Source organism: Tiliqua scincoides, chromosome 2 (assembly GCF_035046505.1).
Source record: "Tiliqua scincoides isolate rTilSci1 chromosome 2, rTilSci1.hap2, whole genome shotgun sequence".
Taxonomy (NCBI): domain Eukaryota; kingdom Metazoa; phylum Chordata; class Lepidosauria; order Squamata; family Scincidae; genus Tiliqua; species Tiliqua scincoides.
In genome coordinates, this window is record NC_089822.1 from 131,333,811 (window position 1) to 131,394,758 (window position 60,948).

Consider the following 60,948-nt stretch of genomic DNA (forward strand, 5'->3'; position numbering starts at 1 on the left):
CTTCATGCATCACAGTAGATCTTTGGCAGTTAGTCTTTTTGTTAAGTAGCTTACATATATCCATTGGTGACCTACCCTGATCTAGGGTGTAGGCAGGTATGAACACATGCCCTTGGTATCCCTTGAAGGGGGACACCGCTGAACAGAAGGAACGGCTATTGGCAAAGTCGTGTGGGTCATTGATGCTGTTGAGCACCAGGAAAACAAAGGGATGGCTCCGGCAGTGGCCTAGGAAGGTGCTGATAGATGTGGCTGTTCTACTGTGGAAGCAGAAATGCCTCTACAGCATCCTGGCTGCAGTGCCGGCTTAGGATGTGGGATAGGAGCTGGCCATGTGTGTGGGCACCAGCATGTGGCCAGTAAGCCAATTGGTAGGGTCCCCTTGTTGCTTCCCTTGGCTCTTGCCCGTTCCCTCTTCCGCCTTCCCCCCTGCCCACGAATCCCATACGCAGTCTTACTGTGGCATTAGGGTGACAACACTTGCTGTGGGTGGCTTGGTTGTGTGCTAGCATGTGCAGGGGCATAGTGTGCGCCAGGGTGCTGATGCACACCCCCCCCCCCGGTTATCAGAGAGCTGGCCTGCTGTGTCTGGCTGATGCACACAGGCTGCGGTATGTATGTATGTATGTATGTATTTTTATATTTAATTATTTTCTGGGACTGCCACTGGTTACATTAATATCCCACACCTTTTTCTTAAGGCCATATAAAAAGCCTACAAGAAAAGCATTTGGACAATGCTTATGATAATGCAAAGTAATGCTGGAAAATAAAAATAAGGCTAGACTATGAAGTTTTATGCAACTTGTCTTTGATTACTGCAGTCATTGCTTTGTAGCTCATGATCAGGAAACAAAGAAAGGCAAATATTGTTTGAATCTCTTCCCCCCCCCCCTTTTAAAGTGACTAAACACTGTCAGGTGGAGCTCACTGAAAGGCATTTAAAAGCTGGTCTGGTTGAACAAGAGGCCAAGAAACCAAAAAAATAAGTTGAATGCAGGTCAGGTAGGAGTTCAGCGTTTCTTGTTTAGTAACACCCTCTGATTCATCAGGGTGACTCAGGATGACATACCGTCTTTCATAAGAGTTCCTTTCAAAAAACTGTTTATCATATGCAATGTGTAATGTACTGTTTAGCTTGATGCATCAATAAATTACAATTCAAATTGATTAAAAACGGCACACCATAAAATTAATATATTGATCCATTCTGTAATACTGCAATATATCAAATATTTTAGACAATTAATGATTAGCCAATACTTTTCCCAAAGTTTAACTGTAGGTGCTTCTTTTCTATTAGTTTTCTAATAATGCTACATCAAACTACTTGTGACCATAACAGATTGAAAATTAAGTTTCCAGCTTACTACTAACTGCTCTTAAACATCCACATACAATAACACGGTCTCTTGTTATCTGGCGTGCTCCTTGGGGCATTTGGCGGGCCGCTGTGTGATGCAGGAAGCTGGACTAGATGGGCCTGTGGCCTGATCCAATGGGGCTGTTCTTATGTTCTTAATTGTCCACATAATAGCTAGCCTTACAACTATGCCTGTTATTGTCATACTGTTTACAATAATCTGGTTCCAAAATACCTTTAGGAATAAAGAAAATTAATGACCAAATGATCACTAAAAGTTCAGCACAATGGAAGATACAGTTTGTCACAGTTTGTGGCATTAACGAACCCATTACCCATGCATTATGATGATCTTTGTACTTCTATCATCAGGTGGCCTAATGAGCAGAATAGTCTCCTATTTCTGTTGAACACTGATGTTTTTGGCAATAATAATCTTAGTAGTAGAGAGAAGTCTAATTACCTGGTTTACAAGGGAGCGTGTAAATATGGAAGAGTTCACAACTGGAGCATGCTTCCTCTGTTCAGAAAGTTATGATCATAAGACATTGAGCAAGGGACCTCCTGCAGGGGTTCCCAAACTTTGCAGTGTCGTGACCCACCTCACCCTCTACAACACTCCTGCTGGTGCTGGAGGCCTCTCCCAATCCGACGACCCATTTTACAGTCCTCTGCAGGCCTCAGAAGCCTCCATAAGCCACTTCTGGTTTTCAGAAGCAAATGGGAAGTGGCTTCTGAAAACCAGAAGTGGCTTACGGAAGTTTTGGATGCCTGCAGAGGCCTATAGAAGGCTGGGAGATGCCTCAGTAAGTAATGATGCCTCTGGAATGGTTTCTATTTGGAGCCAAACCAGCACAAGGACAGGCGGGCCCAGATCACAACCCACACTTCGGGAAGGGAATCACCCCCAGTGAAGGTGCCCTAAAAGAGTAACAGCTGACTAGCCAAAATCTTCCAGTATTTAAAGGGGTTTTGGGAAGCTACCTTTGTGCAGCTATGGGGACAGCTTCCTTAATCTAATTACCCATGGGTTTGAATAGACCCTGAATGTTTCTGTATGGACGTGCAAAGGTGTGACTGCGAAAGTTAATAGGGGTTTGGATAGATACAAATAGCCATACCACACAAGAGAAAAGGGAGAACCTGAATGCAATTATACTCCGGAGGCTGCTCAGTGGGTTGGTCCAGACAGAGTGTTACAATGAAACTACAGAGTCAGAGTGTTACATCTGACTCCAAACTTGTGAACACCCTTGACACATTTCTCAATAAGTATAGGCCAGGGTGCAGGAGACAGTAATTGCACGGAAAGTTTGAGGCAACCAATGTAGATCAAGATGTAGAGTTGCAGGGAAGGTACAGTGATTACATCGAGGTAGGCAATACGAACTGGAAGTGCATTGGAAGGGTTGCATAATTTGCATTAAGTAGAGATGTCAGGTTGCACAGATGAGATTATTTTATTCTTCCCAGGTTGTGTGGTTTAGAAAGTGCATTCCAAGGAATCTGAGGCTTGGCCTGAGTTCCAGGGAAACATTGTCCTAGAATCCATTTTATGTATACACGTTCTGGGTGAAATTGTCCTTAATTCAAATTGGCATTACTTAATATTGGCAAACAAGGCTGGTGATGATGCTGTCTGGCAATGAAGTTTATACTGTCCATTATCATAATGTAAGGGCATGGCATAGCCAGAAAATAATAAAGAATATGAATTGTGACATTGGCATGGGGAAGTATTAATAAATCTAAAAGACATAAGGCGACTATACTGTATCCAGAGAAAATGCTAAAACTCCCTCTAAAGAGGAGACTGTGGTTCCTAAGCTGTGGGTCGGGACCCACTGGTGGGTTGCAACTTGATTTTTGGTGGGTCTCCAAAGGGTGATGGAAAGATTAGATAACTAATTGCGTCAAACCCCAAGGCTGTTCAAAAATCAGACACTGTAGCTGCTAATTACTCTGCAATGAACTCAGCTCCTGCAGTTCATTGCAAGCAGATGTAAATATAGGCAGATAGATATTTGAGGGTCTTTCTCGAGTTATTATAAATAAACATTATTTCTTTCTAGATCTTCTTTTTTAAAAACTTTGGTAAACCCAGGTGGGTCCTGATAGAGTGTCATTTAAAAAAGTGGCTCCCAGTGTGAAAAAGTTTGAGAACCACTGTACTAAGGTGAAAAGAGCTTCTAATCCAGTGATAAAGATTTATTAATAAATAGATACAAAATAAATTAATAAATAATAGATTAATAAAAGAGATACAAAAAAATAACACACCATCTTACCAAAAGACAATCAAGAAATATCAGCTAGCCCTAACAGATGTGTAACATGTTCCTGATTCATGGTGACTGTGAGCAATGAGTTTGTATTTGGTGCTTCTGAAGAACTAAAGGACAATGTTCAAGGGAAGATGTTTAAGGGAATCTTTACAGTTTTGCCCCAGTCCCTAAGTTAAGATGGGGAAAGGAGGGGAAGAGATAGCAGGACAAGATACTGGAGAGAAAGTGAATGAGTTTAAAGTGCATGTATAGCTATCTCAGTCTGATGTGGTTGGGGAGCTTTGCACAGATCCAGAGATTCTGAGCAGAGTGGAGACCCTAACTTGACACAATACACATGGAGGGTGATAGAATAAGCGGTCACTGCTCCAAATGCACTACTACTTAAGGCTACAATTCTATTTACATAGGATTGCACTGTAACTGATTTTGGGTGGCTGCTTATGTGGAGCTCTGAGGATATGTCCCAATCCTATCCATGTGCTGTCCACTAGTGTAAAATTCAGGCCACCATTGCCGCAACGTCTCTGCCATTCTATAGAGAGCTGCTGCAGGTGCAAGGCCCAGAAGGCCACATTCTATTGACAGCACCTTGCAAATTAGCTACCAATGGGCCTCTGCTTGTGGTGGAGGCTGATTGGGGATGGAAGAGGGGAAGATTGGGCTGGGATGGAGGCAAGATGGAGCAGATCTGGGTAGCTCCAGAACTCTTATCTCACCCCAGACACGCCCCAGAAAGCTCCTCAAGGCTGCACCAGCAAAAGAGCTGGCCTGGCTTTGAAGAGTCTTAGAGGGGACCATGGAGCAGCCAAAGAGGTAAGTATACTTTTCTTACCTCTCCTGGTTGATCTGGTCCCCAGCTGGTCCACAGGATGCACCAGATGCATGGGGGCAGGGGCGGTGGGTGTTACAGCCTCTGGGCCCCATCCATTGCCGCATCCCGGGGCTGAGGGAGATTGCTTATGTATCACATGACCAGAATACCTCAACGACCATCTTCCTTCATACAATCCTGCTCATTCCCTATGATTTTTAGACAGGGCCCACTTTGGATACCACTGCTGTTGGAAATTTGGGAGATGGCGGCAAGATGCAGGGCCTTTTTGGTATGGCACCACACCTCTGAAACCAACTGCTAGAAAGTCTGAGGACAGTCTCCACTGTGCATGTTTTCTGGTTGAGTGTAAAAACATACACGTTCTGCTTGGCTTTTGAGGAAAGGGGGAATTCTTAGAGAACTCTTAGGACCTTGTTTTAATTAATATCTGCAGGCCTCTGTTGCTGTTTTTAATATTTTTAATGGTATCTGTATCATTATAATTGTTTTTAATGTCTGTTAATTGCTTTTAACTGCTCTTAATTTTTTCATTTAACTGTTTTATTATTGTATTTTATTTTTGTCCTGTCGTATACATGCACCAGTATCAGTTCCCAGACTTTGTGCAAGTGACACTGGGGCATGTTTCAGGTCAGAAAATCTATACTGTTTAGCAGCCATGTCCTTCTCTCTATGAAATCAAAATCTGGAAAAATCATGGATATTTTTAAAACAGTACAATGCAATGTAAAGGCATAATGTTTGTGTATTATTAATGTCTGCATTCTGTGTATACCTCTTACTCAGTTTCTTCACAGTTCTGTAGTTTGGTTAATATGGGAAGGGAGAAAGAATACTGTTCACCTTACAAAAAGAAGCCAGGTTCTCCTTACTTCCTGGGCTGTTTTTTTCTTGCATGAGAACTTTGTGGTTTACTGAGTGGCTTGTTAAGCTTGTTAAACTTGTTAGTAAATTGCCAAAAAGACAACAGATGCATCGCTGGTCTTCTGCCCCCAGCATCTTGGACAGAGACAGGACAACCTCTCTCTATAGAGTGCATTTCATGATGGTAGGCCTTGGGCATTTACAGACCTATCCTGTTTCAGCATCCTACCAATAACACTTTTAAGCATTGTTGTTTCTGTGGTGCTCAGAAGCGTTGCCAATTTCCTGCTCTTATTAGTACAAGGAGTCTTTCCAGGATGAAGATAAGAACTATTATGATCCTAGTCCCAAACTCATACTTGTTGCACATCATAACTTGAAGGACTCCTGCATATAATTGCCCATTGTCACTTCATTCTTTATCAAAGGCTTTGGTTCAGGTCCTGTCTCTCAATGAGGTTCAATTAGTGGAAAGGGCATTCTGAGTTGTGCCAACCAAACTATGCCTCCCTCAGGAGGCCTGAATAGCTGAGTTAGTAGGAAACTTGAAATGTCTGGGGCAAATCCACTGATTTCAGATGGCTTTGGCTTACAGTGTTTTTGTTGATCTACTATTTTTTTCTAGTCTTTGATTTTTCTCTATAATTGTGTTTTTCATGATTGATCAGTTTGTTTTACAATTTTACCTTGGTGGCCTCTGTGGGGCCAGAGGGGAGGAAAATATATTTTTAAATAAATCATCATCATCATCATCTGCAAGGAAGCTTGGGGATTTTCCCAACATTCTCTGTGGTTAGGCTATGTAACAGACAGCAATTTCTGCAAGGAACTGTACTAGGTAAACATACTGGGAGAACCAGCTCCGGGGGCGGGTGGGGAGTATATGTGGCATCATCAGAAGAGCAAAGATATCCAAAGTGAAGAATCAACACTGGTTGTTGAATTAGTACTCCTCTAGATGGCATCAGTGAATTTCTTTCCTCTGCTTCTCTTGATGGGGTTAAGACAAACACTAATGAAGCATCACTGCATACAAGTGATGAGTTTAAAGGTATTTTCTAGCATTCCCAGCTCTGCCTCTTCCTTTGGATCATGTTCTGTGTTCCCTCTTTTTACATATTCCATTAAGTACTTTTTCTGAGCCCTCTCCTAAGAAGGGAGGGTTATGAAAAATCATCATTTTAACTTAACAACTTCTGTGAGAGGTTTGGGCTGAATGAGTTGTAACCAAGAGCCCAATCCTATGGGACTTACTGCTGGTGATATACACCGTAAAGCACACTTGTAGCACCTGGGGAGCATGGAGTGCCAGTGCTGGGCCAGCATCAGTTGGCGCTGAGCCTCAATGCCAGGAAGACGCCACTGAGAAGCAGCCAGCGGTATTGCCGCCACTTGGTGGTGAGGCTTTTCAGGATGAGGAGAGGGCAGAACTGGGCAAGGGTGGGAAGGATCAGGCCCAGGCAGAGATAGCGGCAGCCTCTGCTGCCATTCCCTGTGCTCCTTCCCTGCATGGAAAGTCTGACATGGACCTCCTTGATTCTGTGCCCACTCAATAGCGTGTGCAGCTCCAAGGAGACCTATAGGGGCTGTAGCCAAGAGACTTTGATAGCTTCCCCTGCACCTATAGGATGCAGCGGCAGCCATTTTGGTGGTGCTGCTGCTCTGGGTGCTGGGGCAGCATAGGTTTGGGCTGTAAGTGAGCTTCATGCCTGAGTAGGGTTTTGAATCTTGTACTCACTTGTATTGGAATATTTGAGTGCAGACCTGCAGAAGAAAGCAAGAGGCCCTGAATCCCAGCTGAAATCAGTAGCTAGCTTCCCATTTGTCCTCTGATTTGGGAACTCTGCCTGAATCTGTTCCTCGACATTTTTTTCCTAACCTGACGTAAAATTGGACATTCCTGGGGCCCTGTTAAAACTTTCCCCTCAGCCAGAGATTATTAGAGCGGGGGAAGTGGGGTCATTCTTATATATGTGTTGCAATTGTGATGAGAGTGTATGAATATTATGAAAAGCAATGAATTATATAATTGGGAGCAAAGGTGATATAACAGGAAGTGAAGATTTTTGCCAGGGGTGATACAGTGAGAAAGAACAGTGATATCCTCTTAGAATGTAGCTCACAGCACGGAAGGCTTGGCGCAAGGACTGCAAATGGCCAGATCCAGTGGAAAGAAGAAAACAATTTGAGGCACTGATATTAAGCAATGCCACATGCCTGGCAGTCCCGTCCTCACCTATTTGCATCAACACTGCCCAGCCTCCCTCTTCTGGGTGAATCAGTTTCTTGCTTTTCCTTTGCAATCTGTGATGGTCTTTTAGACCCAGATACCATACAGGTTTTTCTTGTGAAGCCCTTGAGTTAACTCAGTGCTGTTCTAAGGGATGATGCTTATAAACCTAGATATATACAGTAGTGAGATGCATACAGTAGTCCAGCTGAAATGTGCGGATAAATGCAATTAGTATTCTACTGCAGGTAAAGATGGACAGAATAGAAAAGGATATCTCACTATAGGTTCCTCAACCACAATGTGAGACTGGTTTTCACTTAGCTTTGCAGCTGAACCTGTCATTGGGTGACCAGGAAGTACCTATGCTGGCTTAAATGGCTTCAATCCCCCAAATCCATATTCACATAGTGACTTTGTGGCCACCTGGTACATCAGTGTTTCTTAAACTATGGGTTAGGACCCACTAGGTGAGTTGCGAGCCCATTTCAGATGGGTCCCCATTCATTTCAATATTTTATTTTTAATATATTAGACTTGATGCTACCATATGTGACTGCATTTGGGGAAATGTTGCAGATCTGTTCTTTTAACAGGCTACTATGTATACGCTTTTAACAATGATAGTAAATGGGACTTACTCCTGGGTAAGTGTGGGTAGGATTGCAGCCTAGGATTGTTAAAAAATGTCCTGCTTGATGATGTCACTTCCAGTCATGACATCACTTCTGGTGGGTCCTGACAGATTTTCATTCTAAAAAATGTGTCCCAGTGCTAAAAGTTTGAGAACCACTGCTGTACATATATCAGTGAATTAGGCTGCAGTCCTATACCCGAGAGTAAGCTCCATTGAAGATAATGACTTCTGAGTAAGTTTGTATAGGATTGCACTGTTGCTGTTGTTCTGCCCCAGTGCTTAAAAAGGCCCCACTGGCCTTTTTAAAAAGGCCAGGCTGCCTTTTTTTAAAAAAAGTACCTTATATACATTTATTCACACATGTTCATTTCACTGGCTTCCCCAGCCATGGTCAAGGGGGGCAATTGAGCCAGGGTATCACACCTATGGGGGTGACACCACCTTCCTTGCCTTCATTTGAACTTTGTCATCTTATCTAACCACAAATGCAATATAAAAATTGTTTACCTTTTTACAGTAGTTTAAATCATTTAAACACCATTATAGAACTTCTTTGAGGGTGACTTAGAGACCAATCCTAGGTGTGTCTACTCAGGAGTAAACCCCATTGAATTGAATGGGGCGTACTCCCAGGAAAATGTGCATAGGATTTCAGCCTTAATGACAGAACTTCATGGGTACTAGCCAATCAGTTAAAGCCTTAAACTGCAAATAAGCAAAGCTGCTTTTTCAGAACTTGACCACAGAGTGGAGAGATATGTTTGGATTAAATGCATGAGGGTCAGGTTTTGGAGTCAGCACATAAAGTAAAAAGCACATACATATAGTCAAAATTACCTTAAACCTAAAAAACTGTCTCTTTGTGAACTAAAATCGCATTACAAGAAGCATGTGAAAAGTGAGATGACTGAGGGAATAGCAGCTTCATTCTCCCATCTCATGCTTACTTCAGGGAATATAATTGGTGAGTAGAATGGTGGGGCTCTATTGGAACTTTGTTTTTCTAGCTGATTAATTTGTTTGCCGAGTGCATATACCTGAATTTGCACTGGTGAAGTGTTTGAAAGATACAGGCTGACTGTACTTCCACATTGGCTCCACTGCTGTTAGAAATGATTTGCACACAACAGAAATAAATCCACCTTCATCTTAACATCAAGAAAATTTAAACTGTTTCAGATCCTAGATTCTCCAATGAAACACTTTTCATCGAAACTTTGAAAACACTATTCAGTGTTGAAAAGTTTCTTTGTCATACTGAAGCTATCTTAGGCACTTTGGTGCCTTGAACAAATACTAAGGTCAGATTCCTTTCAGATCTTGGAGTATCTTGGCTCTGGTCAACTTTCCTTAGTCATCCTGTCTAAAATCTTTTCAGCCTGATCTACAGCATGTTTACTTAGAACTCGGTCTTACTGTGTTCAGTGGGACTTACCCCAAGTAATTATGTATAGGACTGCAGCTTTCATTCTAGAATGAGGTGATGCTAGGGGTGGTTGCCATCTGGGTCCTTAGCAGCTGCATGGCGGACTGAAAACAGCAGGGGCGTGATCATGCAGTTAGAATGATCCTTCTGCAAAAACACGGCAATCTTACAGACATTAATAATAATATGCTACTGATAGGATTGGCCTTGGCCATTTTACTTAGCACTGTCACAAGAGCTTACAACTTGCATAAAGACTGAAATAAATCAGTTGAAACCTGATTTTCACCATTTATTGAAGATATGTTTAATTAACCACATGCTAAGTAAGCTTTTAGAGCTAATAGACACGATGAAGACTGATGTACTGATGGAATCTCTTGTTTAAAACAGTCTGCCAGCATCAGGTGTGGCTGCTCCAAGCGGCATCAGGGCTGGGGGAGAAGTGGCACCCTTTTTCTGCATGTTTGGGTCAATTGTATCTGAAAAAAGCAACAATAACAGAAAAATTGAGCTGGGTGTGGAGCAGGAAGCTTTTATTTATTAATTTATCACATTTTAATGCTGTTCTTCCTCCAAGGAGCTCAGGGTAGTATACATACAGTTCCTTCCCTCTCTTTGTCCTCACAACAGCCCTGTGAGGTAGGTAAGGCTGAGAGATAGTGACTGGCCCAATGTAACCCCAAAGCTTCATTGAGTGGGGATTTGAACCTGGATCTTCCAGTTCTAGGGCAAACTGCTGAACCATTGCATCATCCTGGCTCTCTTTCTAATGTTCCTGTAGCAGCTACCTTTGTCTCTGAGTGAGGCTCTCCTCAACAGACATTCCCCTTGGCTACATCAGAAGGAGAGACAATAAGGCCCTCTCTGTCGGCCTGGCTTGGTTCCTCCTTTCCAAAGACACCTACTATTAGCAGCCAACCTACATGGCTACTTCTGAGGAAGGAAGTTATTGAGTGAGAGAGGACACAAGTAGGGCCTCCCCCATTTGAGCAGCTTGCAGGGGTGATTGGATTTGTTTATATCCTTGTTCCTCACTATCTTACCTTCAATTCTGGGACATTTTGTTTAAAACAAATTTTATTTTCAATGGGATGCATGCAGAGCTGAAGGTAAGAGGGTGGGGTGGTGGCTCTGGAATACTGCCCTACACCACCTGAAAAATCAAAAGCGAGGCAAGGGTTGAAATAAGTAACTTCTAATGTGGCATACAGTATTTTAGACACATTTAACAGCAACTCAAATAAGCACCTGTAGCTCACCAACCTGGAAACAGTGAAGAGAGATGGAGTGATGGCAGACCGTTTTAAAGGAAAGATCTGTTGGATGTGGAGAGACATAAAATGAAAGAGACTTCATATTTTCTGTTCAATCATATCTGTGAAAATGACAGATCAAAACAAGTAGGTAAGCTGGGCTCAGGTCAGGGTGGATATGATGTTAGTCTTGCTACTTGGGTGGGTGAGGGGCTATCAGATTTAAAAACAAAAAGCTTTGAACTGTAGTCTTAGGCCATGGCCTCCTCTTTATATTCCTTCCTTCCTAGTTCAGTGTCTGACTATCATCAGTGCACATTAAAGTCTACATGAAAATGCCAAACCCGTGGTTGATTGGAGCTCATAACTATCCCCAGAAGAACAGAAGTCTTAGAAACAGTAATGACTTCCTGTACTATGAGCCCTTGAGTGCTGAACTGCGCTCAAGGTCATGGCCCAGCAAGGGTAAGTGTGGTAAAGACATGAGCGATAAAAGAACTGTGGCATCTACAGTTCAAGGAAGACTTACCGGACCCAGAAAAAAACAGGTGGGTAACTCATCATGTTGGGTTTCTCCTTAATGAACCTCTTTGTAGAGCTATGAATAGGAACACAGTTGTTAACACAAAGGAAGGTGTTCAATCAGCCCTGACACCAGTTATCTAAAGCCAGATTCTGTTGCAGAAAAATCTCCCCCATTCTATATCTCCATGAACTTGGGATAATACGAGTTCGTAATCATTCCAGTTCAGGCTGTTGTGATTCATTATTTTCATTGTACCCCTGCTAATTGGGTAAGAGGCACTTTTTCAAGTGGGTGCTCCTTTTTTTAGCAGGGGGAGAGTAACTGGCCCACCTCACCCCAGCACTGTCTGTTCTAGTGGCTGTCTGCTGGTATTCCTTGGCACCTTTTTAGATTGTGAGCCCTTTTGGGACAGGGAGCCATTTAGTTATTTGATTTTTCTCTGTAAACCGCTTTGTGAACTTTTAGTTGAAAAGCGGTATATAAATACTGTTAATAATTAATAATTGTAGTAGTAGTAGTAGTAGTAGTAGTAGTAGTAGTAGTGACTACACACTTTATGAAAATTAATTAGGAAAAATTTTGCTAGGCCAAGAATTAAGTGCATCTTTGTTTGTACTAGTGTGTTAATTTAATGAAATTGAAAAGGAAAATAAATATTAAACTATAAATATTAAATATTTAAGATTAATAATAAAGATTAAAGATACTCTTTTCTTCAAACTATGGATAACTTTTATGTACCAAAGAATAAGTAATTATACTTTAGTTCAGTAGTCTTCAATCTTTTTTGTGTCACAACATCAATCAATCAATCACAAGGCTGGAGACCCACCATTGGTTCCACCACCTTCTGGGACTATCTGCTCACTCCCTGCCCCCGTCTCTACCCACTCCCTGTCCATTACACCTTCCCAGCACTGTTAACTTTAACAAAATATTCTTATTAGAGAGAGCAGAAAAATGTTACAATGAAACCTGGCACTAAGGAAAGCTATTTTAGCGCAATTGCTAAGAACCTCAGCAGGACTGGGACACAATTTCCTGGTACTTGAAGGGGCACACCAGAAGCCTCCCCCATTACTTGGTGGTGCTCTAGTCCAGTGGTCTTCAAACTTTTTCATCCCTGCAAGTTGCTGTGAACCCATTGGGGTCCTGAACACTGCTTTAGTTCGTTTTGTAAGAAGGAACCTGTATTGAGATTTTCAAATGTATTGAAATGTAATCAATCACTGTCTTAAAGGGATTTGATTAATCAACCAATCACTCTTTAGTCAGTTAATAGAGCTAATAATAATTTATAACAAAGGCCAACACACGTTTTGCTTCCTTAATTGTTACACCAATTCCTGGCTATATTTGGGGTGCTGATTCCAAAAATAGCATCCATTTTGCCCTATCACGTCTAGTTTTGGAGACACGGCATGGCCTCTTTAGTGAATGGTTCAAGCAGCTTCCTCATGAGGAAGCTGCTTGAACCATTCACTAATGAGGCTATACTATATCTCCAAAACTAGACGTGATAGGGCAAAACGGATGCCATTTTTGGAATCGGCACCCCAAATTCATATCAAACCACCATAAAGTTTGGGAAAAACTTTTCTGACACTCAATTTTGTAGGCCTGTGTAATTTTCCCACATAGACTAAACACTTGTTAGGACCCAGCTGTTTCATATCCACCAAGTGGTATGTTCTTGTCATGTGAAAAACACTTTGATTTGTTTGATTCATCTTTCTCTTTCTTTTGGACAATAAACCTTTGCCTTGCTTTGGCAACTGATTTACAGACTACCACAAGGTGTAAAAGAGATAGTCACTGCCTTATACCTGTAGCGTTTGGTATTGATGAGCCAGTGCACAAAATCCTTGGCTTTCATCTTGTCCAAATATTGGGTAAAATCACTGGTAAACGTGCCTTCAGAATGTCGCTTGACATTGGAGGTAAAGCTGTGGGCGCTTTCTGTTTCATAAGACTGCCACCTGTTTGAGAAGTCACAGATGGAAAAAACTGTATTTATTCATATCTGCACAACCTACTCTGCCCCATATTAAGTCAAACCAATGGCATGTTTCTAGCACTTGATAGGAACAGATCATAGGAAATATAGAAGAACCTCCCCCTTCCTCCAGCTACAAGACAACTTATTTCTTATGATGAAATGTGAATTGCAACACCTGGCCTCACCATAAGAAATGTGAATGCTTATAAGCAACGCTGATTGAAAAAGTACAGAGCAGCAAAGAAGCTTACTACCCTTTGATACGTCAAGGCTTGTAATGTGAACACAAGACTTCTAAGCCCTGTTCATGCAACATGACATGTACAGGAGGGATGTGTGTGTGTGTGTGTGTGTGTGGGGGGGGGATTGGGCTTGCTGGCATCCCCAATCTACACACATTCAGTAGTCATATGTGCGTACTACAGACTGCATGCAGGTAAGCTTGTCATTGCAATCTGAGATCCGGTTTTCAGGATCTCAGATGGTGCATGCAGAATTTAAGTATACATGCAGTTTGTATGATCACAGGGTCTATTTTACAATGTATATTCAATCTGTGTATATTGAGGCCAGCAAGTGAGGTCTCTTATTCCCACCCCCCAACTCCCTGTAACAGACTGCTACACAAACAAGGATCCAATGACTACCTACATAAGGCATGATTTTGTAACAATTCATATAATCCAACTTTTCATTAACCCTTTGAGGGTTTACTGTGTTCAAATTAAATGGCTAGCATGCTTCTCATTGCAATGACACATATTTCAATGGGTGTAAATCCAGGCACTTCGGTGTTACAGTGCTGTGAACTGGGCTCGCCATTGGACATCTCCTTACACTATTTTAAAGAACTATTATATATTACCTTCATTGCAGGTAATAGGACATCTCCTTACATTATTTTAAAGAACTATTATATATTACCTTCATTGCAGGACAGAAAAAAATATTTCAACTTTTTAGGAGACAAATTTCATAGAGTGGAAAATACATTCTGCAAATTTTGACAGGGAATCATTATGTGGTTTACATCTCTGTGATGTTTTTCTAAGCTCAACCTATATGCTCCTTACCTGGACTCATCAGCTGAATCTTTCAAGACCATATGCCAGCTAACAGGGAGTAAAACGGTTATGACCAGTCCACAAACACTAAGCCACTGTGTGTTCTTCATCCTGCCTTCTGCACACACAAAAAGAGATATATTGGAATTGAAACTTTTCAATGCAACTGTGCCACTGGCTTAAGAGAGGATATAGATTCACTTTTCAGAGTGCCATGCATTGCAGGGGAGCGGATGAAATCCCAGACTCGGAAACCAATTTGCAAACATCCGGATGATAGTTTTGCTTTCGAACTCCATGGTTCCCAACCTTTCACAACACATACCAGCTTGCACACCAACAAAGATGGGAACTGGCTTGAAGTTGCTTTTATTCCATCTAGTTGAATGGGATGAGCACAGCAAATCCTGAACTGCCTAGTATAGCTATTTGGCCGGAGGCAAACAGTGATGGTTCCTCCTCTTCTGCACAGATAATTAAAATGGTATGACAGAAGCATCATTATCTGTGATGTGCAGATTATCCCACGTTACAATAATGATCTCTGTTCAATATTTTTTGTAATTTTCAAAATCCTTCAAAACCTGTTTGACTGGAGAAGATACTGAGACAAAGCAAATATACGGTATTTTCCCTGTTACTGCTAACTGCTTTTACAAAGTCCATTATGAATATAATTGTTTTATTGAACTGCTGTATGTTGCCTTAATCTCTTTGGATGGGTGTTCAACAAATCCAGTAAGAGCAAGCAGAAAAGGAATGACATATGTACATATAGCATGGGAAAGGATGCCTCTCACACCACCTTCAACTTCTGTTGGTCTCTCCAGCCCGATTTCCAAAGAAATGCTCTTAAAAAATCAGACCATCTCAATATGCAGCAAGACTGTTAACTGTGCCTTTTTCATTTTTGGGGAACGTACCAATGAATATTTTTCTGCTCTGGATCCACAGTCATCAAATGCAATAATTCAGAACTCTTTCACTTTTCCTAACCCTCTGATAGAACTTTATTTTTTTTTTTGCTTCAAAGACAATACCTTACTTTCTTCAAAAATGAAAATAATCACACAACTTTCTTCTCAGTTCAGAAAACAGATTGTTTTTCTCCTCTGATTACAACAGTAACGTAGATCTCCTACCTCCTTAATATTGTAATTCCACTCATTATTCTTTCAAAACTATTTAGATCTATTATTATGGAAGTGGTGGTGGTGGTGGGGGGGGAATATTGCTTACCTTCTCAAAGGTTCAGGTTGCTCTTTAAATCTGAAGTCCTTTTCTTTGTATGAGCTCTTTTGTGGCTTAACGCTATTCCTTACCAGTGCTTTTAAGCTTGTTAGTGGAATGCTAAAAGATGACAGGAGGGTCACTGATGGACCTGTTTTTAGTTGGGTAGGTCATCTTTGAATCATTACTGGATTTTTTCCCCCCTTTTTGAGTGGGCCCATAGGGAGGATGTCACCATTGCTGAACTTCTCAGTGATGCCTTCAGCAACACTTGCTCCTTGGTGCTCAGAAGGATCAAGTCACCTATGCATTTCTCTCTTCCCAGCGGAATGCTCTCTCTCATTGTTGCAGCAGCACATCTTGGGTGAGCCTACAGGATTGCAGTTCCAAATGCCCTTCTCTTCCAAGGAAGGAAAGGCAAATGCAAGAATGTGTGACAAAAAAACAACAACAACCAACTTTCAGAAACCAGAAGAGTACTTGCTTTTTATGCCATTTTTCTTATAGTGTTCATTGTGCAATAGCAACTGCTGGTGGGACTGGACAAGGCCAGCAAAAGCAGGGGGACCACTGCTGACACCTGTCCTAGTCCCCTCAAGACTGTGATCAGCCAGCAACTAGTGGTGGTAGCAGATGTGGGTTTCTTTCATTCTCAGTGGGCCAGCAGTAGCTACGATAGCATTCTAGCTGGTGGCCTTTGCCTTGCTATGTTTTTTCTTCCAGTGTGTCCACATAGCTTCATGGTACAATGGGAGGGAATGACAAGCAGCAACTCCTGATTAGGCCGCTGTTAGGGATTACCAGCGAGATTACCTTGCCCAGAACCCCCACAAACCTGGAGGCAGCCCTTAGAATTGGCATTGGGGATCACTGTCATTGGCCAGCTGCTGAAGGCTCTCAGATGGGCTTCTGGCTGATCCTTCAGACCCCTTTCTATACTCATAGCTTGTTAGGTGGGCTGTAGTCCACCAATGCTTGCATCATAATAAATAGTTTAGGGCCCAATCCTATCCAGCTTTCCAGCAACGGTGCAACTGAAATGCAGTCCTGAGGTAAGGGAACAAATGCTCCTATACCTTGAGGAGGCCTCTGTGACTACCTCCACACCACAGGATGCAGTACACGCCCCATTGGCACGGCTACACCAGTCCTGGAAAATTGGATAAGGTTGGGCTCTTAGGTGCCCTGGGACTTTCTGTTGGGTCTACAATCCCTGAAAGAGTATTTTGATCAAAGATATTTCCACAAATGGGAGGCTCCTGTAGTTTCTGGGGAAAAAGTCACCCACCAATCTTTAACTAATATACCCTGACGTGGGAAGGGAGTGAGAGGCCTTGTTGGAGGGAGTGAAAAGCTGTAAAGGGCAGTGATGGAGACAGAGCTACGGCCTGGAAGTACATCTGTGAGAGCTGGTGAAGCCCCAGTGAGGAGGAGACGATTCTTCCTTGCAGAGAAGATCTAGAGCCTTTTGTTGCACAGGCTCTGTTACGAAAACCCTACAAAATAAGGGCCTAATATACTGCTGTACCTGTGAGGTCCGCTGTTGCATTGGCAGTCACAGAAGCCCTGTTACTTTTTTGCTTGTTGGCATCCTTCAGTCTCAGAAGACTATGGTATCACGCTCTGAATAGTGGTTCTGGAACAGAGTGTCCTCTCCAGTGCGCAAAGCCTGGGTAAAGTAGATATGGAGAGGCTTTGTTTATCACCTTTTTTGGATCCTATTTTTGTGTCTCGCTCCCAGGTGACTGCAAGCTCCCCTGTCTCACCTGTCCTATTAAATCATCTGTTATTGTTAGGTGTCATATGATTGATGGCAACCACCAGTATTCGCATGTAGAGGTTGCTAACTCTGGGTTTCCTTCAGTGCTTGCCTCCAATCCTAGCTGCCACCGATCTGCCTTCACAATACAGCAGATTTCTGCTCTATGGAGGATACCTAAGGGAGTGAATGGGAGGGAGGGGGAGGGGAGGGGGAGGGAGAGGGAGAGATTAATAAGGAATGCACATGCGTAAAGGCAGTTTAACCTTCTTCAAATGAATTGAAATGTTCAGCTAAATGCACAGTTGTCTAGGGATGTGACCATGCTAGGTGTTTGGAACAGGACCAGAAGGCATGATCACGCTACCCTTCTCATATAGAAGGTTCATCTGAAGAGAGTTATAGGCTTCATTTTGATTGGGTTTGAACTCCAAAGGCTGAAGCCAAGAAGTGCATTGTGAAGGGAGAGGTGGCGTCACTAAGCGGTGGCGTCACGGGCAGCCCAATCCTGAGCTGCCTGCAGCGCCCAGGCTCGGCGGCTCCGTGGAGGGCTGCTGCCAGATCCTGCGCCTCCCGCGGGAGGCACCTCGGGAGAAGGGAATGTTCATCTCTTTCCCCCCGAGTAAAGGAAGCAGCCCCGCAATGGGACTACTCTCTTTTGCGCAGACCAAAAGGTCGGTGCTAAAGTAAAGGCACTTGTGTAGGGCGCGCAGCCCTCCATGAACGCCCTGGATCCTGCGGAGCTCAGCTCTGTGGATCCACCTCCCCCCCTCCCCCCGGCATGCCTCCCCCTCCCTGGAATGCCTCCCCCATGCCCCTGGCCACGCCCCTGCCTCGTGTTCTGCAGCCCGGCGGTCTGGGAGACCACCGAGTAAAGGCGCTTGTGTAGGGTGCGCAGCCCTCCATGAACGACCTGGACCCTGGATCCATCTCACCCCCTCCCTCTGACATGCCTCCCGCCTGCCCCTGGCACCTCCCCCCTCCCTGGAATGCCTCCCCCATGCCCCTTGCCACACCTCCGCCTCCAGTTTCACAGCCCGGCTGGCGCTGGGCTAGCTCCGGCGGGAGCCTGGTGGTGAGCCTCACAAACATGCCTTATGGCATGTTTGTGACTATGATCCGTGGCACGGAACTATGCCGTGGACCACAGGATTGGGCTCTAAGGTTTGTGTCAATCGGTGTGGGAGGTCAGTGTGTCATCTCAGTGTGGGAGGCCAGCTCATCGCTTCTATGATGGACCTCCTCCTATCTGTGTTTTCTCTAAAGAACATTCCACTTGATTAACAGCGCAATCCTAACTTGTGCTAGAACAGGCAGGCCAGGCGGCCTGTGCTATATCCAGCGCAAGGTTTGGGCACTTAGTAGTTCAGCCTGGGGTAAGAGGAATCACTTCCCCTTACCCTAGGAAGAGCCACTGCAGCCTCAATGGGGCTACTTGGATCTGTGCCACCGAAATCAGTGGCACAAATCAGAGCAGCCCGGGGCTGGCCCAGGCTGCCCGGGAACAGGGTTAGGATCCAGCATAACTGCTGGACCCTGGCCCTGCCTCCTGCTCCCCACCTGCCCCTGGGAATGCCCACTGCCTGCCCTCTCCCTGCCCTGAAATGCCTCCTCTCCACCCTCCCCAGACCTCTGTGTTGGCCGAGCGCGCCCAACACAAACTCATCTTCCCCGAAGCCTGTGATGGCACAGGGAGGCCAGTGCAAGTCCTTTGCGCCAACCTAACTGCTTCCAGAGTGGCACAAAAGTGCTTACAGCACTTTTGCAACACTCCTGAGCCAGAACAAGGGACTTGCATCAGCCTAACTGCCGGTTTGGATTGCACCCTAAATTAAATCCCCCCCCCCGCTGAAAATTGTGCATAGGATTGTACCCCAAAGTAGCAGGAACATTGGGGTACATGAAGGTGGTACATCTGCAGGATCAAAAGTCGCACACAGAAACCTACCAGGAGATAAAGATTGATAAGAGTGGGACAAATCCAGGGAGAGCTGTTTAAAGATCTTTCATTATACCCCTGTGAAGCCGTTTATTAAAACAGGCCATTGAAAGGCAATTCAGCCTTTGCTCCCTCTCCAGTTGTGGGACCCATACACTGAGTTTTGCCAGTCTTGGTTCTAATATGGAGGAGGCCATTCTGAGGCTGAACTTCTCTAATATTCACAGTCTGCACTTTTCAGCCTGGACGTGCTTCCAGTCTAACAAAGTAATTAGGCTCCCTGTCACCAGAGAGTTTCTTTTAATGCCATTTTCAAAATATCACTGCCCAGGTGGAGCAGGAAAGGTGTCTGCTAATTGGACATCCTGTATGGTGCAAGCAAACCAACCACCAGAAATACCTGGCTAATAGGTTCATTAGTACCACCCTTGGCAATCTGGGCTATCTGTTGTGTTGATCTTTTAGTGCATCATTGCGCACCTCTGTTTATTGATGTCACAGAATTAGACTGCATGAGCCCAGTTGTAATATGGGACCTTGATCCCGAGTCCTTGTATTTTTCAGGTTTGACAGGTATTAGAAACAAAGAAGGAATTCTGCCTTGATTGGTACATGGCAAAAATGGGCTGTCAGAAAGATGGAGCAAACAAAAAGAAATGAAAGCTGCCCTGTACTCATGGATGCATGTGTGAGCCCTTAGGATAAACAGATACTGAAGACAAAGCTCAAACTTGGTTAATTTTTTTCCTTTTTTCCCCAAGCTGAATTTATATTCAGACGATTCTGGTATTTTGAATATGAAGATGCCAAATGAGCTGCTACATTTTCCTTCCTTACCTCGGGGAACTGAAATTTTTACTTTCCAGGGAGTGTAATCTGTGGACTGTGCCCATAAGGAAGCGCAGTTTCAGAATTACTAGAGTTCAGGAACCAAAAAAAATGGACATCTGAGAAAGACAAGGATAAAACAACTACTCAGAGCAGCGCCAAGCTGACATTTTGCTAAGGGTGGACAAAATGGCTGCCACAGGGGTTTATAGAGCAGGTGAGAATCTAGGACCTATTAGGAAGCAGATTCCATTAGCAGCTGCAAGGTGGGCAAGGAGTGATGGCCACTATTAGGAGGAAATCACACAGAGAGAGCAAAACCAACTGACAACATTATTTAACATAAGAGGCTGCAGAGGCAGCTTCAGTGAGGCAACACTGAACTGAACTGGAAATTGTGATTATTGTGCTGGAGAGCTGAACCTGACAGCCATGCCTGGCCCTTCCTGGCGTGGCGAGCCAAGATGTTCAATATGCAAAAACCACCTCAGTTCCTGAGTAGCATCACATGTGGCACTGGCAACAAGGTAAGAATCTAAGGGTACAATCCTAACCAACTTTCCAGCACTGGCGTAGCTGTGCCAGTGGGGCATGTGCTGCATCCTGCAGTTGGGGGGCAGTCACGGAGGCTCCTCAAGGTAAGGAAATGTTTGTTCCCTTATCTTGGAGTTGCATTGCCCTTATGTCAGTGCTGGAAAGTGGGTTAGGATTGCGGCCTAATTCAGAAACACTAGCAATCCTCATCTGAGACCTCAGAAAACCATTAATTTTGCCAATAAGTGGGTGCAACTTCATAAGCATAAATATCTCAAATATGAAATATTATGTGGTTGGTTATTACATATAAACAGCATTGATTAAAAGTGTAATAGACCATCGGGGTTCTCTGGATGTGGAAATTCAGTAGTAATTCAAAAGAATGACGGGCAAAGCTCTTGTTCTATTTAAAGCAGATGATCACAAGCTTATGACATCTGTTGCAGAAGAATCTATTGTGCTGGAGATGAATTTCAGAGGAACTGCTATGATAGCCTTGTAACAATTTGAAGACTAATACGTATATTGAGGATTTTTAACTTGTGTGACCTCATAACTTATGTGCCACCAAGATTAAGTACACCATCTTGTATGCCACCAAGATGAAGGCTTGTACAATGCATTCCATCAAGCTTAAAAAATCTAGTTTTTGCTGCCTGCTCAGACTCAAAAATGGGGGTGGATAAGACCTGGCAGGTTGCTATATGAAACAGTTAAGACATTTGTTGTAAGCATACGTTGAACTTCAGTATATGTCTAATGGTAAAACATTTATGGGGGGGGGGTGTGTGTTAAAAATTCCTATGGAAGCCATTTTGTCCATCCTAAAGAGGCCAGCTTGCTGATGTCCCAAATAGTTGTTTATTATCACCTTGTTTTTATTGCTCTGTTTTTCCAGCAGTGTGTTTCTAGAAGTTGGAGATGCTGGTTGACAGTGCTCCTCTGTCTTCCCCATTACTGTGCAGTTTGTGTCTGAATATTTCAGTTGCCTGAGGCGGTTTTCATATGCAATACTAACAGGAGTATGTGTCTGAATGTCTGTGATATATTTTTTCCTGACACGTGTGGATGCTATTTAATGAAGGAGGCAGTTCAGAAGAAAAATGAAATGTACTTCTCAGGCAATACTGATCTGAGATTCCTGCTAGGAACTGCTTTAAAACAAAGCCAATGTATGGTTCATCATGTTTGGGAAATGACGCAATAGGTTTGCTGAGGAATGATGACTGCATTCTACCTTCTCCACAAGATGTCGCTGTAGTACACCAGTAATACAGAGCGAATCGGAATGTAGATGAGAAATATGACAATGTGCTATGGTTGGAGATCCTGATTTTAGGCCATTTTAGCCTTTTGTGTATGTCCCCTCTACACAGACAAAGAGTGCATGGTGAAGAACAACATAACCATGCCAGCAAGCCTACACATTTTTCCCCAAACATCTGCCAGCCAAGGTATGCTTTCCTCACTTGAAGTATCCAGAAGCAGTTTACACCTCAGGCTTGATACCTTTTCAGGTGGTGTTCAACTTACAGGGATTTGACTTGCATCAATTTGCATTTACAGGAGTCATAAATTGCCACCCATGTTCACGCTTCATCTCTGGTTGCCAGAATTTTCAAGACCAAGTGGGTGACTTCAGTGGCGTAGCTAACCAAGTTGCTGCCCGGTGCAAAAAAAAAATTCTGTAGCCCCCCTCCCGGCAATGATATCACATTTAATTAATTACATTGGGTCCTTTTATTTGTTAAAGTGAGTGAGAAATGCTAGCTGATATTTTAAAATAGCAAACACTTGTTGAAAGTACTTATTGCACTTTTACAGCACAATCTATTCATGTCTACTCAAAAGTAAGTCCCATTGTGTTCAATGGGGCTTACTCCCTGGTAAGTGAAGTAAAGTAGGATTGCAGCCTTACACAGTTTGAGAGGTGCAGGAGGGGACTGAAGACAATCATAAGAGCCAGTAGCCGACCTTGTGGAAGTGGAATTGAGGAATTATATGAACAAATGATGAGGCCAAACCACCTGCTGCTCAGTGCTCCTGCTGCAACTTGCCTCCCAGGTTGCTGTGCCTTGCTTGCTACCCTCTTCAGGTTCCTGTGCGTGCACAAGTAACCTATCACAGTCAGCCAACTCAGAGCCCAATCCTCTGCCTGTCTACTTGGAAGCAAGCCCAGTCTAGTCAATGGGGCTTACTCCCAGGAAAATGGGGAGAGGATTGCAGCCTTGGAGCCCAATGCTCTGCCTGTCTACCTGGAAGCAAGCCCATTATAGTCAATGGGGCTTACTCCTAGGATAGTGTGGATAGGATTGCAGCCTCAGAGTCCAATCTCCTGCTTGTCTACTCAGGAGCAAGCCCTACTGGCCTAGATTGTGGAGACAATTGGGCTGCTGCAGCCTTGCCAGGAGGAGAGAGGAGGATAAGGGGGCAGGCAAGTAGAGAGAGGACTGTGAGGAGCAGAGGAGCGTAGGAGGCGCAGGGCGGGGGAGTGGTGAGCAACTGCTGGGGGAACAGGGGGAACCCCCTCCTCAGGCTGGGCTCCACAAGGGTCTCTGGGGGCTATGCCTGCCTATCCGGGGCTCCATCTCTCTCTCATACACACACACACAGTGTCCTGATCAGCATCTAACAGCCCCCCCTTCTCACCAACACACTTCTTCCTCCCTCTCTAAACACAAACAAGCATTGGCGCGCTCTGCTCCGCTCCCCAAGCACCTCTCTTGCCATTTAAGCCAAGTAGAGCTTCAGGGGACAGCATGTTGAGCAGGACAGGTGGAGGAAATCATGGAAGGAATGAGGGCTGGCAGGTTCATGAAAGGAAGACTCTGAGGAGGTTTGTGCTCGTCACCAGCATCTCAGCTGCGGGAGGGGGAGAGGGCCAGCTCCTCGTGCCTGCTGAGACCTGTGGTTCTTGAGCTCTGCCAGAAGCGATGAGCTAGACTGCCTTCCAACTCGGCTGCAGGGAGGGGCAACATGCAGTTTTGCCCCTCTAAGTGACTGTTGCCCCTCCTCCCTCTGGAGTGCCTGGCACTGGCAGGGCTGCCAACAGCAGCCCAATTGTCGCGCACAGGCGCTGTTGCCTGCAAGTTGTTGCCCCCTCAGCCACGTTGTTGCCCTCAACCACCCTGTAGCCCGGTGCCCCTGCTACCCCCTGCACCCCCTAGCTACGCTACTGGGTGACTTCACTGCTGATGTCGTAGAGATGGAGGCCCAGCTACTGATAGGAGGCGAAGCAGATGGTGTTCAGGAACTGCTTGCCTCTCACTTCCAACTTAGCGATGAAAACCTTGTTTATCTTAAGGAGCCAAGGAAGGCTGAACAGCACACCTTATTTGAAGAGATGCCTTCACAAGGCACCATAGCAACCAAGCTGTTGAGTGAGGCCTTTAAAAATTTGGAAGCTGTCATGGCAATGTTTGAGAAAATGGACCCCAACCAGTCATTTAGGTTTTTCTGTAAACCGCTTCATGAACTTTTTTTTTGTTGAAAAGTAGTTTACTACTACTACTACTACTACTACTACTACTACTACTACTACTACCTGGAATGTAGCCCCAAAGACTAACAAACAAGGTATCCAATGCTATGGGAAGAAGAGGGCAATGAAACAAAACAAGCTGTCCTTTATAGCCCAATCCTATGGTTAGGAAGTGATAACGGATCTTGTGATAGCTGATGCCAGTGCTAATGCCTTCTGGATGTGTGCAGGAGCCAAAGGATTCCAGAGCATCTGCTGCACTGGTAATGGTGGGGGGTGGTGGTGGGGGGATTGGGACAGAACAGTGTGGGGAATGGGGTGGTTCAGGGACAGGCTGGGGTCAGGAGGGGGAGGATGTCTGCAGTGGCGGTGGCCACCAAGATCCTATGCCCCCATCCTGGGTACAAAATACCCCCTTGGATCTACGCCAGATTTATGCCAGCAAAAGAGACGGTGTAGGTCCGAGTATGCTCATTGGAGACTAGGGAGAGGTCTTTACTTACCTCTCCATTGCTGCCTGGTCTCTGTTTGAACCACAGGAAGCAAAGCAGGCTGCGTTGGCACCACTGCGTTACTCGGGTCGACCAAGCATAGGATTGAGTCCTAAATCCCTCTGTAGACGTCTGTTCAAAGGAACCCTGCCAAATTCCATCACTCTGATGGTGTTTTTCCTCCTTCACATTTTTGCAGTGATCCCTTCCTACAAAGACGAACTTTCCAAACACTATGATTATACTGTATATGTACTTTGTAGTTGAATAAACATGTTATTTTTAATCACATCCATAAAAAGCTGCATATCAGATGCTGGTCAGGAACATAATCTCAAATTCTTCTTTGTTACTGTGATAAAATCAGTCTTGACATAGTTTAAGTTTACAGCACCTTTTCTAGGAACATTGTAGGTCTGAGACCTCCCTATATGTGTTTCCAATAAATGAATAAATACCGAATAAATGCTTTTACAGTGCATTATGAAACACAACCAAGGGACCAATTCTAACCAACTTTCCAGTGCTGATGCAGCCACAATGCAGTCCCAAGGTAAGGGAACAAATGCTCCCTTATCTTGAGGAGGCCTCTGTGACTGCCCCACCACCACCACTGCAGGATACAGCACAAGCCCTGTTGGCACAGTTGCATCAGCGTTGGAAAGTTGGATAGGATTGGGCCCCAAACCACTTCCATCTGTGTGCCGAAACCACCCTTTTCACAAAGATGTATTAAATCTGCTCCCCCCTCCCTGTTCTGAATGAAGTCCAGTTGGTAAAAACATAGAGCACTAGATGAATGACACCCCAGGGTGCTGAAGAAGCCCGTGGATGTGATTTTGGAGGAACTATCTTTGAGAACTCCTGGAGAATGTGTGAGGTGCTGGGTGTCTGGAGATGAGCAAATGTCATCCCTGTCTTGAAAAGGGAGGATTCAGGAAACGACAAACCGGTCAACTTGATCTTAATCCTTGGAAGGATCCTGAAATAGCTTATTAAGCGGAATGTGAGCACATAAGAGCTCGATTGGGATTGTAAGGCTAAGTCGTGCCAGACTAATCACATCTCCTTTTTTGATTGAGTGGCAGGTCTGCCTTGGATGACAATACAAACAAGCCATCTATTGTTGGTTTCTTGATACATTTATTTTTCTGTGCTGTCACGTTTTCATGTCCATATGTTTTATGTTTTTATGTACTGCTGATGCTTTTATGACATTCTGTGCTGTTGCCTGTATTTTGTTTGTTTGTTTTTTGCTGTTTTATTACCCAGCACATGCCTGATCTTGTCTGATCTCAGAAGCTAAGCAGGGTCAGGCCTGGTTAGTACTTGGATGGGAGACCGCCTGGGAATACCGGGTGCTGTAGGCTTATGCCATAGTCTTTCGAGACAGAAGGTTGCCAACCAACAAATTACTTCATTATGTCCATGGTTTTTGGTTTTATGTAAGCCACCCTGGGTACCCACACTAGTGGGGGAAAGACAGGGTAAAAATGTATTACATAAAATAAAGAAATTTAAAAAAAATCCAACATGTCTTCTGTGGGTGTTTTCCTTATGTACTTGTGCTGTCGAGGCCTCTGGTCCTGGCATCCACACTTGCAGCAAGGTGAGCATAAAAGTCCTCTGAGAAGCATCAGATGCTTCTGATGTCTGACCTGGGCAAGTATGCACAGAGGTGTGTGTGTGTGTGTGTGTGCTTCTGATGTCTGACCTGGGCAAGTATGCACAGAGGTGTGTGTGTGTGTGTGTGTGTGTGTGTGTGTGTGTGTGTGTGTGTGAGTGAGAGAGAGAGAGAGAGAGAGAGAGACCCTGCTTTATATAGCCTGTGGGTGTTCAGCATGTTTCATCTGTGGAATTGTGTGTTTGTGTGAGTTAAGTTCCTGAAATTATTTTTCACATTTCAATGCTGGCCTTCCTCCAAGAAGCTCAGGGTGGTGTACAGAGTTCTTCCCCCCTTGTCCTCACAACAGCCCTGTGGGATCGGTGAGGCTGAGAGAGAGAGAGTGATTGGCCCTGGGTCACCCAGGAAGCTTCATGGCTGAGCAGTGATTTGAATCTGGCTCTTCCAGGTTCAACTCCTGAACCACTACGTCCTGGCTTTCCTGCTCTTGGTAATCTGATGGGCTTCACTGTCCCATGAACTGGTTCCAAGCCAGGTTCTTTGAACCTGCTTCATAATGGCTGCTTCATCTGGATATCTCGGCAGCCCCTTCAGAAGCTGGCATGACAGCAGTCTTTGAGGTGTTAGAAAGATTCAAAAGAGGCAACAAATAGGGGGAAGCCTGGGGTTTTCACCACAGGAACATTGCCACTGGCCATGTTTTTGTGTGTATCGCCTTCTGATAGCATCTTGCCTCTCAGCATCTCTAATGATTTGATGCGTGTTCAGGATTAAACTTCTTTACCTACAAACCAGTCTGGCCTGTTAGTTAATCCAGATCACTTAACTTTCATTGTGCAGTATAACAGTATTTCCTGGTATCACTGTACAGAGAAAGTTGCCTGAACTCACTGAATCTTCGGACTAAGAGATCAGACAAGCTGCCTCTGCCTGTAGCTTTCAGAATTCTGGGATAGTGTGTGGCAATGGGACCTGGACAGTCCACTTGCCCATCCTTCTCTGACAAACAGTGCCCTGGTTGCAACCCACAGTTGTGGAAGAGAAAAACAGATGCCTCTGTCAAGCTGACAAGCAAGACATGAAACTGATGGGCATCGCTTGTTTGTCTCAAAGCAACCATGCAGCCCGCACTTGAGTTTCAGTGACACACCTTGCAACACCTCTCTGTGTTGTGTTTCAATATAGGTTGATCCAGGCATCCTCATTTTGCATAGATCAATTGAATCAATTGAATCAAAAAGGCATCTCAAAGGTAGAATGCCATTGAAAATGGACTTATATAATGATCAGTGATGTTGGATTACCAGAAAATTTTGGAAAGGAAAATTTTCTGATGCCCCAGCTAGAGTGTAATCTGCCATAGCACCCATTAACTGTGTGAGCACAATGTGAAGGTAATGGTAATTGCAGGGTTGATCTGAGTACTGCCGACATCAACTGTTCCACTGCCTGAACCAAGGTACTGATGGGCATGCCAAAAGCCATTGCAATTTGTGGGAATGATGGGAGTGGTGAAGGTCAACTGAGAGCAGAATCTCTAGGCCAAAGAAGACAGGAATAATAATAATAATAATAATAATAATAATAATAATAATAATAATAATAATAATAATACAGGTATTTTGAACCCGTATTATGAATTATGTATTATGTATTATATGTATTATTATTTTGGTTATGAACCATAAAGAAAGGCAGAGAGCTGGCTTTGCTGTCCATGGCAAAAAAATACAGCCATACAAAATGGTGATTGTCCACTTTCAACTAGGAAGCTATTTTCTCTGCCACCACGACTGTTCCTTGGAATTATTTTTATATGGAAGGAATGCACTGGGCAGAATTTACCCCACCTTGGATAACCATCATGGAACTGAGAGTTTCTGATTGTTATACTTGGTGGAAAATTTTCCAGCTACATAAATTCTGCATCATCCCTTCATAATAATCTTGGATGGTGCCCCAAATGGCACATCCCTTTGGACACACAGCCTTCTATGATCTGTGCTATAGCCTGTATTTTAGAATTCCAAAATCCTGTCTAGCATGTGCATGTTTGCAAATTTGTAATTTCGGGCACATGTTACATTTTTGAAGGCTTACTATAAAACATTTTACATTCAGAGTTCCCAAGTAGGATGTGAAGTGACCCTGGAATTAGAAAAGAAATGGAGCTCTCCATCCCATGCTGTTAGCTTTAAGCAGGCCAACTTTGCTGAGATGTCCAGGAAGTGTTCCTCACCCTTGACACCTGTTGATACGCATCCTTGAACAACCTGTTCAGCTTCAGCCACATTTATCTAAGGCATTTCACTGCCAGTTAAACAAAAGAGCTTCACAATGGGCAAAGCCTTAAAGGCAGAAACACCCTGAAATATTGTGAAGGCCTGATGCTGAGAGGTGCATGTCGTGAGTTAGAGAGCCTTGATCACCAGAGGTCCATTTGGAAACAGAGGTCCATTTTGTAATTTCAAATATTTTACTTTCCACAATAGGCACTTCAGGCAGGGAATGGTAAAAAAGGCCAAACCATCCAGTAACGGTTACAAATTCACTAGAAGTGGGTCCAGTGTCATAGTGCACAATTTAATGACTTTGAAAAAAGATGTTTATTATAAGAATACGAACTGGAGAATTAATTCTCTGGGTCAGTGTTTCTGAAACCGTGGGTTGGGATTCACTAGGTGGGTCACGAGCCAATTTCAGGTGGGTCCCCATTCATTTCAATATTTTATTTTTAATATATGAGGCTTGATGCCACCATGGTATGTGGCTGCATTTGGGGAAATGTTACTGATCTGTTCTTTTAACAGGCTATTGCGTATACGATAGAAAATGGGACTTACTACTGGGTAGGATTGGGTAGGATTGCAGCCTAGGATTATTAAAATTTTTCCTGCTTAATGATGTCACTTCCAGTCATGACATCACTTCCGGTGGGTCCTGACAGATTCTCATTCTAAAAAGCAAGTTCAGATGCTAAAAGTATGAGAACCACTGCTCTAGGTGGCCAGTAAAATTGCGTTTTGTTATGTATGCCTAGGTGGCTCCTCTACATTAAAATCAAAATGCTATTCAGCATGCCTAGAGCAAGGGGTTGCAAACTTGCTGCCCTAACTTCTCGTTCCTATCTCCCACTAACAGAAGCATGCACTGTGCTATAAAGGAGCGCTCTGTGTGCTATTGTGGGGGAGCGGTGATCAGGAGGCCTGCTCAAGGTAAGGGAAATATTTTCCCCTTATCTCTGTGTAGGCCTCCAAGGGCCTATGGGTCTCCTCGGACCTATGCCAGCTATATAGCTGGCATACATTCAAGGAGAGAAAGGAGGTGGAGGGAGCCAAAAAATGGGGGATAGGATCCGGCATGCATATTTGCTGCTGGGATTCACCCCCTCCAGCCTGCTCCCTTTCCCCTGCTGCATAGAAACTCCCCTTGCCCTCCTCCTCTCTGCCCATGGAACACTCGCCCCCCCCCCCCAATGTACCTGCCTTGGCATGGCATGGTCCATGGTCTGACTTACCGGAGGTGTGTGTGACAGATCTGCTGGCCATCTACTGGCACTTCCAGCTGTGGCCTAGCTTCTCCTGACCGCAGGTTGCATTTGTAACAGCTGTAAAGCGTCTACACCACCAGAACACTAGTTCCAGTGAAACATAGGCAACCTAGGTTTGGGCTGTATGTATCACTCTTATTTTCCATTCCTTTCCTACTAGATCTTTCCATTATTTGCCTCCCAGGAATCTTCAATGCATTGCGCTATTGTTCTAAAAAAATTTGGCAGCATTCCCAGATTTTTCCACTCAGTACCAGCTTATCGACTCCAAAAGGCGCTTGTTCTCTGGTGAACACCAGTAGCTTGTAAAGTGGTACCCATTTATTCACAGTCCTTCACAATCACCTCTCCACATGTACTCAGGAGGTATGCATCACTAAGAACACAATTTTGACAAGCCTGTTTACCTTTCACGCTTGTCTTGTTAATTGCTTTTTATTACTAAGGAAATGGAGCTGGGATTCTCAGCTTTAGGGAGTGGAGATCGCCTACATAGTACAAGTAACATAATCCGGATATGACTTCATTCAGTTCATGTTGTGTTGGGGGCTGAACTAACAAGGGTCAGATTAAGGTCAGCTCTGCATGTCAAATTTGAAGTCCATTTGAGGTGGGGTATTAGGCCACAGGAAATCAAGCAGATGGCAGAAAGAAGATGCGAGTCTTAGCATAGTGCTAACTGTAGTTGTTATGGAGCAGTGAACTGGATGATTTGAGCTGCATTTTAGGAGACAGTTCAGCCTAAAAGTAGTAGAGGAAATCAATCATGGAAGCAAAGTCCATGCTAGTTAAAGCATGCAGGTGGAAAACAGGCATTGCACACAGAATGCATGAATGCAGAATTCTGATCCCCGGCATCAAGCTGCTGCCAGTCAGAGGAGAAGATACTGGACTAGGTGGTTTCATGGTCTGGAGCAGAACAAGGCAGCTTTGTGTGATGAATAGTCATGATCAAGACAGTATTTCCAAAGCAAGTTTGTCCATGAATCCTGACCTTCCCCAACAAGCCTGTGGGCCACATCATCGGATAACAATGGTCCTGGGGCAATGACACAATACATGAATGTTCATACTTATGACAGTCTCCCATGCTTTCTGTTTTGCCCTCCGGTGGGAGCCTAATAGTACAAGCCTAGAGATCTTTACTCAGAAGTAAGTCTCGTGGTACTCAATAGGGCTTACGCTCTGGTAAGTTTGTATAGCAGTGGTTCCCAATTTTTTTCGTCTGGTGGCTCCATTTGGCTCCTGGGCCAGTGGCTCCCCACTGGAGCTACAACCCTATACATTGTACAGAGTGGCAGGTTTTTCACAAGGATGCCATGGTTCCCCTGGCTGGTTTCCACAGCTCTCTGGAGAGCCATGGCTCACAGTTTGGGAACCACTGGTGTATAGGATTGTGTATAGCAGCGGTTTTCAAACTCTCAGGGAGAGTTTGAACTGCAGTAAGTTCTTGCGGGGGTGGGGAGGAGGCAGCGACGCGATCCACAGGAAGGGGGCTGCAGGGACTGGGATGCACTCACCAGTCCCTGTAGCAGCCTGTCGGGGGTGTGGGGAGGCCTGCGCGAATGCCTGGAGGGCTCCCCACAGCTTAAAAAGTGAAAGCGCAGCAATCGCGCTCCACTGGAAGTGCAGGCCTCCCCACACCCCCGACAGGCTGCTGCAGGGACTGGTGAGTGCATCTCAGCTCCTGCAGCCCCCTTAGTGACGTGATCCTGGGGGTCCTTTTGCTGTCTCCCCCCTGCCCCTGCCCTTTAAGGGGAAAGTGCCAGGGCTTTCTGGCTGGGGCGTCACAACGCCCCAGTTTGAAAAGCACTGGTGTATAGGATTGGAAACTAAATGTATTTATTATTATCATGCTTTTATGCATCCTTACATGGATGCATGTGCTTTTCAGTTCACTGCTTTTCAGTTCAGTGCTTTTCAACTAAGTACTTTACAATTCATATCTCATCTGTTTCTGCATGAAGAATGACAGCTGGTCTAATTTCCGTGACGTGAAGTGGATGTGAGGTTGTATTCGAATGGTTTGCCCAAGGGCTGCCCATTGATTTAATGGTTGACATGGGATTTGAATCCAGATTGAAATCTGTCACTCAGTTGTGCATGGCATCGTAAGATACGGATACCCTGTCTGATAGCTATGTGTTCCCTCTGTGTGCTGTTTCCAGATGCCGTTCACAGCTGTTTCAGGAGATTCAGGAGTTCTTCCACATCCTTCCCTTCACCGCTTCACAAAATAAATATTTCACAAATGAACTGCCAGTAGAATGGTTTTTTGAAGCATTTCTTCATTTTGCATTTATTCAGCTGAAATTATTAGCTGAGGGCCCAATCCTATCCCATTTTCCAGCACCAGTGCAGCTGCAATGCAGCCCCAGTGTAAGGGAACAAATGACCCCATACCTTAAGGAGGCCTCTGTGATTGCTGCCCTACCACAAGATACAGTGCATGCCCATTGGCACAGCTGCACCGGCACTGAAAAATTGGATAGGATTGGGCCCTGAAGTATCAGTGAGGACCTGGAGCATTGTCCGCCACTCAGTGTATTTTAATAAGATTGCTCAAAAAGAATTTCAGGCCATGTGTTCACATTTAACAGCACAGAAATGAAGCATCCCAGGTACAGCTGGCTCTGGTGACAGGTAGTGATGTGGCAATTAGAGCCATGTCATTGCGAGGTCACTGAAATACCTCCCACCTGACCAGAAGTTGCCTTAACCTGGAGACAAATTTGAAAAAAGAGATATCAATATTTACAATGTCACTTGGGAATGTAGTGAATCCCCTTCCAAAAAACCAAAACAAAACAAAAATCCCATCCTCCCCATTTTAAAAAGTCACAACATTGACAATTTAATATGATTGGCAACCTTCAGTCTCGAAGACTATGGTATAAGCCAGGGGTGCCCAAACCCCGGCCCTGGGGCTACTTGTGGCCCTCGAGGACTCCCAATGCGGCCCTCAAGGAGTCCCCAGTTTCCAATGAGCCTCTGGCCCTCTGGAGATTTGTTGGAGCCCACATTGGCCCGACACAACTGCTCTCAGCGTGTGGGCAACTGTTTGACCTCTCGCATGAGTGTGGGATGAGGACTCCCTCCACTGCTTGCTGTTTCACATCTGTGATGCAGTAGCGGCAGCAAATGAACAGCCAGCCTTGCTTTGTGCAAGGCCTCGAGCTATTGCAAGACCTTCATTCGTTCATATAAGTTCACCTTTAATATATTCATTTATGTAAACTTATGTAAATTTATTCAAATTTTAAATGTAAATTAATTCTTTTTTTTCCCTGGCCCCCAACACCATGTCAGAGAGATGATGTGGCCCTCCTGCCAAAAACTTTGGACACCCCTGGTATAAGCCTACAGCGCCCGGTATTCCCAGGCGGTCTCCCATCCAAGTACTAACCAGGCCTGACCCTGCTTAGCTTCCAAGATCAGACGAGACTGGGCATGTACAGGGTAACAGTTGCTATCTGTCAATTTAATATTTGCCCTTCATATTCACACAGTGCAATTTCTAAAGCTGACGTAGGTCCTTCAAACTGTGCAGTTAAGCAGAACATAACAGTAAAATGTCACTCTCGACTCTCCAAACATCCAAGCTGCTGCAGTGCTGTTTTGGCTGAAGTTTCTTTTCATCATTCAGTATGTTTGCCCCACCCTGTGCCCCATCAGCATCTCTGTCTGTCTTTTAACCAACAGAGGCAAGTAGCATAAATCAGATAATGCCCATTAATCATGTCAAGTAATTACCATTAATCAGATGGCATTAGGCTTTCCTAATAAATGTGCACAGTTCCCTTTTCCAGCCATTGGGTGCCTGCTGGAATCAGCTAAACACTCCAAGCAAGGCACAAGGCAAAAATAATATGAAGAGCAAGTGTTTGTGCCCATATCAGAAACCTTGGGGTGGGGGAAAAAAAAAAAAAGATCTCACAGATAGAACTGAACTGGGAAATCAAGAAGTGACAGAGCTGCGATTTCACAATTTCCATCAGACCGTAGCTTGACGTGATTAAGCAGCAAAGCACTTTATCTGCTTGAACTCAGTTGATCCATGCAAAATGAGGATGCCTGGATCAACCTATATTGACACACAACACAGAGAGGTGTTGCAAGGTGTGTCACTGAAACTCAAGTGCGGGCTGCATGGTTGCTTGTTCTCTGACAGGATTAAGTTGCCAGACCCGAATATTAGTTTTGGAAAGGTTTTTGCTTTGAAATATAATCCTGCTGGGAACATTCCCCCCCCCCTTTTAGAGCTTCACAGAAATAATTCAGGTTGCTCTTTGTTAGTAAAGGTGGAGGAAGACGTGATGACAAATGCAGGTGCATTGGGTGACCCTTCCTCTGCCCATCAGCAAGGGGGCCAGGATGCACATCACAGAAAGAAACCTCACTGTTAATTTACAGTTCTGCGGGTCTCTCCCAGATTACTCATGAAGCCTGTGTACCCCCAATTAGAATCCACACCTTCACTGGGATTAGTGACATTGCTATGGGGGTGTGGGCCGCACTGGGTGATGCACATGGGGTGGTGACACACACTAGTGACCCAAATTGCTAAAAATGTGGTTTGTAGGAATAATGCCGTCATATTATATACCATTCAATGTGTAATTTACAGCAGAATACAATGAAAGAAACCACATTGAAATACCTGTGTTCTATCAAAAGAAATAGCCAAAAAACCATTGGGGTGGGGCGATGGTACACCACCACACCCACCACCTGGGTCATTGCCCAACCCACTGCATGGGAGGAGGTCCATCATGGAGGAGATGCGCTGGCCTCCCATACTGGGTGATGCAAACCCTAATGATGCCACTGATTGGGATGAAGTGTAGTCAGTCTAGCTCACTAGTTCCCAACCTATGGTCTGTGAACCACAGGTGGTCCACAAGACCCTGAGAAGTGGTCTGTGAGGTCTTGGGGGAAAAACAAAATCACCTTTGATCACTTCCAGTATCTTGCCGAGCAAACAATATGGACCACCAAAGAGGGCAAAGGATGGACTGCCCACAGCCACTGAAGTGTCAGCTGTGACTGTGGGTTGTCCAGTGTCCATCCTTTTTAATAGTCCATGGAGGAGTGCTTGGGAGAAGGACCACCAGGGAGCCTGGAGACCAGACCATCCACAGCAATATGCAGTCCATGACAATTGCAATTATTGTCTCAGTGATTCACGAGCTTCTAAAGGCTGGGAACCACTGGTCTAGCTCAATAGTTCCTTCCCCTGAGAAAAAGGGGAGTCTCTCTTGGTGGTAACATGTGAGAGGGCATCCTCTGTGGTGGCACATCCTGTCGAACTCCCATCCATGGGAGGTGAGATCGGCTTCCTCCTTGTCAGTGTTTTGTCATTTTGAAGACCCACCTTCTGGCATTGGCTGATTACTTGTGACCGAGTTGTTGTGCTTCTCTTGGCTTTTGTCTCCTGGCTGCTGCGCTAATTTCCGTGTCATTTCTAAAGTCAGTTTTGTTTTACTTCAGTTTCATTTAAACAAACTGCTATAAACAGCGATGGATTGCGAGATGTACATTTAAAAAATAAATGATAGCCAAAGTCATGTGGATCCTTTGCCAAAAAAACACTCAAGTTCTGTAACCAGGAGTCCCCATTTTGGTAATCTGAAAGAAAACAAGAAGGACCCATGGGAAATCTATAAACACAAGACAAATGCCAACACTATTCAGCAATACACATGAGGCACATGTACTCAGATGTACTCACAGGTGCTTACCTTCAAACGCATGCATGCAATGGGGGAGGAGGAGACTTTCCACTCTGGTCCTCTTGCCTAAAAGAATTGTCCTTATATTTTCAGGGTAGCCTGGAGCCAACACTTGCCATGGAATGTGGTAGTAGAATTCTGGATTGAACTGCAGAGTGTGTATGATAGTGCTGCATGCTTCTTCTTTATATATATAAAAAGAAAGTCTTCCTGCATACACTAAACTAGCGCATCGGGAAGAATCACTTGACATAGCCTTCCTTACAGGAGGAACTTGCTGGAGAGGGCTCTTGGGAACTATCATATTTAAGGCCTGAGTCATTTTCCCATTCTGAGGCTTCAACAGCAAAGACAGAAAAGTCAGCAGAAAACTCCTTCAAGGCATTTTCCAAACCAGTTAGATTCACCTGCTGAAGGCCAGAGTCAGATCATCCTAAATAATCCCCATACCTGCAGAGGTCTGGAGACCTAAAATGTGACCAAGACTAAACCGTTCAGGAGACTTATCACTGCCCCTTTGTTGTTGGTGAGTCGCAGCATGACACACATCCATCATTTTACAGGACTGTCAAGAAATTGTTTTACCAGACAATAGGTAGAACTGAGGACCTGGCAAATTGTACTGTTTGCTCCCTCATAGAGCAAATTTAGCTGTTTCTTTATTGAAGCCCTGAAAGACTAGTTATGGCCCAATCCTATCCTTCCTTGCCCCCTGCCACTGGTGCAGCCATGCTGGAAAGGCATGTGCTGTATCCCGTGGGAGAGGGGGAGTGAGAAACTTTGGAGGGAAAGAAGCATTTAAATCTCCTTTCCTCTCCATAAGCCACCTGCCCCACAATGGATTTCTTCAAACCTGTGCCAGCAATTTTTGTTGGTGCAAGTCTGAGGAGAGAAAGGGGGTGGAGTAGCTGCTGCCAGAGGGGATAGGATCTGGTATGTACAATTGCCACCAGATTCAACATCTCCCACAGCCTCTATCTCCATTTCCCCCCCCCCGCCCCTGTTCTGCCCTGTCCATCCCCTCTGCCATGGTGGGTGGCCAGCACTTTGATGACGTGCACAGAAAAGCTCAGGCAGTGCACACTTTGCGGCTGCTTTATAGCAACCAGTGCTGGCAGACCACTAGTTCTGAAAGAGGGGCAGCCCAATAGGATTGGGTTGTTGGTGCTTGAAAGTTTCTTTCAGCCTGCAGAAGATCCTGCATCCTCAACAAAAATTTTTTTTCCATCTTTTCACTTAAATGATTTGAGAATTGTTTAAAACTAAGTGTCATAAAATTGCTATATTTTATGTGTGCCTCTTCTTTTCTGTGGGGTGGTTGGCGACCTTCAGTCCTGAAGGACTATGGTGTAAGCCTACAGCACCCAGTATTCCCAGGCGGTCTCCCATCCAAGTACTAACCAGGCCTGATCCTGCTTAGTTTCTAAGATCAGACAAGATCAGACATTTCTGCCCGCTTTTTCTGTGTGATTCTGGGCTTTCTGATGGTAGGCATTTAGCCCTCTAGCTACCAAAGCATCCCAGAGTTTCTTTGTGGGCTGAAACTTCATTGGCATCTCACTTTCTACTGAGAAACCCAGGAATGTCTCAGGTTAGTGCTAGTTCCTCTCCAGGCTGAGAAAAGGTGGAGATCACGTTTCAAGACAATTGGCCAAAGTCAGGGTGACCAGATGCAATGGAGGATGGAGTGCCTACACCTTTAACCATTGTATAGAAGAGGGGAATTTTGGCAGGTGCAGCATTCTAAAACCTTCCATGCTGGGCTGCACCCGCCAAAATTCCCTTAAACGTATAGGCACTCTGTCCTCCATTGTATCTGGTCACCCTGGACAAAGTGGTCAGGCAGCTGGCACTCCTCCAATCAGACAGCAGGCGGACCTCCTTCCAGCTGAATGATAAACTCCTAAGCTCCTTCTCTCTTCCTCCAGCCACCGAGAGCTTTTCATCATTCATCTAGGGGAGAGACCACTGATCCCCACTCACTGTGAGTGGTCCAATCAACCAGGTAGAAAAATAGGAATTGGTTATTAGCCAGAAACCATACGATTGTATGGTGATTTTAGTTTGTCTCTTTGTGCCTTATAAATTCATTTAAAACTCCCAGGAAGAAAACTCTGAGTTTCAATGCAGATGTGAAATTCAAAAGTGCCTCACTGCCATCTGCTGACCATTCTTATGATTGCAGTTTGACTGATTGGTTAAATATTCAAGGAGCTCTTTGTTTTGCCAAATTTTGTTCTCTATGTTTTCTTGCTCATTTGGTTTTGTTATCACCTTTTCCTTTATTAGACATTTAATAAATATTTGACGTATTCTTAAATGAATGAAATATAAATATAGGAAAGAAATAATTCATGTGAGTGTTTTGAGACCAAAGACCTTTTCTTACATTATTCAATTTCTTCTTCCACCCAATTATTAAAGGAATCAGATCACAGCCCTACTGTTGGAAAGTTGGCTAGCTTTGTACTAGACTTCAGAAATCCAGGAGAAAGCAGGAGTCAAGCTACTACCAAACTATCATTTGTATCAAACCTTTTTTAGCTGTGCATGAAGTTCTCTCCAGCATGACTTCTTTCTTTGGAGCTTAGTCACAGTTGGGAGAAGTCAAATGAGAAGCACTCTTCCAGGTGAATAAATCAGACATGTTCATAGGATAAGACATGAGCATAAAAGGAAAACACTCTAGTTAATTGCATGGTATGGGCAACATGCCATTTCTACTTGATGGCCATCCATGACAACATCCATGACAATCCATGACAACATGTTGCTAAATTTCTGGTAGTCTGTCTTATCAATGAGATTTGCCTATTGTTCTTTACAGTAGGTGCAAACAAGCATTATTAGGTGAAAATGAGCAAGGAATATGTGCAAATGATAGGTGCAAATGAGCACTAATGGGAGGTCCACCAGATGGCGAGAAATTGTAAAGAACCATAAAGATGGGCCTAGATGGGAGCATCACTGGACACATCTCTTCTCATGGCTGCTTTGTTCAGGAGGAACGTGAGTGCACATTACTTGCCACATGGCTTGGCAAAGCCTGTGAATAAACAGTCAGGTTGGGTGTGGTTCTTCTGATCTCTGCAAAGATGGCACAGGACAGATAGTTGTTCTGATGGGAGTTGAAGGTGGCACAGACGGCAGAGGCATTGTTGCCCTTGGCTCCGAAGAGCCTGAAATTGTGTCTGATTTATGCTGCCAAAATTTTTGTGACATGTGTTTGGCCATTTGCAAAATGCTGTTTGGAATGGTGAGATAAAGTTTGTAAAATATAGATACCCAACACTAATTTTGGTGCCATTTTCGCACCTGTTTCCAGCCTTAGTTGCTTCAGTCTGCTCTGCTGATTTGGTATTGTTAGGGAAAGGGAAGAGAGGGAGTCCCAGAAGAAGGCAGGCTGACCAAGGGGAGTAGGTCCTAGTGGTTAGTGAACATGCTTTCCCTTTACTGGACCAGCAGCTGAATGGGGAAAAAAGATTTGGTAGTTCGTATCCACTGCTATCATCCCAGGCTACTGAGACCAAGCAGAGGAGGGTCTTCTGGGGACTCCCCCCCCCAAGAATGCTGAAACTTAGGGGTTCTTATGAAAAGTTAATCCCACAATAGGGACTGCAGAGCAAAGACACATGGCAATCCACTGAATAACACATGAACATTTGGCAGACAAAAGATCAAAATGTTGCTACTTTATTAAACATCTGACAAAAAAAGGGATTCAACAATATGAAGAAAGGTGGGTACTACAAATAAAAGTGGTCTGATGGGAAAAGAGTTTGGCTGGGCAGCACAAAGGACAGGTCTGATCCTGGCTCCCCCTCCGGGGCCTGATCCACACATGGGTCTGCCCACCACTCTCTCCCAAGACCCCCGTACTGCCAGCCTGCCACCGGCACATACATACCCTCCACAGGTTCTGCTGGGGCTACATTTGGCCACTGGAGGCCAGCCCAAGGCCCCTGCACTGGCCTCCAGACTCACCCAGTGGTGCAGAAGTGCCTTATGGTTCACTGGTCTAGGGAGCTCTTTGGATTGGTCCCTTTATTTTTCTTTTCTGGTAACTCACTGGCATGGGGTGTTTCTCAGGTATCATGAAGTTTGCATGTTTACTCAGAAGTAAGCCCCCTGAGTTACTCCCCAATAAGTGCAATAGCAGTCTTAATCTTAAAAATGTGTGTGTGGGGGCTGTGTGATTCTAATTTCTAGCTTCAGAGAAAACTGGGTGTGTGTTTATGTAATTTAAGTGTGCAATAGCAGTCTTAATCTTAAAAATGTGTGTGTGTGTGTGGGGGGGTGTAATTCTAATTCCTAGCTTCAGAGAAAACTGGGTGTGTATTTATGTAATTTTCTTTCTGTTTGCCAAGAACAAATTGCCCTATGTTTTCCTCATTTTTCTTTTCCTTATTTTCTTGGCTTGCTTTAAAAAGAAAAAAACAGGTGTGTTTTCTTGTCTCTAACTAACTGCATCAGGGTGCAAGTGTTTTAGGTGGTCAACAGATTACTTTTGCTATTATTATTGCAGATTACTGCAGATTATTGCTATTATTTGCAGATTATTTATTATGATAAATGATCCTTTTAAAATTTCCCTTTTGAAATTCAACATTGGAAGATCTTTTTGGAATTTTAGAGTAAAAAAGCACGGTAAGACAATAGTTACTTCTTGCCTTTGTTTCATTAGCTTGACTTAATACCTAAACAAAAATCTCTAAGTCTAATTTAGAAGATGTTTGACATAACAAAAGCTGAACATTTTTAGCATTTCAGCTAAAAGCTTTGCTTTTAGTTTTTGAATTATTGAAAACTGTTTTTTATTATTGTTTTTAATTGTTAATTTTGTATTTTTAATTGTTGTAGGCTGCCTTGCGTGCCCATGGGGCAAAAAGGCGAGATATAAATTAATAATAATCATAATAATAACAATAACAACAACAACAACAACATGAATTCAGTCAGTCATTATGTCAGTGGCAGACCTCCCTAGCCCCGCACCCAAGGGCAAAGGTCTGTGATGGCGCCCCCTGTGGGCTGTTGCTGCCCCCCATGCACAAATTCACCTGCCCCACTCACTGGAGGCTGAAGGAGCCTCGTGTAACCCCAGGCTGGCTGTGTAGGGAAAGTTTCCTGAGGCTTCCCCAATGCTATAAATGGTGCTTCTGGAAAACTGGATGTACAGTTTCCAGCCCCGTTGGGAGGCCTAAAGGGTTGCACCTGGGGCATTTGCCCCATCAAACATCACGGGAGGTCCACCACTGCATTATGTTTGTTTCAGTCACGGGTCAGGCTAAATGAATACTTACAAACCAAGCCCAAATAGAAAGATGTGCACAATGGGACAGGTCCACATCTTTGTAGCACAGCCCATGCTCACCAGCTAAGTAACTTTGGATAGCAAACGTGCTGGGAAAGACCTCTGCCAATTGGGGTAGACAAACCAATGATATCAAGCAGCACCGTATGAATCTTGAATTGGCTGTATTTTCATGTATTTAATTTAATTTTTTACAGGCCTGATTCTTTTATGACTTGCTGCTCTATGCTCTTTTTACCTTTTTACTACTTGTTATCTGACTACTGTTTTTATGATATGTGTTAATATGCTTTTATCTGTTTTTAAATTATGTTTTTAATCTGTTTTAACCTGTTGTAAGCCACCTTGAGTCCCTTCCGGGAGAAAGGCAGGGTAAAAATAAAGTTGTTAATAATAATAATAATATTTGTATAAAAGTTTTAACAGTAGTAAAACCCATCTTGCCATGAAATCAGGCACTGTAGTCAATGGGATTCCATTGACCAGATTCCTTTGCTCCTATTAGCGTGTCCAGTAGCAGCATAGCCACCCATGTCCTTGTGCCCATTAGGCCCCCCGGGAGAGGCTGCCACTCCCATGTAAGGCCAGTGAGCCCTATGCCAGGTTCACCTAGACAATCAAGGAACACACTGCTAGCCAACTAGTTGCTAACCCCACAGTTAGCACTGTAGCTAGAAGGAACCTAGGCAGGTCTTGTGACCTTGCAACTATTTATGCCTCTCCTAAGGTGGACTACTGGGGCAACAGGTATACCAGGGAGGTGGTTTCTGGGCTGGAAAAAGCATGAGGCCTGTTTCCAATGACCTACCTTTCCAAAATAAACACAATCTCTCTTAACTCCATTTTGGCTTCTTAGCAAACATTCCTGAGAGTCAGCCAGAACTTTGCCCTGGAGGGGGTGAGTGAGGTAAGGCTTTATTTAGGCAAGGTTTTGCCTTTAAACCATTTTTGCCCAACGTTGAATATACACAACAGGGATCAAATGTGTACACATGCGGGCTGGGCAGAAATGGGTTAATAAAGGGCCATTGATTGGAACTGAAAGCTATAGTACTGTGGGGCATCTGTATGTACCTTTCTCTAAGGTCTTGAAAGCATAATCTTGTTGCAAGTACACACAAGTCTTACCGCATAATGAATTAAGCTCAGTTGCCCAGTGACCAGCCCCACTGGACAGTCTTTTCAGATTCCTTCTTCAGGAAGCCACTTCCACTATTGGCTGAGGCATAGGTGCAGCCCACATGATGCTATACCTTTGGCCCTAGAACCTCCTAGGAGATGTACCAGATACCATCGCCCACCCAACAATGTCTTTGTATTCTTTGTCCAAAAGTCCTATAAGTTATAACTACCCCTGCTCTGGGAGCAAACCTTTTTCTTTCTTGTAGAAAGCATCCATGCTGTCTGTTTTGTGGTCTCCTCTCCCACAGAGACCTCCACCATTTTGTGGCATCTTGTTCTGTCCTCAAGGGTAGCAGCACTGTCCATTTTGGCAGTTTCTTCCCTCAGTGTACCAGAGAGGCTCCACCTTCTTCTCATTTTCTTACCACACGCACAGTCAAGCACTGTGCACTGCAGGCCCAAAGCTGTGCTGATGACAAAGATGAGGTTGGAGGTCCTTATCACAAGGTTACATGTGATTATCTCGAACATTAGCCGCCTTCTCCAGGGGAGAAACATAAAGAACTACTATGGAGCAGGTGGTATCAGCACTTTCATCACTACATTGTTGACATTTCATTAGGACTCCAGTAATATGCTGGTGGCATTACCCTGGCCAAATAGCAAAGGTCGGTTCTTAGGCCAAAAACGGAAAAGAAAAGAAAGATTTTACATGGAAAGGGATTCAGGTGTTGGACTGCTTCTAGATACAGGTGTGTTCTGGTGGGGTACAAGCCAGGGGCCCATGTGCATATAAGAACCCATGTCTGACCAACTCTGAGGTGGTAAGGGTCTGTTGCTGCTCTCCACTGCCTCCTGGTAAGCCAGAGTCCAGGGGGATGCTTCCTATGTGATAGCAAGAGAGCAGCAACATCAGTGGACCATTTTCTTCCCCCAGTGCTAGGATGTGCTGTTCCCTGGCAAACAGGGCAGGCTGGGTCATGCAGGAATTGTCATATAGCACCAGGAAAGGAAGGGGATAGCCTGCAGCTGCCACCTGCTTCCCACTGCTTCCTGTTAAGCCTCCCCATTGGCTACTTAGCTGAGAAAACTAATCAGGAATCAAGCAAAGGATGGGCGAGAGTCCTCCTCTATTGTGGTTGTAGCTGCAGTAGCATCATGAAGGAATACACATCAAGCAAAGAATTGAGGATGGCAAAAGCATGTGCATGGACTTTCCATGGCATGGAGAAGACACACCACCGGGGGGGGGGCATCCCTGTAGGGCCATTGCCCCACTCCCTGAAACCTGTCCAGATGGCAGCTTTGTGCACGTGAAACATCATCTGTGTGTTGGGACAGCAACCAGTTTGGTCAGAGCTTATGGGCTCAGCCCCAGCATCTGGGCTCAGGTCTGGAATGTGTGAATAATGAAAAATGTCTCAGAACATGTGCAGAATGCCTTCTCCTTACCAATCTTACACATGGCTTCCAGGGCAGGTGGCCTGGCCCACTGACAGCTTTAGAAATTTTTTAAAAATGACAAGCCATGTGGGACTTAAGCCGGGACACCTGTATGCTTTGGGCACTGACTCTTTGGCTGCCAAGTATTTTGGGTAAAGGAGGGAACTGCAGGCAGTTGCAGCTGGCATGTTCACATCATATTTTATTTTTTTAAAAATTGTACCCTGCACTTATTCTTCCCATTAGGGAGGCACTCAAGGCATCCCGTAATCCTCCTGGCTAGAGAAATCAGGTGATAATAACCAATTATTCCAGCGCTACTGGCTGATGTAGAAACCTTCAAATCAGCTGCCATCCTTCAGCATGGGAAAGATGTTGCTGAGAGAAGCCACCAGACCAGTGCTGGTTCCAGGCTGGTGTCTATCCCACCTGGTCTTGTTTCCTCTTCATTCCAAACAGAAAGTGAATGGCCTCGTGGCTGCCGGTTGCTAGAGCTGACTCGGTGACAAGTTAACGGGTAGCTGAGTCCCCTAGTTAGCTCAGAAATGTCAGCACGGCTGGCAGTTAAGGAATGGGCTTGTGTAATAATTTGGAGGCTGGAAAATTTTTTCCTTTCTAGGAACCAGGACTTGGGGTGTGTGGGAGATGATTGGCGTAATAAGCTGAAGGGAGGAAGCATTCTTGCAAAAGTTGATGGTAATCTGCAATTAGGGTTGCAAGCTCTTGTGCTGGCCTTTCGCAGCAACCAGAATTTCGCAGGACTTCCAGGATTTAGGAACATGGTGTTTTTCCTTAGATCAGGGGTCTCCAAACTTTTTGGCCAGAGGGCCTCATCAAATATCTGGCGCGGTGTAGAGGGCCAGAAAAATTTTTAAATAAATAAATTAGAGATGGAACTTAGATGAGTGAATAAATGAACGAATGGGCTCATTCATTCAACCTCTCTGGTCCTCAGAACACCCTCCAGACACAATCAGAGCACAGTTCTGGTCATGCTCAGCTGAGTGGGCCAGAGGCTTTCAGGGGACAAGAGGTTGGCCACGGGCCGGAAAGAGGCTTGCTGTGGGCTGCATCTGGCCCCCAGGCCGGGGTTTGAACACCCCTGCCTTAGATGGAGGTAAATTATCAGGAATAGCCTCACTTGTTTTATTCATTTTTCTCATTGTTATGTCACCAGTCCTCCAAGTTGCTCAGGGTGGTGCACATAGTCCTTCCCCTCCTTTTGTCCTCTCAACAACCCTGTGAAGTAGGTGAGGCTGTGAGACAGTGATTGGCCCGAGGTCACCCAGAAAGCATTATGGCTGAGCGGGGATTTCAACCTGGATCTTCCTGGCACTAATCCTGGCTGTTGAATGGAGGCACTTCCAACAAGTAATGATATCCACTGGAAAAAGTCTCCTTGCGCCAGTTTCATCATGTAAAATCTAAAGACTGTATGATAATTGATCTTATTTAAAATGTAGGACTCACACTTCCCTCCCTGCTCCAAGTCCACAAGAGGATGATAACAAGAGCTGGTGGAGCCTAACTAAGTGCTGAGAGATTGTGGCATGACTCAGCCTTTCCCTGCTCAGAATCTTGCCTTTGCCATGATTCACCTTGGGTGGCCTTAGGCAACGAGTTCTCTCTTAGCCTCAGCTGCAAGACTGGGACAATAATGCTTTCTACTTGCCCCCTTCCCTACCGAGACACTTTCCTGTTCCTCCACCTCCTCCCACTGCCAACTTACCACCATTGCTGCTGGCCTGCCTGTGCAGCTGCAAGCCACGTCTGCTGGTAGCCTTGTTGTACACAAGGGCAGCATGTAACTTCAACCACCAAACTGGCACTTCTGCTGCAGAAAGAGTGTTCTGCTGCAGGAGCCCTAGCTAGGATTGGGGTCTTGTACATTGGTTACATACTAGTGGCAATGCTTTCAGTTTTTGAAGGAGTTGCCACTCCATACTGTGGGCATAGGTACAGGTTTTTTTTTTTTTTTTTGGAAGCATAGGTCTATCAGTTAACTTCCAGTTTGCCATGTGAATGAGGCTTTATTCCTTAAGCTCCACGGGCCTTAACTTATACAAGCTTGCCTTGACAATGGCACCCTTTTTGCCCCTAAGACTTTGACCTGGATATCATCCCACTAGCATATAAATGGTACATGACTTTTGCACAAACATCTCTCTTAAGAGGACGGAACACCATTCTTTGTTTGCTGTTTATCACATGACTTTCATGCTTGATTAATATATAGGAAAATATTGTTCTTATGCCATGTTAGAGCTTGTTCAAATCGCTTAAAAAGAAAAGTTTGCTGTTTACAGAGCATGCTGTAGCTATTGTAAGAAGTTAGCTGTTAAGCTAGTGTGTATGTTGTGGAGTAACCCACAACACCTGGCTCAGTGATAGTGTTTTGCAGTCCCAAAATAAGCATTTTCTCTCTTCTGTTTATTTTTTAAAAATCAAGTCACGATGTCCTGTCATTCTCTTGCATGACAAATTTGCTTTCTATCCCTCCACTGCAGACAGGGACTCCAGAGGGGCAGTCAATATTTCAGTGGTCCTTGCATTCTACAAAGTCTCCCTTCACACAAATCCTGGCTATCGCACTGACAGGCACTTGCCAATTATGAATTTCATGACAGGTCTACACCTATAGGCTTTTAATGTCATCCAACAGTTTATAATGAATTGGGATGTCACAGTGGGGCTTGGTAGGAAAGGGGACAGTGGCCCTTCTAGCTGCCATTGGCTTATTTGCTCTGATGTCACAGAGGGACTACACATGATAGAAGCAAGATTAAACCTGGGGGAATCCTGGTTTGCAGCTCAGTCTCTTGCAACCCAATTCCATGCATATCTACTTAGAAGTAGATCATCCCATTGAGTACACTGGAACTTTTTCCCATGTATGTGTATATATATTGCAGCCTTAACCATGATTTATACCAGCTCTCATTTAGCTCATGTCCCCACTGTTCTCATCATATCCATTAGCAGGTAAGACCTGTTAGAAGCAGAATGATCCTTGTTCTTATATGTTGTATGCAGGCACAGTGAATTAACTGTGTGCTGCCCCTTTCAACACAGGACATCCTTTAGGTACTCCCCCTTTTCTTACCTTGGCTAAGGTAAACCCCGCTAAAGGAGCCAGGGTACCCGCTAAACATATGCAGTACAAACCCTGCCAGGGAACCGTATGCAATCCTGTTAATCAACCAGTTAAGTTTATCAACATCTGTGTGGAACCTGAAGTCTATAGCCAGAGTTTTACAGAAAACTCACCTGAAGAGCCTTTCCAGAACTATAACCATCACCATTGACCTCGTAGTAGTTCTTGCTGTACATTCTCTTTTTATTATAATAAATAGTGCAATATATTACAGAAAACTGAAATACAAAGGTATTCTTCTTTGACAGGAAATAAATGCAGTGAGACAGCAGCCAGTGCAGAAAACAGCAGTGCCTCCCCCATTCCCAGGTAAGTTGTAATGCTTTGAAATGGACCAGTAGATGCCTGGTTCTCTCAGGACTGTAGAGATGATTGGCTTTTTTAACTTTCATGTCTTGGACTCTCCAAAGTTGATCATGGGAGGTTTAGACTTGGTTCAGCAGCTTCTTGTGCTCCCCTTTTCAGTCACTGAAAATGTAAATTAATACATACCTCTGTCTCTGGACCTGTTGCCAGGTTATTTAGTACTGGTTCCCAGATTTTCTTTTCCTTTTAAAGTAAAATTGGGTGGTTTGTTGTTTTTTAAAAGCAGAAGTCAACTTTGGCTCCACTTTCACTTCATTCATATGCTTGAGTGGTGAAAACCAACCCCCTGGACAAAGGAGCCAGGGTTGGGGAACTCTCAGAGCACCACTCCACAGGCTGCTGGGTGCATCTGTGGGATGCCTGTGTGTGCTTCCTCTGTGGCCAAGCCCCTCCTCTATTGGAAGTGGAGGAAGGTACAACATTGCACAAGCATCCTGCACCTGAAGGGGATACTATAGCTAGTGCACTAACCAGATGGAATGTGAGGGTTTCCTTTCCTTCTCTTCCAGTATAGCTATCTTTGGTTTGCAGATTACTGTAATAATCTCAGGCTATCCTTTCTTTTTCCTTCTTCCTTTCCCACTAGAAAGCAGGCATAGGATCTCTCTCTCTCTCTCTCTCTCTCTCTCTCACACACACACACACACACACACACAGAAGGAGCACATCCAGCTCCTAATGAAGCTTCTCTCCCCACACCAACCAATCTGAAAAGCCAATGAACCTAAAACAATAGGTAGAAGTGCAGGCTTCTGAAGGATTCCCTGCACATTTCCAAAGCCTCCACATAAATCTGCTGTCAATTTTTCTCACCTATTGTAAGCCCACCTGTTAACCTGTCCTGAGGGATTTCCCCCCCCCCCCCATGTTTGTGCTGTATATGGATTGATGATGTTTGAAAAGCTAGTAGCAAGCATTATTATCTGAGCCTAGGGAATTCAAGCTCAGGTCACCTTGCCTGCCCCCCCCTCCCAAATCCTGATAGCTCAGTATGTATGTGTACTTGAAGGATTTGTTCTAGGGCCCAACAGGAAGTCAATTGGAAGTAGCTTAATAAATGACCCCAACCCCTGAACAGTTACAGATGTTAAGATGATTTCAGGTCTAGCGCTTTAACACTTGCAGTCCTTTGCACGTCCCAAGAGCTTAGGAACCATTCTTGTTTTGGTGTTGCTGTTTGAATGCATCATTTATGAGACAGATCGCAGTGGAACAGCTCATTCTTTGCCTGGGTTGAACCATGCATTCAGAGACACGGGCAGCCACACACTCAAGATGGTTATTTACATAAAATGATGTCTCCCCCTTTCCCCTTGACACTAGCAGAAGCTGCTTGTTCTTTGAATTAGAAAACATATAGTCAGAGTGTCCATGCAGCATCAAACAGTGTCAGATGCTTTTTTCCTTGTCATCCAGGCCTTTTTCCTTGTCATCCAGAGCTCTTTTGTCTAGGGAGAAGACATTTCCATGCTTTTCTCTTTTTCTTCCCATTCGTCTTCTGACTCATAGGTGCCTTTCATAATTGCTACCCTCTCGGACATATTCATTGCATGGGGCATGAGTAGATAGTTGTAAAGCAGGGAGGCCAGGATGCCTCCACAGATGGGTCCTACCCAGAAGACCTGAGAAACAAAGGGCAAGAATCAAATGAGCTGAGAAATTTCAAGGGAAGCCAAAACTGTGTCTAGAAAAATCTGTCAAGAGGGTTTACCACTGAATCTAGATCAGGTTTTATGGACTACACCCTCAAACTGACATGAAAAAAGTGGTGGCCGAGTCCTGGATTCCATCCCCACCGACATCACTGCGATAGCATTGTGGACATTCCTGAAATGTACAGGCCCACCACTGTTCTAATCTAGAGCATTAATTCATGCTGCTGTATGTTATCTGTGATACTCAAACAACCCTGTTATATGACATATTTTCTACTCCTGTTCCTGTCCCAGAAGGAAAGCTGGCTTCTTACCCAGTGAGCTGGGCTGAATCTTCCTGTGATAACAGCAGGCCCAAAGGATCTGGCTGGATTCATGGAGCAGCCAGTGAAATAGATCTGTGGAAAAAGAAGTAAATAAAAAAAAGCTGTGGGTTAGGCATCTGACTTTCACTGTGGTTTCTTCCAGTCACTTGCTTCATCTACTATGATCTTCCTTCCTTCTTCTCAGTGTTGTCTTTTAATTCATCTGGTGATGCTAAGTAAGAAGATCCTAAGTAAGAAAGCCAGGGTGGTGTAGTGGCCTGGGAGGTGAACTTAGACCTGGAAGATCTAGGTTTGAATCCTCCTTCAGCCACCAAGCTTCCCGGGTGACCTTGGGCCAGTCGCTTTCTCTCAGTCTCACCTACCTCACAGGGTTGTTGTGAGGACAAAAGGAGGGGAGTGGCTGTGTACACCGCCCTGAGCTCTTTGGCAGAAGGGTGGTATAAAAATGTACATAAATAAAATAAATAGATTTTAAAAATCTCTGGAGAAGTGTATATGGGCACAGTCCTGCACGGGAATTGAAACTGTGTGTTGGCCTTGGATTTTGGGACGGTTCACCTATTATGATTGCACCTTTCTCTCCCATGTGACTTTTTGATTGCCAGTTCCCAGGGTGAGATCTGGAGCTTCAAGATTCTTTCTCTGGTGTCCTGGGGAAGGAGTGAAAGGGTGTGGAGTCCAAATCTAGGGTGGGGGAGGCAATTTTCTGCTTGGCTTGAGAGCTTTTGCCATTTACTACCCCACCCTTTCTTTCATCCTCCACCCAGAGGCACTGGGCACAGCCACATTATTTTGCCTGACAAGGCAGGTGCCATCATCTGCCCCCCCCCCAACCAGGTACTATTAGGCACTGCATTAAACTTCATCCCCTGATTTCCTAGGCACCATTCCTTTGCTCTCAGTCTCCACCTGTTGCATGGCTGGGGTTGAGTCTCAGGGGACTCGACTACCCTCTATTGCAATTCCCTCTGGAGTTTATAGGGTTGTCATTATACTTTTAGCTGAGCCATACTTATATGAAAATGCTGTTTGCATTGAATAGGTAGCTCCATTCTTCATGAATGCCATTGTTTCCATGGCTGATGTTTTGTTCTGTTGCAGATATCACAGAAACCACGTATTCCCCCGACACTGTCACTTCACACCACTGATTCCTCATAGCATACCAGCCATGAGGTTGGCAACAGCCCGTGTGCTCCTGGGGTAAACAGTGGGGGGCTTCTGTGAGGTGTGAACCTCTCATAGTTTTATGATCTTTTCTCCTCTCTCTTGCTTCTGTGTCTTGACAGGCAACAAAAATATGCAAAGAACTGCTGAAACACTCACCCCTACCAGGTGACCCAGGGTGACGGACAGCCCAATGGACAGGGATGGGGAGCCGATGTTGTCACGTCGCCGCCTGTCAGTCGAGGCAAAAATGCACAAAACCAGCTGGAAAGTGAGGATCAACTCCACCACCACGGCCTGGCCTGCGGTTGTATTGTTGCTGAGCTGTCAGGAGAGAGAGAGCAGGAAGGCTTGGTTAGGATCCTACCCATTCTTATCTGAAAGTTACTCTTCATGGTTGGCAACCTTCAGTCTCGAAAGACTATGGTATAAAGCCTATAGCACCTGGTATTCCCAAGCGGTCTCCCATCCAAGTACTAACCAGGCCTGAGCCTGCTTAGCTTCCGAGATCATGGTATAAGCCTACAGCACTCAGTATTCCCAGGCGGTCTCCCATCCAAGTACTAACCAGGCCTGACCCTGCTTAGCTTCTGAGATCAGACGAGATCAGGCATGTGCAGGGTAACAGTTAATTCAGGGAATTACAGGCTTCTGCTGAGTGCTGATGAGGGTGCCCTTTCTGAAAATATTTAAAAGAACTTCATGGTAGAGCTCAGATTCCAATCCTTTGAGCCAATAACCTGCACTTGGTGCTGTATTTGGCATTTTTGTGTTTGCCAAGCGTGTGCATTTGAATACTAAATAGACAATTCAATTCACCAAGCTGCATGGTGCAAGACTAAACTATTTCTCCCTATAGGGCAGGAAAAGAATCTCAAAGTGAATACTGCAAAATAGAAAATAATTTGTTTTTAAAAAGATCTGTTGATTTATCCCTTTTATAGCTACATTTATCTCTTTTGTCCCTCATCACACTTATCTCACTGACCCAGCCCTGTGGTGCCTCCCTTTCCTCACTCTGTGGGCCCAATCCAATTCAATTTTCCAGCGTCGACGCAGCTGCACTTCAACTCTATGACAAATGTTCCCTTACATTGAGGAGGCCTCTGTGACTGCCCCCACCACCACAGGATGCAGCATGTGCCATTGGCTTAGACCTGGGATCTGCTCCAAATTGCCGTTCAAACAACAGGTACCTGCTGAGGAACAAGCGTGAGGAGAAGCACAGGAGCTTATAACAGTTTGGATCATATTTGAGGGTCCTCATTTAGGCAGCCTAAAACGGAGACTAGTTCGGTTCCCTGACCGTTATATTGACCTCAGTCTTAGACTGACTGCATGCATGCATTAGACTGAACTATAACCCTTTGATATGTAGCTGTGTTGGGGTGAATGTTGGGGTAAAGAATCAGTTTCTAAGTCCTCTTGGCAGAGACTGTGGGCATTTTCACCCATTCGGCTCTAAGCAGTTCCTTTGGGTGTGTAATTCCAGTGTCAGACTTCCATGCCAGCAGCTCATTTGCATTACAAAGGACCCCGTTTTCTCTTCTGCATTAACAATAATCAGATGTTAGCATCACTCACGCAAGAGCGGCCCAACGGCAATACTAACCGCTGAGTCAGTTTTATGGCCAGTGCATCATCTTGCACATTTATTAACATGTTAGTGGTCATAAAACAAGAATGGTGCTGGTGACAAGTTGAGGAATGAGGGCGCATAAGCTATAGCCATAATACAGGGGTTGAGAGGGACACTAAATAAGTAGGGTTTAATACCTGATTCCTGCCCAAACCTCAGCTGCTGCAAATTCATGCATTGACCCTTAACTGTGAACTTTCAGTTGCCTTTAATTTGCGCCGACGGTTCACATGCAAAGCAAATATTAAGTCCCCCCCCCCCCCCCCCGGTAAAACTTTCAGGGAAAGTCAAGTGAGTTTCCGTAAAGCAAGTGAATGCTCTCAGATGGTTTCTGCAATATTTACATAAGAGGTCTCCTGATCTCCTATTGCTATGTTGTGCTGCCAGTATCACCCTCATGCTGGCTTAACTGGGCTCCTGTAACCTTCCCTGTCCAGGTCTAATTACAGGTGGAGTCTTAAGCGGTCTCAGATGGTTTATGTCATTTGGTCACAATCCAGCATTAGAGTTGAGTGCACATAATCCTGCGGAATCAATGGGCTTAACTCATTTCTGCCCAGCCTACAGGTGTACATATTTGATCCCTGTTGTGTGTATACAACATTGGGCCGAAATGGCTTAATGTTGTCTCATGGCCTTTACTAGAGATCTAAAAATATCCCTTTACACTCGTGGAAAACACTGTGTCCAGAGAAGTGGAGCTTTTGTGTATTGCTGATTTCCCCTTTCTGCCACAGCCCAACTTGAATTGCACTGAATGCTGAGCCCCTAGACTGGCTTTTCGTATGGCTTGTGGAGACATGGTGGGAAAGGGGAACCTGAGAAGGCTCTTTGCGTACATAGAACTCCCCCACCCCATGCAGCATGTTGGGTTCCAGATGTTTTTCCCAAGGTTACTCAAGGCTACATGTACAAATTGTGCTTGCACAGCTTGAAATGGTTCCAAATGATTTCCAAACATCACAGACATAAAAGGAAGCTCATACGCTGTACAACCTCCTTACATATTTTTCTGCTCCTCCTTCAGGTGACACAGTTTAAATAATCTCTCTCTCTCTCTCTCTCTCTCTCTCTCTCTCTCTCTCTCTCTCTCTCTCTCACTGACTGACTGGCTGATTCACCCACTTAGGATATGAGATGCCTTTGAAAGAAATACTATCTTGTAAATTGTAATGCACAGTAAACCTGTAATCGCAGCAAACTGACAGGTGTATCAGAAGAGCACATTTTCATGCAATGTGCTGGTGGAATCTCTTGTGCCGCAAGCCGCAGGAATGGAGCGGCTGCCCTTTCCTTGTGGGGCCCTACTGAGATGCAATTTCCAGCATGGGCATGTTTGCTCGCCTGAGAATTCCTCACACGGGATTCCAGACCATCACCGGCATGAATTATATCTCCAGCAGCAGAAAGTACTTACCGCGTTGATTGCCAAGTTGCCCCGTGCGTTAACAGGAGTCACTCCGTACAGGATGGCTGCACCGGCAATGGCCCCTACCAGCTGGACCACGACGTAGAACAAGGTCCGGAGGAAAGAGATCTGGTTCCCGACAAAGAAAGCAATGGTGACTGCTGGGTTAAAGTTGCCACCGCTGATGTGACCAAATGTCTGAACCATGGTGCCGATGGCCAAGCCGAAAGCCAGGGCGATCTGGAGGACACTTGGCAAGGCTGAAGGCCACTTTAGGGCAGAACCTAGCCCAAAGAAGACAAAAAGCATGGTGCCTAAGAACTCGCAAAAAACTGCTCGGGCAAAAGCGATGGTGCAGATTTCTCTTCTCATGATGACTGGGCTGAAGCTGGTGGTGTGACAGTGATGGTGGGAAGACTTCTTCTCTGCCCAGGACGGTAAGGGACTGCAATAAAATTTGGGACCATACAGGTATATATATATATATATATATCTCTCTCTCTACAGGTGTAGCAAGAAAGGATTGTACCAAAGATGTGTGGGTGGAGCCAAGACGCTGGCCAGTCCTCTCCCCTCCCTCCACTTGTTCCTGTGGACTTTGGAAACTTTCCACCTTCAGACAGCATTGACACCTTCCTTGTTCACGCCTAGGCTGTGGATGTTGGTGCTGAATTTTCTCCCATTCTCCCCTAGACAATGAGGGTCCTATTGAATGTCCCTGCAGTCATTAGATAAGCACAATCTTGCATAATGACGTTGAGATTAGCACCTTTTTCTGTTTACTCTGCCTTTAAAAAGAATTAGTTCCAGTGAGTTGTAATGTGTCAGTCTTTTCATTCTATTAAAAAAAAAAAATCAAACCAAAAAACCACAAACATTTTATGGCACTCACAATTTATGCATAATCTGAAAGGGGGAAATAATGAAATAATTGGGGCCAGTTCTGCAGATGTAACTTTTATCCTGATCAAGTCTCTTCAGATATTTGAAGTTGCTGCTGGCTTGCTATGAAGAACCTGAAAGTCAGACCTTTCTCCTAAGTGCATGTGGAAAGCTTGGAGCCTACATAGGGCCACAAATTATGTGTAAATGTACCAGCAAGACTGCTATTGGGAATATCGTCTTCTGACCATGTTATACTAGTATTTTGCTAACTGCATGGGCCAGTATGTTTCTGGGCCTAGTTCAAGGTTCTGGTTCTGACAGAACCATGTCTCTTCCTTCATGAACCTGCCCATATACTGAGATTGGTAGGAGAGGCCTTGTTCAACCCTCAACCTAGAGAGGGTTCATGGGATGCCTAGCAGGTGCTTTTCTGTAGTGGCCCTCATACTGTAAATCTCTTTTCCCAAGGAGACTCCCTTTGCCACTTCTTTGAATACATTTAAACAGCAAGGAAAAACCTCAAGTGCACTTTTTATGGGACTACTCATTGGAAATTTCTTTTTGGGTACTGTCAATGTTGGTTATGCTGCAATAATGTTGTTTTGTGTCTGCTTGCATGTGTATTGTTTTTATTGGATATTGTGAGTTGCCTTGCGTTGGTTCCCTGTTTGGGTAAAAGTAGTATCTGACTGAGTATCTAACTGAGTGACTAGGTAAAGTAGTTCTTACATAGATAGACAGTGAAACCAATAGCAGAAATGCATGAGCTATATAGGAGTTTCATACAAGACTCCTGTCAGTTTTATAGTGAATACAGAGGAACCTGGCTACAGGTGTCTCTGTTGCTCCCAAAGTAAGTACTGGCAGCTGCCTTCTCAGCCAATAGTTGAACAAAGTGGTTTCCCGGCACTTGCTCACTGAGCCCATGCACTTGTCTTTTCAGTGAAATACCTTGCACCTCTCCTCCTCCTAGTCTCTGTAGCTATGTGTACACATGTGTAAATTTCACATCTGAAAGATGCATAATATTGCTGTCTTCACATGCTTCATGCTATGGGAGAGCAATCAGACTGCTAGCAAGAGGTAAGTAAAGAACTTTTTTTTTACTCGCATCCTGGTAGGCCACCTGATCGCATATGGGTAGAGGTATTTGTTTCTGATAAGTAAGACAGGATTAAGCCACCTTCGTTGACTTTTCAGATTGGTTGGTGTGGGGAGAGAAGCTTCATTAGGAGCTGGATGGGCTGTGTGTGTGAGTGAGTGATATCCTATGCCTGCTTTCTAGTGGGAAAGGAAGAAGGAAAAAGAAAGGATAGCTTGAGTTTATTACAGTAATCTGCAAACCAAAGATAGCTATACTGGAAGAGAAAGAAAGGAAAGGGCAGGAGGTCTGGTCTAGAGGGTAGAACCTCCGTTAGCCCGAAGATAACATCAGAAGGTTGCCGGTTTGAGGACACCAGCAGTTCCCTGAACGGCTGAGAATGGCAAGAACTTGAAGCAGCTGACAAGCTGAGCTGAGTGATTCCACCTGCTCTTGGTGTGAGCAAAATGTGTCTTGGCTGCCCTCCATGTGAGAGATGGAGCTGCTTGTCAGCCTGTGTGGGAGAACTCGAGGCCAGAAGTGAGACCAAACCAGGAAGATCCATCTGAAATGTTGGTTCTTGAAAGAGAGAAACTTTATAATTGTAAAAATCAAAGTCAGAGGAGTAATCTGATGACCAGAAAGTCGGTATATAAATACCTAGTTGTTGTTGTTGTTATTGTTATTAAAGCTAACTGTGTTCAATGGGCTTACTTCTGAGTAAAAGAACATCATCATTTTCAAATACCTCTGTCTATGGGTCTCCTTGAACGCATGCCAGCTATTTTACTGGTGTAAATCCAAAAAGAGAAGTGGATCCAGGCCAGGAAAGGGGGAGGTAGGATCCTGCATGTACTGCTGCTGCCAGGATCTACCCCCTCCCTCCCCTGAACTGCCCCTGCCCTCCCCCTACCTGCACTGAATCTTCCCCAAATAGCCAATACCTCACTCTCACTGCTGTGTACTTCTAGCCACTGTAGTAAGTAGGGTTGCCAACACTGACTGAAACTATTCCTGCATATTTCTATTTTCCAATATGACTTAATGTGACTTAGAGCCCAGTCCTGAGCTTCCCAGCACCCAGTGGGGCAGCGGGAAGCAGCCTGTGTCCTTCAACTTTCACATGGCTTCTACAACTAAAACCAGAAGTCTTACATTTCCAGGCTTGTGAAAACTGAGCAATGGAGCACAGTAAGGAGGCCACTTTTCACTTGGTTTTTCACATTTTTATGCCACTTTTCTATGAAACCTCACTCAGAACGGTTTACAGTATAAATAATATTCTCCAGTAGACATTAAGGACTACTGAAACTAGTAGGACTTTCTGCCGCAGATGTGTATATTTAGGGATGCCAAAATAGCAGAAGTATAGATCTGATTTCCATGGGAAATTGATGCCACTTGGCTACTGTGATTTCATTTCGGCCTGCCTTGACTTCTTTTCCTTGCTCTTGATTGCAGGGGAAAGGAGCAGAGCTGGAGAAGAGATGGAAGCAAACAGGCGTCACTAGGGTGTTTGCTTCACCTGGTGTGGGAGGTCAGCGTGTCACCCCCGTGATGGACCTCTTCCCATGCAGTGCGTTGGGCAACACCCTGTGCAGTGGGCATGGTGATGCACCATCACCCCACTTCTGCTGGTTTTTTGGCTATAACGTTCGGTAGAATAGAGATACTTCAATGTGGGTTGTTCCATTGCATTCTGCATGAAATTGCGCATCAAGTGATATGTAACATGATGCTATTATTTGAAAATACCAAGGTTAAAAATGTTTTGACCGGTAGTGGTGTCATGTCCCCCCACCCTGTGCATGTCACCCAGTGTGGCCCACACCCCTCTAGTGATGCCACTGGAAGCTAAATAGCCTGGCTGCCCAACTATCATCTTCTTCTCTGGCTCCTGAGATAAAAAGCGAGACATTGAGAGGGTGAGTGGGCTGGGGCAGCAGTTCTGTCCCTAATGGGAGCATAGGAGAAGAAGAGAGGGGAAAGTTACATCTCTTGCCTAGGTACTTGTAGCAGCTGTCTGAACCAACAGTCATAAGGACAGGTGCTTGGAAGCCACCATTCGTATTGTACCTCATTTAAAGGGTCCAATATGAATAGGACCACTGAGTCATCTGTATTGTTGAAAGGAACCTAAAGGTCATCTAGTGCAGGGGTGTCCAAACTTTTTGGTGGGAGGGCTACACCATCTCTGACACTGTGTTGGGGGCCGGAAAAAAAAAAGAATTAATTTACATTTCAAATTTGAATAAATTTATATAAATGAATGTATTAGAGACTGAACTTATATGAATGAATGGTCTTGCATTAGCTCAAGGCCTATAAAAGGCCTTGCACAAAGCAAGGCCGGCCTTTCCTTTGCTGCCGCTGCTGCATCACAGACATGAAACAGCAAGCAGTGGAGGAAGCCCTCATCCCACAGTTCACGCAAAAGGTCAAACAGTTGCCCTTGCACTGAGAACAGTTGTGTCAGACCAGCGCAGGCTGCAGCAAGTCTCTGGTGGGCCAGAGATTCTTTGGAGACTGGGAGTTCTCTGTGGGCCAAATTGGTAGTCCTTGAGGGCCACAAGTGGCCCCAAGGCTGGGGTTTGGGCACCCCTGATGTAGTGCAATATCCTGATGTGACCAAGTCCATTCCCTATTAGATTTCTCTTTACACTCTCACACCTGTGTCATCCTTCCTGACCAAAGTGCACCATCTAGAGTGGGTGCACTGTGGAAGTGAACTATGAGAGCAAATACTTGGAGAATTACTCAAGCATGCAAACCAGATTTCTGGTCCCAATTCAAGGTGCTTTTTCTAAGGCCCTCCATAATCTGGGTCTAGGCAATCTGAAAGACCATCTCCTTCCATACATTCTAGTCAGCCCTCTTAGAACATCTGAGGGGGCTCTTCTACAAGTGCTGTTTCTGTCCCAAGTGAGAGGGGTGGCAACTCGGGAGCAAGCATTCTCTATAGTGGCACTACAGAAATTTCTCAATTTCCAGGGGAACTGAGAACTACTCCTTCCTTCACGGCTTTTCAGCAGGGTTCAAAATATTCCTGTTTCGTCTGACATTTGGTTACTGACATTTGCCCTCTGTACCTCTGAAATACTGCTGAAACTTGACTGCTTCCCTGGACTAATTTGTTCCCCCAATGGCTCAACGATATGTTTTAGGTTTTGCTTTGTTTTTTGTTTTTATGTTTTATGGTTTAATATTAAAATTAATTTTTAATGCTTCTTTCCTTTTATAATACTTTGTAATTTATTAGGGAGTGTTGTAAGCCACCTTGGATTAAAGATGTGATATAAATGTCTAAATAAATAATAGGCTGCCATAGCAGTAGGCAAACGTTAGGTAAAAATGGTTTCAGTCAATCATGGCCTGTTGGCCTGTCTTGTGTGCTCCCTGGGGCATTTGGTGGGCCACTGTGAGATACAGGAAGCTGGACTAGATGGGCCTTTGGCCTAATCCAGCTGGGCTCTTCTTATGTTCTTATGGCCTACGGACCTGAATAATTTTAGGAATAATTTTATGAATGTTGGCCATGAAAGGGCCAAATCCTATGTGTCCTGGTGTAGCTGTCCCAATGGGGTGTGTGCTTCATCCTGTGGTGGGAGGGTAGTTATAGAGGTTTCCATAAGGTAATGGAACATTTGTTCACTTGCCTCAGGGCTGCATCGCAGCTGCACCAGTGCTGGAAAGTTGGATAGCCTTGTCTACTAATCTTGTCTACTCAAAAGTAAGTCCTATTTTGTTCAGTGGGGCTTACTCTCTGCTTTAGGATTGCAGCCTTAATGTTTAAGAATGTGAATTTACATTGGCCCCTTTGGTTACCATCACAGAGCCCAGTATGTTGATGCAATTTTTGTTCCTGGTCTGTTGTAATTTTTCTTCATGGTAGGTATCAATGTGATGGACTTGTCATACTTACTTCACACTGGGTAAAAATGCTGTTAAAGCCACTGACTTGTTCCTGATCAGCTGAACAGAGCAGTAGGATCAAGAAGCAGAGCAGTGGTTTCCAAACTTTCCACATCCAGGAAGCACCATCTTCCTGGATGGGGGCAGGGGAGAAAACCCCCAAGCATCTGTCACAGAACTCCCGCCTGTTGCAGATGCTACTACACCAAGTTCGAGGGCTCTCACTCAGTTCATTCAGTGTGTTGGCTAGGCCTTTGGAGCCTCACCATGGTCCTGCGTGAAATGAATGTGCATGGATTATGACACTTGGACATAAACTGTGGCTGCCCATGGCAGAGGAAGATCAAAAGTGGTGAGCAGGTAGCCTTGTAAGAAAACTTTTCTATCATTTATGATCACCTCTCAAGGGGCAGCTTCTGAGGACCATCAGTGCAGAGCAAAACCGCGGAATCTAGGAATTGTATCCAAAGAAAGTCATGAGTACTCACCACTGACATTAATGAGATAGGTTAGTTGTGACTAACTTACATCCCATTGATGTCAATGGAACTTGCAGCCCAATCTTATCTCCTACCGTCCTACATGATGCAGCCATCGTGTGAAGGGGGGGCGACCAGATGGCCTGGGAGAGGCAAGCAAAAATTTTACTTCTCCATTGGCCACCTGGCCATCAATGGGTCTTCTTGGACCTATGCCAGCTATTTTGCTGACCTAAATCCAAGGAGAGGCAGGGGGTATGTTGGACCAGGAAAGCGGGAATAAGATTCCTGTGTGTGCTGCAGCTACTTCTGCTAAGATCCACCTCCTCATGCCCACTGCCCTTCCTCCTCCCCACCCTGAACCTTTCCTGAACCACCCATGACCTGCCCCTGCAGGCACCTTACCTTTTCCAACGTGGGCTGGGCCCACCTCTGGTGGGCACGTGGAACCTTCAGCTGTTTGTTGCTGATGGCTCTGACACACACAACAGCAATGCAACACTTACAGTGCTGCAGCGGTGCTTACAGTGGTGGATGACAACATCTGCCATCGTAAATGCCTAACAGGACTAGACCATTAGTTAATATGACTAATAGCACAAGCCTATGCGTGTCAGAAGTAAGTCCAATTGTGTTAAGTGGAACTTAATTGCAGGAAAGTGTGTACAGGATTGTGACTATTGCCCCAATCCTTCTGGGATTGATGGTAATGGATCTAATGATCTTCTGCTGTAAGATCCTAAATAGCTGGCTTAGGTCCAAGAAGTCCTAATGACTGCCAGGTGACCTACAAAGAGATAAGTAAACAATATTTTTACTTACCTTTCCTGGGCCATCTGGTTGTCGTCCCCCTCCCCCCAGGTGTGCACTCTATTGGTACAGCTACATCATGTAAGCTGTGGTGCGAGATAGGAATGGGCTGTAACTTTCTTTGGATACAAGCCTGTAAGTATGTAAACCTCGCTTATTTCCACAAGCCTTACGTATTAGATTTGTATTTCAACTGTGAACTTTTTTAAGCAACACTTGATTTGTATATGAAGAAATGATAAGAAAGGCTTACTGAATGTTATTGGGTTCAATAAAATACATTTTCTGAGCACCTTTGAACTGATGCAGTTTCTGCATCAGTGCCCCCCCCCCCGCCCCGCCTTCTATACTGCATATACTAAAGCTCCTTGGAACAGAGTGTTACTGGCTGGTTACACTGAAACTGGCCAGGCTAGATTTTTCTGCAGACTGGCCAGATTTGTTTTCTTTTAGCCCAGTCTCATTACTAGGCAAGGTGCAATTTCAAGTATGCACATGTGTAAATGAACTGACCTTTGAAAACTGATC

General features: G+C 44.7%; 2 protein-coding genes and 2 pseudogenes across 2 annotated transcripts; 1 reads left to right on the forward strand and 3 right to left on the reverse strand.

Moving 5' to 3' along the window:
* Window positions 1–10,115: 10,115 nt before the first annotated feature.
* Window positions 10,116–14,598, reverse strand: LOC136638792 (exendin-3-like). The gene is made up of 4 exons (XM_066612820.1): window positions 14,498–14,598; window positions 13,252–13,404; window positions 11,429–11,497; window positions 10,116–10,125 (listed from the first exon to the last, which is right to left on the reverse strand). The coding sequence occupies exons 1-4, from the start codon at window positions 14,596–14,598 to the stop codon at window positions 10,116–10,118; spliced, it is 333 nt and encodes a 110-aa protein (XP_066468917.1).
* An 11,406-nt stretch (window positions 14,599–26,004) lies between these two features.
* LOC136643095 (5S ribosomal RNA) lies at window positions 26,005–26,123 on the forward strand (annotated as a pseudogene).
* Window positions 26,124–33,284: 7,161 nt separating this feature from the next.
* LOC136642485 (5S ribosomal RNA) lies at window positions 33,285–33,404 on the reverse strand (annotated as a pseudogene).
* A 15,102-nt stretch (window positions 33,405–48,506) lies between these two features.
* Window positions 48,507–53,625, reverse strand: LOC136639757 (aquaporin-5-like). The gene is made up of 4 exons (XM_066614241.1): window positions 53,263–53,625; window positions 50,366–50,530; window positions 49,028–49,111; window positions 48,507–48,680 (listed from the first exon to the last, which is right to left on the reverse strand). The coding sequence occupies exons 1-4, from the start codon at window positions 53,623–53,625 to the stop codon at window positions 48,507–48,509; spliced, it is 786 nt and encodes a 261-aa protein (XP_066470338.1).
* Between the last annotated feature and the right edge of the window lie 7,323 nt (window positions 53,626–60,948).

Bases quoted from the DNA above. Each gene is read 5' to 3' on its own strand.
- LOC136638792 (XM_066612820.1), bottom strand. From the start codon at position 14,598: ATGAAGAACACACAGTGGCTTAGTGTTTGTGGACTGGTCATAACCGTT. The intron at 13,405-14,497 runs GTAAGGAGCATA...CTTCTCAAACAG, and splicing joins GATTCAGCTGATGAGTCCAG to GTGGCAGTCTTATGAAACAG. The intron at 11,498-13,251 runs GTATAAGGCAGT...TCCTATTCATAG, and splicing joins ATCAATACCAAACGCTACAG to CTCTACAAAGAGGTTCATTA.
- LOC136639757 (XM_066614241.1), bottom strand. From the start codon at position 53,625: ATGAGAAGAGAAATCTGCACCATCGCTTTTGCCCGAGCAGTTTTTTGC. The intron at 49,112-50,365 runs GTGAGTGTTTCA...CTTTTTCCACAG, and splicing joins CCCTGGGTCACCTGGTAGGG to ATCTATTTCACTGGCTGCTC. The intron at 48,681-49,027 runs GTAAGAAGCCAG...TTTGTTTCTCAG, and splicing joins GATTCAGCCCAGCTCACTGG to GTCTTCTGGGTAGGACCCAT.